The following is a 72,089-nucleotide window of genomic DNA, read 5'->3' on the forward strand; positions in this document are numbered from 1 at the left end:
ACCTTTTAACCCTTTAGACTGTGCAGACCCCTTCGACCCTTTAAGACCCCAAAGATCCCTAAATAGCCTTGAGACACAAATTACCCAGATGACCCCAAAGACCTCGCGGACCCAAATGACCCGGAGCATCGAAAACTATCCCGAAGACCCAGATGACCCAAAATACTCCAAGGACCCAAAAGATTCCAAGGACCCAAAAGTCCCTGAGGACCCCAAAGACCCAAATGTCTTCGACGACCCAAAAGACTGCGAGGATCAAAAATACCCCTGAGTATGGCAGGCAGGTATGCTTCAAGATGGCAAAGACCATTGAAAATTTGGTCCAACGTAGCAATGGACCCACTAGTACATCAAAAATGTGGCAGATAATGATTCTTTGGATAAACTGCAATACTACAGGCATGTTATTCCCTCCATAATTGACTGTCGACATTGTTGCTTCCTCTTAGAAATCCCCGTTCTGATATCTCTGAGAAACCTCGTCTTGAAGAAATGGGCGCATGGAAAAGGCCGAAAATGCCAAATGTCAATCCTCAAATCCTTACTTATTTACTGAACTACCTGATTACAATAACTACTACTGCTACTACTACTACTGCGTCGAGCTAGCTTGGCATTCCATGACACGTTTCTTCCATTCATCTCTGTCACTCATGGCATTAGGTAGTTCGTTAACCAGACACCCAGTATCATTCGTAAGCTGATCTATATATGTTTTCGCAGGTCTTCCTGGTGCCTGTTTGCCATGAGTTGGTAACCAAAGTAAAACATCGCTTGCGAGCTCATCTTTGTTTCTCCAGCAGTGCCCAGCGAATCTTAATCTACGTTGACGTATGGTTACACTGATTGGTGGGATTTTTGCATACAATTCATATTTTGTGGAGTGCTCTTTCCATGAGATGTTAAGGGCTGCTCTGAGCATGCGAGTGTATGCACCATCCAGGGCCTTTTCTAGTGACGATGTCAAGGTCCATGTAATTGCCCCATATACAAGAACTGATTCAACAGCTGCTCTAAAGAAGTTTCGTTTCAGCTCTATTGGAAGCGCAGATTTACAAATCTTGCCTAGACTGTTTAAAGCTCCCCAAGCCTTTCCAAGTCTGATGTCGACATCTCTTTTTGTGGAGGTGATGTTGCTTCCCAGGTATGTGAATTCGTCAACCTTTTTGATGTTTTCACCATTGAGTGATTTTATGTCTGCAACTTGATCTTGATTAAGACTGATGTACTCTGTCTTCGAGGCATTTATGTAGAGACCAATTTGGCTGGCTACTTCTTCAATCTTGTGTAGTAGTGTAGCTGCATCCTTGTTATAGTCTGCTAGAACCGCAAGATCATCTGCATAATCTGCATCTGTAATCTGCTTGGATGGGTATCGCCGACTTTTCCGTTTACTTAGGGTAAATCCAAGTTCATTGTTGGTGTCTATTGCTTTGCGTAGCACATAATCGAGACATATTATGAATAAGTAGGGAGCGAGGGTATCACCCTGTAAAACTCCTGCCATGATGTCAAAACAGTCTGTATCGCCGTCAGATGATCGGACTATTGCATGCGAGTTCTTATACAGCATCATAATGGCATTAACTGTCTCCTGAGGTATCCCGAATGCTAGCAGTATCTCCTTCATCTTACCTCGATGGATGGAGTCGAAAGCTTTCGAGAAATCAATAAATAGGAAAACAGCAGGAAGATTTTTAGCTTTAACGCCTTCAAGAAGACGTCTAATAGTAAGGATTTGCCCGGAGGTCGATCTACTAGTACGAAAGCCATTTTGATTTTTTCACAGAACTGGTTCTATACACGGTCTGATTCTGTTTAATAACATCAGGTTGTATATTTTGGCCGCTATTGATGTTAGAGTGATTCCTCGATAGTTTTTTGTAAGCCCTAGGTCGCCTTTTTTCTGGAAAGGCAATATACATCCTTCTGTCTATCTATCCCTGCCTGGGATAGATAAGCCTGGTGTTGGGCTAGCGGCTAGGGTGCCAGCTTAGGATCCTAGGATCCTGGGTTCGAATCCCGGTCGATCGCTGAATTAACGCCAGGGGGGTTGACTCAGCTTGTCATCCTTCCGAGGTCGGCAAATTGAGTATCAGTTCACTAGTAATTCCCTGTTTGTCGTAAAAAGGCGACAAAAAGGGTTGGCGGCAGGAAGGGCATCTGGCCGTAAAACATTGCTTCAAAAAGGGGACCAAAAAAAAACAACAACAACCACGGTCCCCGAAAAAGGCTAACCCCCGCTCTAGCGGGGAAAAATGGCCTTAAAACAATCATTCATTCATTCATTCATTCATTGTCCATCTATCTATTGGATTTTGATGGTATACAGCATTACACAAATTCAGTAAAATCTCATCGAATTCACCTCGTTTCCAAATCTCGGCTGGAATGTCATCTAGACCACAGGCTTTCCCGTTTTGAATGTTTTGAAGAGCTTTATGGAGTTCATCTATGGTGAAGGGACCTTTTTTGATGTCGAGTTCATCTGAAATCACAGGAGTTATTACTTCATCCTTGATTGTAGGTGGCTTCCCTAATAAGCTTTGGAAATGCTCTTGCCGGAGTTTCAATCGTTCTTCTTGGCTGGATGCTTTTAGTTTGGATTTGTTTACGCATTTCCGTCCGCTTATCTCGTTTGCAGTTTTCCAGGCCACAGCAGAATGCTTGTTACTCGTAGCATTATTTATCATATCAATTTTTCTCTGGAGATAGTCAATCTGTTCTCTCTCATAAGATTCGTTAAGTGCAATTCGTGCTTTGTTGTAATTCCTGATGTTTTCCATTGAAGGTGCAGAGTTTTTAATATCTGCCATTTTGTGTAGCTCTTTGCGTTTCTGGCATATTTCCTCTGTTTCCCATGGGATCCGACTTTTCCTCTTTGGTTTCAAAGGAATGGTACCAGAAGCAGACTCTCTGGAGGCTGTCTCAAAATTGGCAAATGTTTTATTCGGCGAGTTTGTTGTATTTTGTCCTTGAAGAGCAGCAAATCTATTTTTCAAACAAAGTGAAAAGGCGACACTAATCTGTGTGTTCTTTTTGAGGCAAGACCAGTCATAAAGTGGTTTACTTTTTGATTTCATTTTATTTGCTCGAAGGCTCAAGCGGCTCCTTGCAGATACAATGCGATGGTCTGATCCTACGCTTATAAAAGAGTTGAACGCTCTGCAATTTCTGACACTGTTTTTCCATTTCCGATTAACAATAATGAAGTCAAGTTGTGCTTTTGTTCCATTTGGTGCTGAATGTGTCCATAGCTGTCCTGGACTTTTCTGGAAAGTGGTATTTGCGCATAAAAGGTTATTCTCTTTTAAGAAGTTTTTCAACATTGTGCCATTTCTGTTAGTGCGAACATGTTATGAAAATTTAAAGCCTTCTGATGATCCGAGTTGTGCATTAAAATCCCCTCCAAGAGTTAACATGTGATGTTTCGGTACCTGTCTGGTTACTGATGATAGGTCTTGATAGAATCTCTCAACTTCTACTTCACCGTGTACATTTGTGGGACTATAACAACTAATTACTGTTGTTTGAGGGTTTCCATTAAAAGTAGCTATCATAATTCTCGATGATATCTTTTCGACTTTATTGAGAGCTTTGTATGCGTGGGGACTAACAAGCATACCTACTCCACCAATAGATGCATTTACGCTATTTTTCCAGGCAGAAGAGGTTATTAGTGTCCAATTTTTGCCAACATGTTCTTCTTTTATCAGCATGTCATCATGTATAAATCGATGTTCTTGTAGGCAGATGACGTCTTGTTTTGTTGCTTCAGCTGAGGATATTCGTTCTGGTGTTTTTGATACTTTTAAAAGTGTTTGCACATTTAAGGTAGCAATATATACGTCTTTCTTTCCTTTCATCAGTCTACAACAATAACAATAACTACAACAGACAATTATTGACTATAAGACCTTCATACTTCATTTGACAGACACAGTGTGATCGTTTGTTTAATCCTGCCATTCAACTCTGAAAGGTCATACTTCCACAATGTAGCCAGTACTTCTGCTGAGAAGCTATAAATTCATGCTGAATTATTATTATTATTAAGTGTGCAGCCTGTGGCTGCTGGTTACATCATTGCTGGGAGCGCAGCTGTGCCGCTGGTGCAGTGCCACTCTTACCAGTTAACTAGTCCTCCTTTTGCCAACTCCGGAAGGATGACAGGCTGAGTCAACTTACCTGGTGTTATCTGACGTCACGATGGGGGCTTGAATCAAGCAGCCACATGAACCTCGAGGCCAACACCAAGCTTTTATTCACGCTGAAGATTCATCATTACCCCCATAAAAGTCATACTTATGCCATCTTTCCAGCAAAGAGTCATAGTTATTCCTACTGAGTCATTATAGTTCCTTCCATTGTGTAGTCAGAGCAACTTCCACTTATTATTACCATAAATTAAAATTTCCTCAATTGTACTTTCTCTTGCCATATGGTAATAATTCCTCCCATTGCATCAACACTCTTTTTCTTGTAATATAATTTTTACCCAACCTCCGACTCTCCCTCCCCCTGCCTCTCCTGCCCCCCCCCCCCCGCCCCACCAACCCAACTTTCTTCTCCCTCTAATGTTATGTTATTATTATGAAATTATTTCTGTGGTAAAAGCCCTTGTTGGCTGTGGGAGATGTTCATTTTGGCGGTGAAAAGGCAATGAAGCGCTGCTTTAAATTCTCCCAGGGGAAAAACCCCGAGCAGGGTATAGGCCACAGGAAGTTCAGAATGCTGAATCAATTGCTTGAGAAAAAAAACCCTGAAGCGGCCTGAAGGTAAGCCAAAGGCATGAAGCCGAAGGTATATGCGTACTGTGTCGTTGAAAGGCCCGTGACGCCTTCCTATCCTTTCGATATTTGATGGTCATTTTAACAATTGCTTTATTTGTGTTTCGCACTGAACAAAAAACGTAAAGGTAGTGTATGACGATTGTGAATATGGGAGGGGAAGGGGCGGGGGGGGGGAGGAGGCAGGAGAGGAAGGGAGGCAGGAGAGGAAGGGGGTTCATCACCTTTTCGCTGAATATCTGCTGGTGAATTTGGCGTTCATCACGTTTCTGAGTTAAGTGTGATGCCGACAGGAAGAAGAAGAAGCCGTACTATCAACTTCATACACTCCGGAATTGATTGATTTATTTGTACTCAAATGTCTGGTGATTGTTTTGTATTTATTTATGCGAATGTGTACTTGTATATAACTGTCATCTATCTATAATTCCAGTAATCTCTGTGTGTTTGTTTGTACGTTTGTTTGTCTGTGACCGCTGTTTCTCGACAACCACGGGTCCGATATACTTTAAACTTGCCAGGTATATTGCTGGGGACCCGAGGATGTGCCTTTTCAAGGTTTCATATTAATCGGACAATTACTTACCGAGCTATGTCCAAAAAACGATTCAACCAATCAGAGAGCAGCGAGCTATCGCGTGTGCCGAACGTGGCGGACACACTCTGCCTCGGATGGCACATTTGAGAGCGTATTCATTTATTTCACGTTTGCAAACTATGTTGGCGCTATGTTGGCGTTAAACTATGTTTTAAAACTAATAAAAACCCCAGGGGGATTGTCACTGTACTCGCAAGCCGTTCGCCGTTCGCTTTGGCGTTGCGAATGGACCAAAACATTTCATGCACCAAACCATTTCATGTAAAGCGTTCGCCGTTCGCTTTGGCGTTGCGAATGGACCAAAACATTTCATGGACCAAACCATTTCATGTAAATAGAGGGGGGGATATAATTTTAGATATAGATATAGTACGGGCATGCCCTAGTCTATCTATAATTCCAGTAATCTCTGTATGTCTGTATGTCTGTGACCGCTGTTTCTCGACAACCACGGGTCCGATATACTTTAAACTTGCCAGGTATATTGCTGGCGACCCGAGGATGTGCCTTTTCAAGGTTTCATATTAATCGGAGAAGTAGTTACCGAGCTATGTCCAAAAAACGATTCAACCAATCAGAGAGCAGCGAGCTATCACGTGTGCCGAACGTGGCGAACAGACTCTGCCTCGGACGGCACATTTGAGAGCGTATTCATTTATTTCACGTTGGCAAACTATGTTGCCGTTAAACTATGTTTTAAAACTAATTAAAACTAATTTGCGATTCATTCGCTTTCCTGCGCGTTTGTGCACGCGATGGCGATTTCTTTACCAAACTCCGCAAGCCGTTCGCTTTGGACCAAACCATTTCATGTAAATAGAGGGGGGGGGGGATTGTCACCGTACTCGCAAGCCGTTCGCTTTGGACCAAACCATTTCATGTAAATAGAGGGGGGGGATTGTCACCGTACTCGCAAGCCGTTCGCTTTAGCTTTGCGAATGGACCAAACCATTTCATGTAAATAGAGGGGGGGGGATATAATTTTAGATATATATATAGTACGGGCATGCCCTAGTTAATTTTAAAAAGCTCAAGCACTATCAAGCGATTTTTTTTTTTTTTACTCCAAAAAAACAAACTTTTTTTTTTGAATTTTTTTTTGTTTGTTTTGTTTTACCTAAAACGCTCCCAGGCACTCACTGATGAACCTATGAAAGTTTGACGAAGATCCGTTCAGCCTTCTCTGAGAAAAATGGCAACACACAGACAGACACACAGACCAACATCTCTCTTATATAGTAGACTAGCAGAAGTACCCGGCGTTGCCGGGCAGGTGGGGGGGAGAGGGGAGGGGAAGGGAGGGGAGGGGAAGGGGAGGAGAGGGGAGAGGGGGGGAAGGGCGGGAGGGGGGTTTGGGGGGGGGGGAAGGGGGCAGGGGAGGGGGAGGCAAGAAAGGAAGGGGGTTCATATACAGTATATGCTGGTGGATGAATGGGGTGAATGTGGCGTTCATCACGTTTCTGAGTTAAGTGTGATGCCAATCAGGAAGAAGAAGAAGCCGTACTATCAACTTCACACACTTCCGGAATTGTTTGATTTATTTGTATTCAAATGTCTGGTGATTGTTTTGTATTTATTTATGCGAATGTGTACTTGTATATAACTGTCATTAATTTTAAAAAGCTTCGGCACTATCGAGCAATATATATATTTTTAACCCCAAAAAAACGATCTTTTCTTTTCAATTTTTTTTTATCTGTTTTTTTTTTGCCTAAAACACTCCCAGGCACTAACTGATGAACCTCTGAAAGTTTGACGAAGATCCATTCAGCCATCTCTGAGAAAATGGTGACACACAGACACACAGACAGACATCTCTCTTATATAGTAGACTGTGACGGGCACAAGCGGCAATAATTCCGCGCACCAGTGGGTGGCGCGAGCGCCCAGGCGGGGATCGAAGGCACATGCCCCGCCCTTCGACCGATCGGCCATGCCCGGGGACTAGGCGTGGCCTCGGCACATATATGCGGGCTCTAAGCTCGAGCCCGCCCAGTGCTGCAGTATGAGCTTTGGAATAAAGACTCTTTGTTATAACAAACGCGTTGTGGCTTACCTCTCTGGCAATCGAGTCGTGTGTGCGCAGCACCACACTTCACTGGTGACCCCGATTGGTTCAGCTGTTGCTGACCACCGAACGCGCCATGGCCACCAACGCCGTCGCAGTCAAACTCCCAGAGTTTTCGGAAGCACAGGCCGACGTTTGGTTCGTGCAGGCCGAAGCTCAATTTCAGCTCCGAGGCATAACGGTGGACGAGATCCGGTACTACCACGTGGTCGCCGCCCGAGTCATGTCCATCCTTCGGCGCCCGCCGGGCGACAACAAGTACGAGGCGCTTAAACGTCTCCTTCTCGCCACATTCGGGCTCACGGAGCTCGAACAGGCCGACCGCCTCCTGGACCTTCCCGAACTCGGCGACACACGACCATCCGTGCGGATGGATTTTATGCTGTCGCTGCTTGGAGACCAGCCCCCGGATTTCTTATTCCAGGCGCTTTTCCTACACCAGCTACCCGCACAGGTACGCCTCGCGCTGGCCGGTTCCAAGATAAAGGAACTCCGCACCCTGGCCGTAGAGGCCAACAAGTTTTTCGCGACCTGCGACACGCGGTCGGGTTACGGTGCTGCCATCGTGGATCCTGGGGCAGCGGCTACAGCGCCCCCTGCTTCCCTCGTGGCCGCTGCTGTGCCCCGCCCACCACCGCCGCCGCCATCACCATGGCCGCCGTGGCTGCCGCCGCCGCAAACCTGGTGCTACTACCACACCAGGTTCGGCCGCAAGGCTAAAACGTGTCGCCCGCCGTGCTCTTTTGACAGGTCGGGAAACGACCGGGCCGGCGCTCATTAGCGGCCCTGAGTGTCGGCCATTCCGGCAGCCTCCTGTTCATTACGGACACCTTGTCCGGGCGCCGTTTCCTTTGCGATACAGGAGCGCAGGTAAGCGTCCTCCCCGCCTCCACGTCCGACAAGCGGGCCGGGGCCCCGCTTTGCTTGCCGCCAACGGTACACCCATCCGCACATTCGGGAAGCGTTGCCTGTCCCTGCGGTTCGGGGGGCAGCGCTTTCAATGGTCGTTCGTGACCGCCAGCGTGCCAATGGCACTGCTTGGTGCGGACTTCCTATGTGCGAATGGGTTGTTGGTCGACGTGAAGCGGAGACGGCTCATCCAGGCCGAAACCTTTAGCTCGCTCGCTTGTTCGCTGAGCGGCTCGTTGAGCGGCTCACCGAGCGACATGCCAAGCGGCTTGCTGGAAGGTTCCGTCCCGGCGAGTTTAGTTTGCACGCTTCCGGCAGCGGACGACTTTACCCGCCTCCTCACCAGTTTCCCGGCCCTCACGCGGCCCACCTTCTCAGCGGTGGCCGTTAAACACGGGGTGGAGCACCATATCACCATGGTCGGGCCGCCGGTCTATGCCCGGGCACGCCGACTCGAGCCCACGAAGCTCGCCGTGGCAAAAGCGGTGTTCGCCACGCTGGAGCGGCTGGGGATCGTGCGGCGCTCCAACAGTGCTTGGGCTTCTCCTCTGCACATTGTGCCGAAGCCCGGCGGGGGATGGCGGCCGTGCGGGGACTACTGCCGGCTCAATGATGCCACCACCCCCGACTGCTACCCGATCCCACATATTCAGGACTTTTCCGCCGGTTGGCAAACACGACCGTGTTTTCTAAGGTGGACCTCATCCGGGGCTACCACCAGGTCCCCGTCCAAACGGACGATGTCCCGAAGACGGCCGTCATCACCCCTTTCGGCCTCTTCGAGTTCCTAAGAATGCCCTTCGGGTTGAAGAATGCGGCCCTGGCGTTCCAGCGGCTTATGGACAGCGTCTTACGCGACTTACCTTTCCTGTTTGTCTACCTGGACGACATCCTAGTCGCGAGCGCGTCCCGGGAGGAGCACCTGCTCCACCTCCGCATGCTTTTCGAACGCCTGGGCCAGCATGGCCTAATCATCAACCCCGCCAAGTGCCATTTCGGCGTCGCCACCATCGACTTCTTGGGGCACCGCATCACCAGGCACGAGGCCGTCCCTTTACTGGCCAAGGTGGAGGCGGTCAGGGATTTCCCGCGGCCCCGCACGATCAAGGGGCTGCAGGAGTTCCTGGGAATGGGAAACTTTTACCACCGCTTCGTGCCCCATGTCGCCCAGCTCCTCCGCCCCTTGCACGAGGCCCTCCGGGGCAAGCCGGGCAAAGGTGACATCGCCTTGTCGGAGCCGATGGCCGCGGCGTTTGCGGGCGCGAAGCTGGCCCTGGCCGACGCCACTAGGCGCACCCGGCGCCCGATGCACCGATTGCCCTCACCACCGACGCGTCGGACTACGCGGTGGGCGCGGTGCACGAGCAATGGGTGCGTGGTGCTTGGCAACCGCTGGCGTTTTTTAGCCGGCAGCTTCGCCCGCACGAACGCTGCTATAGCACCTTCGACCGCGAGCTGCTCGGGCTCCACCTGGCGGTCCGACACTTCCGCTATCTGCTGGAGGGCCGCCCGTTCACGGCTTTCGTCGACCACAAGCCCCTGGTGTTCGCGATGGCCAAGGTCGCCGAGCCATGGTCGGCACGGCAGCGGCATCACCTCTCTGCCGTGTCCGAGTACACGACGGACATCCGTCACGTGGCGGGTAAGGACAACCCGGTGGCGGATTGCCTTTCCCGCTCCGTCGTGCACGCGGTCCACCTCGGGGTCGACTATGCCCGGATGGCGGAGGACCAGACCGCCGACCCCGTCGTCCAGGCCTTGCGGACCGCCATCACGGGCCTCCGCGTCACCGAGGTGCCGTTCGACGCCGCAGGAGCGGCCCTCCTATGCGACGTCTCCCTCGGCCGGCCTCGCCCCATCGTGCCCGCTGGCTGGCGGCGCCCCGTTTTCGACGCCATCCACGGCCTGTCCCACCCGGGCACGAAGGCATCCCAGAAGCTCCTCGCGGCGACGTTCGTCTGGCATGGCCTCCGGAAGGACGTCCGCGACTGGGCCAGGATGTGCCTCGCGTGCCAGCGCGCAAAGGTCCACCACCACACCCAGGCCCCGTTGGCCCCGTTTGCGGTGCCCGAGCGTCGGTTCGACCACGTGCACGTCGACTTGGTGGGACCTCTGCCCCCCTCGCGGGGGTTCACCCACCTCCTCACCATGGCCGACCGCACCACACGGTGGCCGGAGGCCGTCCCATTGGCGGCGACATCTGCGGCTGAGGTGGCGCAAGCCTTTATCGCCACTTGGGTTGCCCGGTTCGGTGCCCCCTCGGACATCTCGTCCGACCGCGGCCCCCAGTTCACCTCGGAGCTCTGGGCCGCGGTGGCGCAAGGGCTCGGGGTGAAACTACACCGCACCACGGCTTACCACCCCCAGGCCAATGGCCTGTGCGAGCGCTTTCATCGCTCAATGAAGCCTGCGCTCCGGGCCAGCCTCCGCGACGGCGGCTGGGTCGACAGACTCCCCTGGGTCCTGCTGGGCCTCAGGACGGCGCCCAAGGACGACCTGCGTGCGTCCTCGGCGGAGCTGGTCTTCGGGCAACCACTGCGGGTCCCGGGTGAATTTATCCCCGACTCCACGGCTCCTTGGTCCGCCGCGCAACAGCGCTCCGCCCTTCAGGAGACCGCCCGGAGGTTCGCCCCGGTGCCAACGGCACACCACGGTTGCCCGCCTTCCCACGTCGCCCCGGAGCTTCGCACGGCAAAGTACGTCTTCATCCGGCACGACGCCCACCGGGCACCGCTACGGCCCCCGTACGACGGGCCCTTCTGCGTGCTGGAGACCGGGGACAAATTTTTCACCATTGACATCGGCGGTGCCCCGGATCGCATTTCCGTGGACCGTCTCAAGCCGGCCCACCTCGATCCGGACCACCCCCCGCCAGCAGCTTTGCCTCCGCGTCGAGGCCGCCCCCCGGCGGTCGGACCCCCGGGACCCCGCCGGCCCGCTACCCCCCAGGCCTGCACCCATCGCCAGGGGGCGTTTCGGCCGGGTAATCCGGCTTCCCCGCAAACTCACCCTTCAGGTGCGTGGGAATTCTGGGGGGGTGCGTGTGGCGAGCACAAGGGGCAATAATTCCGCGCACCAGTGGGTGGCGCGAGCGCCCAGGCGGGGATCGAAGGCACATGCCCCGCCCTTCGACCGATCGGCCACGCCCTGGGATTAGGCGTGGCCTCGGCACATATATGCGGGCTCTAAGCTCGAGCCCGCCCAGTGCTGCAGTACGAGCTTTGGAATAAAGACTCTTATGTTATAACAAACACGTTGTGGCTTACCTCTCTGGCAATCGAGTCGTGTGTGCGCAGCACCACACTTCAAGACGATTGGTCCAAGTTCTCCTTTCAGAGTTAGAGGCACATATTCATGGTAAAGATTTATACTAGCAGGGTATCCATCTCCGATGGGTTTTAGATTCTCACGTCAAATGAGCAATTTTCTGGAATGTATATTGGTTGAAATGGGAATTCAACATAAAGTGATGTGGACCGTGACACGAGGTACATGTTTATATGATAGACAATGGTGTTCCGCTCATAAGAACTATTGCTGGGGATTGAAATTGGCAAATACACCACCATTTCATGTTAAAGCGTTTTGTAAATGGTGTCGTGCACAGACAGGTTCAACATTTTGTCGGGATGTGACACCGGCAATGGAAGTGTTTGCAAAGGCTAAGATGCCCTGATTATTACCTCCACAAAATTGCTTGAGAACGCCCCAAGTCGGTATTAAAGTATAAGCTTACTGATCCCTTCTTTCCCTCCAAATGTTCCCTGTACAGGCCCCATCTCCATACCGGCATGGTGCTCGCTCAGTTCCACCAAGCAGACCACACTCAGCACTGGGGATGGCCAAAACACCAGGAAAGGAGGAGCTTATCGATCTTCTTCTGCAGAACCTTTCAGAGCAGGCTTCAAGGCCTACACTTGACTACATGTCACAGCAAATGGTCCTACCACCGGTGCCACAATCGGCCCGGCCACAGCCTACACCTGCTATGTACCAAATGCCTTTACAACACAAGCCACATCACCATTCTCAACACTCACTTCTGCCGGGAGGAGTTTCGACATCATCCTCAGCTACACAGTCACAGCATGCCATGATGTCCGGCCGTAACCTGCGCCAGCTTGGTCTGCCGATGCCTGGCGGCCAGGCCTGCGGTGCGGTTCCTCATGGAATGCCTCAGTACAGCCCCATGCATGGTGCATTGTCTTCCCGATGCCAACCTGCCCCAGGCAGTGCTTTGGGTTTAGGTTCAATGTCTCCACATGGTGCTATGGCTAACCTGTATGGTCCTCTACCCACAGCACGCACACCGACAGGCCTTCCTATTCAGGTAGACTGCTTGGCAAAGTTTCTTGCTTTTTAAATTTAAATCCTGCTTCATTATTTTTAAGTTTCTCTTGACAGTGAAAACTAACTGAGTTGGTAAAGTTCCTGTCGTGACATTCTCCTGAGATTAAAATCAACAATAATTAAAATGTTATGAACTTTCATCTAAGCATTGAACTTCCAGGGATGCAACATGTCAAAGTATTTTGGTTTTTGTGTTTTACTTTAAGCTGACTGCTCCATCTACTTGTACAGTTTTAATAATGTGTTTTGGGATAACCATCTGCACTACGTATGGAGATACCACTCAGTAATTTTACTGGTAGTAAGGAGTAAGCGTTACTATAGCATTGGCCTAGCGACGGAGTCATTTTGTGAAACAACTGTACTTTCTCACTCCATTTATTTTCCAATGTGCATCTTCCCAAAGGGCAAACATCCATTCCTGTACTTTGTTATATCAAACTTTTCTTCGAACTTGTTTTGCTTCTCCACAGTTATTCTAGGCCTTCTGAGCATATGTTGGTAAAAGTGGGCATTTTGGCATTAGATAACCCCCAAAATGCAGATGTGCATGGAAATTTTGTAAATCCGATTGATTTGGCACAAAATCCTTTCTCCAGCTCCAGTTTACTGTCCACAAAATCCTCTCGTAATGTTGACTTCTCCAAGAATTTCTTCTGCAACAGAGTAAGTGCTCTTCTTCACAACGTCATCCCACCCTGCATTAAAACGTAGCTCTTCATCATCTCTACCCTGGTACACCGATGTGTGTAGTGAGGCTATCACAAGAAAACAACTTGCATTCTCCTCCTGGAAGGCAAACCAGAAACCGATGGTAACTTGCAGTCTCTACCCACAGCTCAGAAACATTGTGTATCCATCCTACGAAGAGCCAGGGCACAACAACAGGCTCACCTGGGATCCATATTTCCAGCCTCTCTACGTCCTCTGAAGCATGGTAGGAGCTGTTCAGGTCTATCTCTGGTGTACAATCCCGTCTATTCGGTACCCCTTAAAGGATGTAATCATACTCAGTAATGCTCAGGAAAAAGGAGAGTTTTTCAACTCTGTCTACACTCCAAAGGCCGAGGTCCTGAATCCATCCCTTCCTGTATCCAGCCATGTTCCATTATAGAATGCTCCCTGCAGTATGTGGATTTCTCCCCTAACATAGTGAAGAAGTTTCTTATCCAACTCAACATGTCTTCAGCAACTGATCCTGACATCATAAGTGCTATAATCCTCAGGAACTGAGCTTCAGTCCTCTCATCACCTCTCCTCTGTATTCCAAAGGTTCCCCCATTTTGGAAAGTTGCAAACACCATTCCTTTACATAAGAAAGGTTCCATAACTGATCCCCTCAACTGTAGATTGATCAGCTTTTTGCACAGCATAAGCAAAGTAACGAAGTACATCATTGTGGCCAACCTAAGGCACTGCAACTATCGGGGACACCTTTTCATGGTGGTTGTACCCTCCAATGCAAATTGGGGCCAAATCTTCCCCATTCTTTCCTGCTGCCTGGATTTGTCAAGGCAGCGTGGTCACGGTCAGAGTGCCGATCGGTCCCCATGGACCGGCTCTTTTCCTGAAGGTGGGGGTACACCATCCTGGATGTGGGGGATCTCTGGGTCGCTCCTGCGAGATCGATCGGCTGTCTCCATGCCGCGGGCTTGTTCAAGAGAACTGTCCGGAACTATACAATAACAACAACAACAACAACAAGGACCTAAGCACTATCTCTTCTCTAAATAACTAATCTCTGACAACCAGTTTGGCTTCTGACCTGGCTATTCTACCATGGACATGTTATTTCTCCTGACATAGCAGTGGATGCCTTAAATTACAAGCAAGAGGTTAGGGCCATATCTTTGGTTATTTCTCGAGCCTTTGACACAGTCTGTCATCTAGCCTTGATTTTTAAGCTGCCTTTCTTTGGTATTTGACAGCCTGGTGTTGGCTTAGCGGTTTGGGTGCCGGCTTGGGGTCCTTGGATCCTTGGTTCGAATCCCGGTCGATCACTGAATTAACGCCAGGGGGGTTGACTCAGCCTGTCATCCTTCCGAGGTCGGCAAATTGAGTACCAGTTCACTGGTAATTGCCTGTGCGTTGCAAGAGGCGACTAACAGGGTTGGCGGCAGGAAGGGCATTCGGCCATAAAACATTGCTTCAAAAAGGGGACCACGGTGCGGGAAAAAAGGCAAACCCCTGCTCTGCGGGGAAAAATGGCCTCTAAAGGTGGTTCTTCCTTTGGTATTTGGTGCTCCCTCCCCAAGTGTTTTCTGATTCCCTATTATTTTTGTAGTCAAGATCCAGGCTCGTAGAAGAGTTAAAACACACAACAGAACACTGTGAAAATAACATCGTGAAAAGGGGTTTAAACACACCAACAGCAGGGTAGAGAGACACAACAGATGGACACTTGGAGGAAGAATGGGGGTTTTTGTACATGAAGTTTAGGCTTGTGAAAGAGATAGAACACAGAACGGACCAGAACATAACAACCTCCCAAAGCTGCTTGCCCACTGTTTTTTTCACATTCTGTTCCTCTCCGCGCCATTGTTACTCATGCTTTTGTTATTCCTCTTTTGCTCCTTGTACATGTCTACCCTAAACACCCTGCCATACCATTTGGCAGTCTGTAATCTTGCTGCCTTTTGTCATTCATATGGTTAGGGTTGTATAGAAAATAACTTTTTACAGAGCCTAGATCCTAGTATAGAAAAGTAATCACCATACTTTTAAAAAGACGACTAATTTTGGTGATTTATAAGAAACAAATAAGATTGTCAGAAAGTATTTCAGGGAAGTAACAACGTTCTATAAGTACATGTATGTAAATATGATGCATATCATTTATAGCTATATTGATAATAATGATGATGGTGATGGTATCATAATGTGATATTCGTACTTATTGATGCTGAATTCATGAAGTCAATCTGCATATTTCCTTGCAGATCTGCGTGCGTCTGATGAAGAATTCCGGTCTGGGTTTCAGTATCACAGGTGGCATTAAGGGTCAGGGTAACCCATTCAAACCCAACGACACGGTATGTATTCTGATTAAGATTTCATCAATAGGCTGAAAAGTTACCATAAAAATAATTGCCGGAGTAATGGATACTGAACAGTGGATAGTTTAACTCAGGAAGGCACAGTCTTGTCATGATAACCCAAGTTCTATTGGTATCCTTTTCTTGGCACCCCAAGTTGAAGTTCTATTGGAAGAGCCCTTTTTCATGGTAGCACTTCTGGAAGTTGAGATGCCGTGGTCATGTTCTTTAGGGAATATTTGTGACGCGAGTGCAGCCCGACGGACCAGCCTCCCACTTGCTTCGCCCCGGTGATAAGATTTTGAAGGTACCTACCTGCTGAATACGTTATTTCTCTTTTTTTTTCATTGAAAATTCAGGAAATTGCTCATGCATGCACAATTGTTTCAATATATGGGTGGTATTGATTTATAACCAACTCCAATGTCTCAATAATAGCAAAGCATTGACCAACCCAAAATATTTGTTTGAACTTGAAAATTACAATTCATTTTGCAAAAGAGCTGCAGAATGTGAATATTATCATTTTATACCAGTGCATTACTAATACTATTTGATATTTGAGTCTCATGAAGGTTTTCTTTGCCGAATAGAAAAGATCATCGAAAAGACTTTTTTTTCTTAGGATTTTTTATACTCTATGAGTCTAGATATTATAATTAACACACACACACACACACACACACACACACACACACACACACACACACACACACACACACACACACACACACACACACACACACACACACACACACGTGACCCTGAGAAAATGGTGAGCTATTTAGTGAACAAGCGAGGAGCCAGCAGACAGGTGTGCAAGCATTACCTAACAGTGATGATAAACCATTACAAGTGACACAGACCGATCAAGGGCTGAGACAAACACAGGTCTGTGCAGCCAAATTGAACAGCTGGATTGTTTGCTAAAAGGAAAAGTGCAAAAGGAAGAAAACCATAACTTCACTTTTACATGGAGCTCGGAATTGAAATAACTGGAAAACAACACCCCATTAACAGAAATGAAGCACTACAATGGAAACAATCAACAACAACAACAACAACAACAGACGTTTTAAGGCCATTTTCCCTGCTAGAGCGGGGGTTAGCCTTGCGGACCCCATGACAATCTTCTCCATTTTGCCCTATTTTCTGCATCTCCCCTTGTTAATCCCCTTGCCCACATTTCTTCTTCCACCATCTGTAGCCAAGTCTTTCTCGGTCTTCCCCGTCCTCTACTTCCTTCTACATTCATTTCCATCACTCTTCTCAACCAGTCACTTTCATCCTTCCTCAACACATGACCAAACCATCTCAACCTGTTTCTCTTCACAGCTACCATGGAAACAATCGAAGAGAACTAATTGAGAAAAGAAATAGGACAAAAGGAAATCAAAACATCAAACTAAGAAAGAGAACCCAGTAACACTAAAAACAAATTTAAAAAATCAAAGAGAACAACATAAAATCAATTGATGCTGAAAACAAGTTCAAACTCGAACGACACTCGGGAGAGAGCAAACCTCCGCCAGACTGAATAGTTTATGTTTTGTATCTACTGATAGGCCAAATCTGGATCCGGACGTTAATGGGAATCTAATCGGCTTGTTCTTGTCACATAATGACCAAATTCACCTTGTTTCATCCGAATCGGTCCATAACTTTTTGAGATATCATGCCATATATCGTTTTTGGCCCTGTATCTCAATGGTGAAGAATAATTTAAAAAATTCTCGGATCAGCAGCCAGATCCAGATCTTCACCAAAATCGAATCGATTCATTGTTGGCACACGTCTAACCTCTCCACCAAATTTCGGCCAAATCCGTCCACAATATTTTGAGATATCATGCTATATATCGTTTTTGGTCCTATCTATCAATGGTGAAGAATCATTTTAAAAATTCTTGGATCCGCATCCGGAACCGGATATTCACCAAAATCAAATAAATTTGTTGTCATCACACACCAAACCTGTCCACAATTTTTTGTCTGAATCCGTCATTAAATGCTTTGAGATATCCTGCTCACAGAGAAATAATCAGACAGATAAACATACAGAGGTGAAAACATCATCTCCGTCCACCTTTATAGGTATACAGAAATGATAGCGCAGAAAAAGAAGGAAAAAAAACAAATGTAGTAATCAACAGTAAACAAGACCAAAAGTCTAACAGCGGCGCAGCCAGTCTTGTAAAATATTATAAACCACAAACACATATCATTAGCTTTTCAAACAGTCGTTAATGCTGTTCATAACATTAAACAAAGAAATTTGGAGGAATCCAGACATCCGTGAGGTAAGTTTTACTTACAGAACTGAGCGAAGATCTACTGTAATCTATATACCCCACAAGGGTTGGAGGTGTGCTCATTTACCAAGCAGCCATCTAGCGCTCGCCAAGCCAGCCATTCCTTAAGGGTTTTGAATGGAGTGCTTGCTCGAATGCTAAAACCACTTGACGATCTCTCCACAAGAAACTTGGAAAATGAAATACTTACTTTTACCACATGCGAAATTTGCATTTACGTTTATTTAAATTATACAATGGACGACAAAATGTAAATGTTTCATATTTGTTATATTATGTCACCTTTATCTATCAATATTGTTGAAATGAAGATCAAATAGCTGTATGTTGAAATATGTTGAAAAAGTCAAAACTTTACATGGGGTGTACTTACTTTTTCACGTGACTGTATATATATATATGTGTGTATATATATATATATATGTGTGTGTATATATATATATATATATATATATATATATATATATATATATATATTGTCGCGGACGCGGTTAAAGATGTTATTTACCGAGCGGTTGGTATTACCGCGACCGAACAGTTCCCCCGATTCTTCCCCAACTCACCCGATTCACCCAGACGTTGGCCAAATCGCGCTATGCCAAATCAATGATAGAAAGGACACGACGACTGGGAAAGAGGAAACGACGCAAGGGGTACAGTTCTCAAGACCTCCGGAGGAGGGTATAATTACAGTGGTGGAGAAAAGGGGTAGATTACAAGGCAGTGAGGTAAAGACACAGAAGAGATGGGCACTTAATTACCGTCTTATCTTAGCCCAGACAGACCACAGACAAACGGAACAAGGCAGACTTACACAGGGATTGATGGCAGGAAGGGACAGGTAGGTCGATAGCACAAGGTGCACCTTGGCTCGGGGACAGGATAAAGCACGGTCCAGAAGATGCGGGGAGGTGTCACAGTGCTCGGAGGGGACGTCTTTCTTGCTTCAAGCTCAGCGCGCATCTGACGTCACCTCCCCCTCACTGCGCATGCTCAGCCGGGAGTGACACGCCCTCGGCTGGTTGGTTCCGCCCCACTGGGGCCGGTCCGCCGCTTCCATTGGGTGCGGGGGTTACCGGGCTCCGCCCTTGACGAGGAGCTGACAGGGAGCCCCTATTTGGTAACCCCGTCGAGCACATGTTTGATGGCGGCTCGTTGGGAAGGCCTGGTGCCCTCCCAACACCCCCTACCAACCAAGCCGGAGTGAGGACGCGCACTTCCTGCGCTCGTTGTTGTTGTTGTTGTTGTTGTTGTTGTTGAACTGTGAGGAAGAGCTGCGGGGAGGTATTGGGAGGTCCTAAACTTCCTAACGGTGCCATACAATCACATTCTGGTGCAACGAAGGGTCAGAATTAATGGAAACGAGTCCTTAACTGACATAGACTAAGAATAACTAGCAAGATGTCCTATAGTTGTCTTACATGAGATGCGGTGAACCTGGGCACGACATTTAATGGGGGAAATAGGGGGAGGTTGGGTCTACAGAGTGTTGTTTACAGAAAATGGGACTAGGGAATGGGGGATTGGGGATAGTTGGGATGTATTGAGGAAATAGGGGAATATTTACAAGCGGATATGGATGGATGCAAATCCCATATCCGCAACACTGCACCCTTCTCTACCTCGGGATCCCGACCCGATAAATTTTTACCTACTTTAGTGTGGCACTCAGATGTAGTTCCCTCTACTATTAACTCAACCCTGAGTGCGACAGTTTTACAGATGTTCACAAATGAGTAAATATGTCCCCCTGCGACGTTGCACCCTTCTCCTAACAGAAACACACCCACAGGATAACCGAATCGCGGAAAGCATCCTCAAACTAAACATACAGCCGGTAGGGAGCATTATTTATACAACACTGATATTTACACTACGATCCAGGACCTGTTCTTTGAGGAACACATGCAGATGTTATGCATAGGGAGAGCACGCATGCCAGCATCGATACACCAACCCACGAGTGCCCTGTGGCCCTACAGCCTTTAATAATGTGCAGAGCACCCCGTCCAAGCACCAAAAGCACCACCCCATTACGCACAGTCAGCACCATCCGGTGCACCAATAAAGTGTTCATAAAAATGCACAATTAAGTGTCCATGGTCACCGGTGGTGTCGCAGCCGGCCGATGTTCTGCCGCTGGTCTTGCCTTCATGGAGTGCACTTGGCCTTCTGGCTTCTTTAGAAATAAAGAAAGGCGCCAACCGCGTCCATTTCTGAATTGTGGCCGTCAGGGGGGCCAACTAAAAGTGGTTCACCTGTATGGCATAGGTGCCACGTTGACCCAGAGGTCCATCCACGGGTGGTGCTTGACCGCAAAAGAACTGCGGTCCATTGTGGGCGGCCACAAAAATTGCGGTCCATATGGTGTATCGATCCAGGCAGCAAGCAGCGGAAGTACAGGCCCACAACTGCGGAGCCAGCACCTCTCTCTCCTCTCTCTCTGCCCCAAAGCCAGATCCTCGGAGGTGGGAGACAAAAGAAGACAAGTGAGTAAGGTGGTAAGGGCGCAAAAGTGCACGCAATACAAGGTAATGCACACTGGGGGCACATGGGAACCAGGTGAGACAGGTACGTTCCTACCGTACGCCCCCCCCCCCCCACCAGGTAACCTACATTGCCCCTCCCTTACCCCTTACTGTATCCACAAAACACAACACTACCCATAAACATCTACTTTACACATCAACAACGTCCCTACTGTCTTCCCCGTTCCTCCCATAAACCAAATTCGTCTTCTCTCCCTCCTAACCAATCAAATTTGCCATTTCCAACTCTCATCAAAATCTGCCATCTCCAACTCAACATCAAAATCTGCCATCACCAATTCATCATCAGTCCCTCCTAAGGAGGGAGAGATGGAATCACCCCAATGTCTCATCCACGTCGTGATGCGTCTCACAAATCCAAACAGCAATTCTCCTTTCCTGCAACACAAAACAAAGAAAACACAGGTGTGGAGTCATCAGCATCACCTCAGGCAAGTGGCTGCGTATGGTGCGACAGGTTCATCAATCCTAACTATTTCCTAAATGACTTTAACAACTTTACATTACCCGGGGTCTTTCCCTGCCAATCCATTGGCCAACTTACACTATGGGTTCTAAAAACCAATTCCCATTGACCAAACTGTGGTGCTTCTCAATTTGGGGTCTCACTCCCCCGATTCATCTCCCGGTGCCCTTGCACAATTTCTGGGCTGCGACGTGTAGCTCTCCCAGCAGGTCTACCCACCTGCACACCTCCACCACTGCAGTTGCCTCCCGAGCTTACCTGCTCCTTACCTAACCTATCTAACTGGGGAAGGCCCCTCCTGGCTCTGTCACCCCTCGGTGCCCTCTGGCACTTGGCTACCCGGGTCCGTCCTCTGGATCCTCGGGCCCCATCCACAACAACTACTACCGGCTCCCAGAGCCCACCTGCGGCCTCACCTGGCCGACATCCTCACAGTGGTGGAGTGCCCAAACCAACTACACACACTAACAGGCTACACGCCCAGCCATTTCCACAACACTAATGCACCCATCCAATCATCATTCTTCCACCCGCACCACAGATGCCAATATCCAACCACAATTTACCTATACCCTCTACCTAACACTTACACTACCCGCCCCGGGTATCCGTGATGGGGGTCCACTCTTCCCCCATCCACACCTTCGCACCACGCACACCACTCCGTACCACTTACTCCAACTCTCTCCACACCACTCATTCTCTGCTCCATATATGCCACACACCTGTACTTGCACACCTGTGCTCTCATACTTGGTGCCGCCTGCACCATTCTCTCCCCCAAGCGCATTCGCGCTGATCCACAACACTCACTACTCACCATGACACTCATCCGCAATGCTCTCTCATTCATCACTTGTACACTCACACACACCTCGGAGCATTGCCTCACCGATGCCTCATTTGAAGCTGCTCACCAGCACTTCCATTCACACTGCATCATCTGCTCTGTCTACTCCCTTCTAAAACTCGCGCTCCTCCGTCTTCCCTTACACTCAGCGCTCCCATGTCATTATCAAACACTAAGCTACTACGTCCCCACTACAGGTACCAAGTCTCTTACTTAAATCTGGTCACCTATAGTCCCTATCAATATAACCTCACCCACCCGGGCTAGTTTTCACTGCCATACACCCCATAATCTATAGCGCATTTGCCCCCAATCATGGGAAGGGTGGCAGGGATGCCACCCTTACCCACCGTCATACGGCGTGAGTGGGACCTTGTGGGACCACCTCGTATGTGAGTCGTTGCCCGCCTGCCGGACCCCGTGCGTCGCCCCTTGCGGGGTCAGCGCGGGGCCGAACCGGCCGGGCCCCCACAGTACATTACCCCCAAGGGGCTCCCGTGCCTCCCCTGTCCCTCTAAAAACTACCCCTGTTGGTGTCGATGCATGGGTCACGCTTCCGCAACCCGCTACCCATTCCATACCACCACAACCTTGCTCACTCACACCTCGCACCTCTCCCATCACCGGACCCTCTCACTCGCACCCTCGTTCCATACACTCCGGACCAGCCATACACCTCACTCTTGGCCTCTCACGAACATCCGGGTCCATCTCGACCCCCAAGCTTATTAAATCACCTGGCGCATCACACGCACGACCATATTGGTCACCACTTACACCGGGTCCTCTTTCTCTTCGCTGCTCCTCCATCACCTGTGAATCCCTCATCCGGTTAATGAGCACATCATCACGATCCGAACACAGACTTTGGACCAATTCTTTTACTTCCTCTTTTATCTCTTTCTTATCCTCTCTCCGTCGCTTCTTAATTTCACTCACCCCTTCTTCCACTTCTTCTAATTTCTGCTTCACCTCCTTCATCTCCTCGTGCGCCCCCTTAAGTTCTTCCTCTAACTCCACCTTATTTTTTTCTATGTGCTCCCGCACCTCCCGCTCTTTAACCTCCATCACCTCTACCACCTTGTTCATTTTCCTCGTCAGGTCCTCATGTACCGTCTGACACTCTTTTTTAATTACCCCATACGTCCTTTTTCATCTCCTTCTGTGTCGATTTAAAACCCTCTATTACCGCTGTGTTCTTCTTTACCTGGTCCCCCAACTCCTTTTGTCCCACTGTCAGCTGTTCTACTCCCAGCGTCAACTCCTCTATACCACCTTGCAATTTTACAGTCCCCTTTCTCACCTCCTTCTCCATGCGCTCCTTACAGTGCCTCACCTCCTCGCGCACTCCTCCGACCTCCTCACTCACACCTCTTCTGATCTCCTCTCCCATCACTTGCATCTCCTGCCCAGATGCCACCCTCATCTGCTCCATTTCCTCCCTGTGAGCATCCAATTTAGTTTCTACCCCCATTCTGACCCCCTCTATCTGCTGCCCCATTTGTTTAACTTCCCTTTCCGCTTGGTCCCTCAATTTGCCTTCCATACTGTTTTCTAACCCCTCTAACCCCTTTTTCATCCCTTCCATTTGATTCTTTTGAGCGGCCATTCTGTTTTCTACCCCCGTTAACCCCTCCTGTATTTCCCCTAATCTATTGTCTAATCCCTCAAATTTGTTGTCTAGTCCCTCAAATTTGTTTCCTAATCCCTCTATTCTACTCCCTAACCCTCCGATCTGGGCCCCCATATCCTCCCTCAATTTCTCGCTATTGGACCCCATGTCCTCCCTCAATTTCTCGCTATTGGACCCCATCCTTTGTTCTAACCGTTGGCTATTGGCCCCCATGTCCTCCCTTAATTGCTTGCCCATTCTTTGTTCCAATTGTTCGCTATTCTGGGCCATAAGGGCCTTCATTTGTATAAAAAAAGGTTCAAATCCACCAGCGGCGCTGCTACGGTCGCGGGCGCGGTCGCCGTAGCCATCTGCGAGGCGCCATTTTGCGCGCCCGTAACCTCGTGCGCGAGGACGCCATTTTGCGAACCTGCCGCCCTCACTGCTTCGCTCTCCTCATGTCCCTCAATTTGGTCCTGGATCGACCCTGCCTCACTCTCCTCTACCGGAACCCAGCCGTCTTGATCTCCCATAGCGCGACTTTCAAAATTCGGGGTTTTTTTTGTAAAACAAAATCAAATTTCGTTGACTTGTAATTTTGAGCGCGTTAAGCGCGCTTCGGGTCCGTATTTCACTCCCAGACACCAATTGTTGCGGACCGCGGATTAGGATGTTATTTACCGAGCGGTTGGTATTACCGTGACCGAACAGTTCCCCCGATTCTTCCCCAACTCACCCGATTCACCCAGACGTTGGCCAAATCGCGCTATGCCAAATCAATGATAGAAAGGACACGACGACTGGGAAAGAGGAAACGACGCAAGGGGTACAGTTCTCAAGACCTCCGGAGGAGGGTATAATTACAGTGGTGGAGAAAAGGGGTAGATTACAAGGCAGTGAGGTAAAGACACAGAAGAGATGGGCACTTAATTACCGTCTTATCTTAACCCAGACAGACCACAGACAAACGGAACAAGGCAGACTTACACAGGGATTGATGGCAGGAAGGGACAGGTAGGTCGATAGCACAAGGTGCACCTTGGCTCGGGGACAGGATAAAGCACGGTCCAGAAGATGCGGGGAGGTGTCACAGCGCTCGGAGGGGATGTCTTTCTTGCTTCAAGCTCAGCGCGCATCTGACGTCACCTCCCCCTCACTGCGCATGCTCAGCCAGGAGTGACACGCCCTCGGCTGGTTGGTTCCGCCCCACTGGGGCCGGTCCGCCACTTCCATTGGGTGCGGGGGTTACCGGGCTCCGCCCTTGACGAGGAGCTGACAGGGAGCCCCTATTTGGTAACCCCGTCGAGCACATGTTTGATGGCGGCTCGTTGGGAAGGCCTGGTGCCCTCCCAACACCCCCTACCAACCAAGCCGGAGTGAGGACGCGCACTTCCTGCGCTCGTTGTTGTTGTTGTTGTTGTTGTTGTTGTTGAACTGTGAGGAAAAGCTGCGGGGAGGTATTGGGAGGTCCTAAACTTCCTAACGGTGCCATACAATCACATTCTGGTGCAACGAAGGGTCAGAATTAATGGAAACGAGTCCTTAACTGACATAGACTAAGAATAACTAGCAAGATGTCCTATAGTTGTCTTACATGAGATGCGGTGAAGCTGGGCACGACATTTAATGGGGGAAATAGGGGGAGGTCGGGTCTACAGAGTGTTGTTTACAGAAAATGGGACTAGGGAATGGGGGATTGGGGATAGTTGGGAAGTATTGAGGAAATAGGGGAATATTTACAAGCGGATATGGATGGATGCAAATCCCATATCCGCAACAATATATATATATATATATATATATATATATATATAGATAGATATATATATATATATATATATATATATATATATATATATATATATATATATATATATATATATATATATATATATATATATATATACAGTGAAACCTTGACTTACGAGTGCACCAACTTACGAGTTTTCCGAGATACGAGCCGTCGCTCGGGCGGTTTTTTGTTTTGAGATGCGAGACGAGATCTGAGTTACGAGCTTACGCCACCCGCCACCAGGTGGGTTCCGGTCACGTGGTTATCTTGCCGTGCAAGCATCTCTGCCGTATATCGCTGCTGCTTTGTTTTCGCATTTTGGTTATTTTGGAAAATTTCTTCGTTTTAACCATGGGTCCTAAGAAATTGAGTGCCAAGGGCAGTACTGAGAAGAAGAAGAGGATGATGTGCTTGGATATAAAACACGCAATCGTCGAAAAACATGAGCGAGCTGTGCGTGTTGTCGACTTGGCGAGGCAGTACGATCGTAGTACTTCTACGATATGTACGATTTTGAAGCAGAAGGAGTCGATAAAGGCTATAACGCCAGCCAAGGGCGTTATGATTATTTCAAAGCTCCGGACCTCTATCCATGAAGAGATGGAGAAGTTGTTGTTTGTGTGGTTGACGGAGAAGCAGCTCGCAGGAGATACCGTGACCGAGAGCATCATGTGTGAGAAGGCCCGAGACATTTACGGGGATTTGGTGCAGCAGACGGCGGGAACATCAACGGACGAGGCATCGGAAGAGTCATTCAAAGCCAGTCGGGGATGGTTTGATAATTTTAAGAAGAGGACCGGCATTCACTCCGTCGCCAGGCATGGTGTGGCAGCAAGCTCGGATGTGAAGGCAGCTGAAGATTTTATTATAACTTTTGCCGAACTGATAGAAGCCGAACGATACATCCCCCAGCAAATCTTCAACTGTGACGAGACAGGGCTCTTCTGGAAAAAGATGCCGAGGGGGACGTATATAACGGCAGAGGAGAAGAGCATGCCAGGCCACAACATGTTCAGAGTGCCGGCGATAGCTCGCCTTCTCTTTGTGGAAGACACGGTGAGATCCTTAACATCCAACAAATCCTTAACATCCAACAACTAATGGGACGCAAACGGGGCGCCCAGTTTAGCGGTACACACATTGATGAATCACCCTGCCTGTGAAACACCGACATGACAGGTTATAGCTGGGTCGGGATTCAAACCCAGGCTGGACAGTTTAGAGTCAAGTGTGCGTACCTCCAGTCCAGGCCATCCTGCCAACTTGTATGCTGCATACAGGTGAAATATAAAGCGCGAGATATTTTTATATATACTGTATATTTAAAAAAAAATTGGTGTGGTTTTTGGCGGGCTGGAACGGATTAATAGCATTTCAATGCATTTTAATGGGGAAATTTAATTTGAGAAACGAGCAAATTGAGTTACGAGCTCGGTCACAGAACGAATTAAACTCGTAAGTCAAGGTTTCACTGTATATATATATACGGGGTAGTGTTACGGGGTCCTCTCCTTACCTCTGGTCTCGGTAGACCTCCGAACCCCGAGAGGGTCCCCGGCAGAAAGATGTGTTATCCTTGGTTGAAATCAAGCAAATAATGAAACCCTCAAGGGAACCAGCAAATGAAACAGTCAAATCAATAATGCAACCACACCAGGTTATGAACAAACAATAATATATTAGAAATCACACAAAAAGAGCCATACAACAATGGGGGCAATCACCCCTACTATCAAATCTTACGATGTTAACCTTATCAAGCCCCTTAACCCCAAACTCACAGCACCTCCCCAATGTCTCTGCACCCCTCCAAGGCGAAGTCCCAATGTCTCTATGCGCTCCCGCGATCGGGGAGTCAAGGCCCGATCAAAGTCAATTGAGGCGTAGGCGATCGAGGCGACCCCGAGGTCACGTTGTTCAGCACCCAGCAATACAGCGGTGGAAAGGAACCTCACAAAGACGTGCTCCGACATACACGTTTGCGGTTCAATCCGTGAGCCTCGGTATAATTCTCAAGTGCCCTTTCTTGCACAGCCGTCCCCGGCAAACCACCGGGGAATAATGCCCAGCCGACACGACCAAAACCGGTTCACTGCAGGTTGCTCGTTTGGCGAAGATGGCGGAAGGCTTTCACTCGAACCTGGGCTTTGAGGCCAGGATCCTCCGGAACCTCAGTGAGGATACCCGACGACACAGGCTCCACGCACTCCGGCGATATCTCTTATCGCCTGAACTTCCCTTCAAGGACGCAAAGTTCACTCGCACTGTCCGTCGACCGCTCGGTCCGGAGCTTCAACAACCACGTCTCTTCACGATCTCCTACTGCCTCACCTTCCTCGCTCCACCTCTTCCGGTCACGATCCGGATTCCCGGCCATATTTTACCAGGAGCGCTTTTAAATCTTTTAACTATAATAACCCTTTCCCTTCAACCACCATCACGAGAATACTTCGAACCAACAACAATAATCATAACAACAATCATTAGGGCCGAATCCGTAACAGTAAGCATATCTAGATCTAGGTAGATCTGTATAGGTATCATGCTTCGTCTGTCGTGGGTAGCTAGAACCATCTCGATGTACATAAGTAGAAGACCTGTCTAGACCGAATGTCGGATTAAATGTGTACCTGTGATCATACGAGGATGTTCGGGTGATAGGTAGAATGTAAAATAAATTCCTGGAGGCAGAACTAAAAGGAGCTTTTGCTCAACAAAACTATCTACCAAGCTAATTCCCCTGTGTGTCAGACCTAGTGAGCATTCCTTTGTCCCTTATGGCAACACATCACATACATTACCTAGATCCCTTAGCTGCACACATTAATTAATTCCCCTCCGCCACAATAAGACTTACAGGAAGAACAGGCAGGAAACCAGATTGGGGCACCGCCGATAGGGCCGCAGCCAGCCACATCACCACCTGGCCAATGATTGGTGGAAGGAAGCGGCAGGCTGATTGGCCACCGACGGATGGCATGACATGAAGGGCAGAATTGGCTCGGCCAATGAGAGGACACCAACGCGATGAGAAGATTCGAGAAGTCGAAGGGCACCGCGCTGGTTGGGGGAGAGGAGGGCTGACGTCACGTGACGGCGAGTAAAACCTCTTGCTCGCCGGCATTTTCCTCTCTTCCTTTGGCCCTCTTGCTCTGGACTGTCCAATTGAGCTCTCCCCTTTGTCCTTCTCGTGTTGGCTGCCTTCCTGTTTGGACCTCCCTTCTGTCCTTCCTTTTCGTTCCCGTTTTGGAGTTTCGTTTTGAAAGACGTTGGAGCGCCTACGATTCTCTTCCCTGGCGTTCATGTGCGAACGGCGAGCGTACGAGCTGCAGCAGTCGGGAGACCATTGCACGCTCGCTCGCTTGGTGCGAGAGGCCTGGTGAACGGTGTTGGAACGCCAGCAGATGGGACCGAGCGGTTCACGCTGACCAGAGCCGCGTCGGACGGAGCCTGAACGATCCCTGATACTGCCAGACACAGATAAGACACACCACAGAACACAACACGATGAACCGTTAATTTTATTATCCTTCCCATCGTGTATTCGAAGTCTGTGTGTAAGAGCGCTCTATAGGGGATTTAGTTTTTATCGTCGCGTTCCATTGTTCTCGGGTTCCGTAATAAATATTTCTGGTTATATTTGTTATAACCATGTTATAACCATAAATATAACCATAAAGTGTTATGGTTATATTTACTATAATATTATTATTACGACGAAAACGATACTACTGAAACGATACCACTGTATTAAGAGACCTGGGTTTAATTTGACCGAAGTGGAAGGTGAGTCATAAACGCCTAAGGCCTATATATACTGTATTGTTGGAAGAGACGTAACGCCGATGCTTTCGATATTTGATGGTCATTTTAACAATTGGTTTGTTTGTATTTCACACTGAATGAAAAGCGGAAAGGTAGATCATGGCGTTTGTGGTATATGACAGGTTCGATTATATGTTCGGCATGAACGGCATATAAATCAACATGGCGGTGTGTGGAGAGTCAGTCGCTGCACCGCCGTAATGACATCAGACGTAATCACATCACCCTGTCATGTGACCAGATTCTCAGCTCTGATTGGTATACGTTTGAGGGGACATACATACATACATACATACATACATACAAACATACATACATACATACAGATAGACAAACACTGTTCTAGACGGCTCTGCCCGATGGGCTATGCCGTAAAAACAAAACCAGTTGTTTGAAAGTATAACTGAAAGATTTATATGAAGGAGTGAGAATGAGGGAAAAATAAGCAAAATGTGAGAACTTCTACAGAAAAACACCATCAAAATTCTGAAAATAATTTTACCAAGAGTGAAAAGAGCAAAACAAAGGGGCAGAATGTGGAGTGGAAGCTTGAAAAAGAAAGAAAAAAAACACTGACAGAGGAAATACCTTGAGTGATAGTTAATGAAGAGAAAGATATATCATAATCAGAAAACAACTCGCAAAAATTCCAAATTAAATACGCGCTTGTCTGGGACGAGATACCAAGATTCTGGCTAAAGTCCGTCCACAACATTTTGTGCTCCGAAATGTGCTCCACAAGCATTACGATCAAACATTGATTTAACTCATCCAAAGATGCAAGGCAATGGACTAATTGCTCACAGAAGGCAACAGCTTCCTAACCCCAGAATCTGGAGAAACACAATTGCCTCAAAATGTAGACCTATAACTAGCCTACGAGCAACCAGCTTCCTAACCCCAAAATCTGGAGAAACCCAATTGTCTCAAAATATAGACCGATAACTAGCCTACGAGCAACCTACAAGCTTTTAACATGAGTCATCGCAGAAGAGATGTATCACCATTTAGCAGAAAAAATAAATTCCTGTAGGCAGAACTAAAAGGAGCTTTTGTTCAACAAGACTATTCACAAACTGCAGAAAAAAGAGACCAACCTGTCAACAACTTGGATGTGACTACAAAAATCTACCATATAAAACACAATGTGTGTGTGTGTGTGTGTGTGTGTGTGTGTGTGTGTGTGTGTGTGTGTGTGCGCGCGCATGTGTCTGTCCTCCTTCAAGAGAGTAGGTTTTAAAGGCTTTGAGTAGTGCTTTAGGAGGGATTTGAGTGGGGGGGTTTAAATGGGAAATCTCTGAACATGACTGTGTGTCCACCGGTTAAAAGACCTAAAATACTATGAGAACCCAAAATACCCCAAGGACCCAGAAGACCCCAAAGACCCAATGGATCCCAAACACCCAAAATACCCGAACCCAAAATGCCCTGTAGACTGTCAAAGACACAAAATATCATGAAGACCCAGAAGACTCTGAGGACTTAGGACTTACCCTGAGGACTCTGAAGATCCAAAATACCCCCAAAGACCCAAAATAACCCCAAAGACCCAAAAGACTGAAAATACCCTGAAGACTCAATAGACCCCAAAGACCCAAAATACCCTGAAGACCCAAAAGACCCCGATGATCCAAAAGACTCTGAGGATCCAAAAGACCCAAACAACCCAAAGTACCCAAATGACAAAGAGGACCCAAAAGACCCCAAGGACTCAGAAGACCCCCAAGGAGTCTGAAGATCCAAAATACCCTGAAGACCCAATGGACCCCAAACACCCAAAATACCCTGAAGACTCAAAGGACCCTGAAGACTGTTAAAGACCCAAAATACCCTGAAGACCCAAAAGACTGAAAAGACCCAATGGACCCAAAGACCCCAAATTTTGGTAAGATGCAAAGACCTGAAGACCTAAAAGAATCTGAGGACCCAAAATACCTCAAGGACCCAGAAGACCCAATGGACCCCAAACACCGAAAATACCCAAAGACCCAAAATACCCTGTAGACTGTTAAAGACACAAAAGACCATGAAGACCCCAAGGACCCAGAAGACCCCAATAACTCTGAAGACCCAAAATACCCTGAAGACCCAGAAGAGCCCAAGCACTCTCAAAACCCAAAAGACCCGGATCTCAGTCAATGGAGCATCTTTTCTTCGAGACTTGGTTATGACTAACTTCCCTGCAAATGTCTGCTGCTCTTCTTCTGCTCCAATCGATTCTTCTGATCATTTCCTTGTTAAAGTGGACATCTCTCTGGCCATTCTCAGAGAGCCTCCTCAGTGCCGACGAGTCTGGCATTTCACTCAGGCTGACTGGCACGGTTTTCAAGCAGCCATCAATCATCTGGACTGGTCTCCCATCTCTACTGCCACTGACAACTCTTCCTGGGAATTCTTCCAAAGTAAACTGCTCTCTCTCTCTCACGCACAGATTTATCCCTTCTCGTCTTCAGTTGTCATACCCTTCCTCCCGTCCATGGTACACTGAAGCTTGTGGTGAGGCAGTTGCCATGAAGCAACTTTCCTTCACCTCATGGAAGGCTAATCCAACTGAAGGTAATCTCAGTTCCTTTCACAAAGCTCAGAACAAGTGTGTGTCTACCCTCAGGAGAGCCAGGAAACAATACCTCTCTGCTCTCAAAACTGAACTCTCAAACTCCCTCCTCCAAATCCTGGTGGTGTCTGGTCAAATCTGTTTCTGGTGTTTGTTCCCCCTCAATCCCCAACTCTGTGTTTGCCTCAAAATCTTGTGTCCCAAACCCGTCTCTCTCTGTACTCACCGTACCCAGTCGGACCCAGCTGCTCCTGGACTCTGTGTCCTTCTCTCCTGACAAGGTGAGAAGTCTCTGTCAATCCTCGACTCTGATTCTGCAACTGGACCAGACGGCATCAGCCCACGGGTCCTAAAATCTTGCTCTGCCGCTCTATCTCACCCTCTCTCTGTTCTCTTCACCCTCTCTTTTGCTCAAGGTCATCTGCCATCTGCTTGGAAATCAGCAAACAGTACCGCTTTACACAAAAAAGGTGCAAAAACAGATCCTTGCAACTACAGACCAATCAGCCTGCTCCCAATAATCAGCAAGGTCATGGAATCAATCATCGCTTCTGACATCAAATCCTTCCTTTTCTCCAATGGCTTGATCTCTGACCATCAATTTGGTTTCAGACCAGGTCACTCTACTCTGGACATGCTGCTTCTGCTGTCTCAACAATGGATGGAGGTCCTCAATGCCAAACAGGAAATCAGAGCTGTCTCCCTTGACATATCACGTGCCTTCGATACGGTCTGGCACCCCGCTCTGCTCACCAAACTCTCCTCCTGTGGTATCCATGGAAATCTCCACGCATGGCTTGCGGACTTCCTCTCGGGTCATAGTCAACGTGTGGCCCTGAATGGGTTTCTCTCATCTCCCCTTCCTGTTCAGGCTGGAGTTCCCCAAGGCAGTATTCTTGCCTCTGTGCTTTTTCTGGTCTTCATCAATGATCTCTCTGACTCTCTTGAAAATCCTCTCTACCTCTTTGCTGATGACTCCACTCTCTGCCATTCCATTCCTCATCCCTCATATTTGCAGTCTGCAGCCTCCTCACTCTCTGCAGACCTGGAAAAAATCACAGACTGGTCAAACAAGTGGAACATGTCTTTCAATCCTGACAAATCTCACACTCTTACTATGTCTCTCCGAAAAGACCGACTGGACAACCCTCCCATCTACTTTCTGAACAATCCTCTCCAAGAAGTTCTGTCACTCAAACTTTTGGGTCTCACTATCTGCCATGATCTTTCCTGGGAAAACCACATTTCCAATCTGGCCTCCAAAGCCAGTCGCCAACTGGGCATCCTCCGTCATGCGAAGTCCTTCCTTGGCACACCTGAGCTCCTCGCCACATACAAGGCTTTCATCCGCAGTTCAATGGAATACTGTTCTCCCCTCTGGGCCAGTGCTCCTGCCTCACACCTAGCTCGGCTTCACGCTGTTGAAACCAAAGCTTTCAGAATCATTGGAATCTCCCGCGATGAAGCGAACTCCGAGGGCCTTTTGCTCACTCACCGCAGGCAGGTTAGTGGTATTTCGGTCTTCTACCGACTCCTCTCCGGCCTTGCTCCCCCAGCTCTCTCTGTATTCTGTCCCCCAAATATTCCTACAGGTCGCACAAGATCTGCCAGTAACCCTCTTATGGTGAAACTGCCAAAATCAAAAGACTCTCTGCTCACCTTCACTCCTTCATTCCTCTTTTCTCCCGCCTCTGGAACAAACTCCCTCACTTTCTTCAATCCCACTCTTCCCTCCAGGTCTTTAAAACAGCTGTTCACCACTAACCTCTTATCTTCCCCCATCCAAAACCTTGATCTTTTCTACCCCCGTTAATTTCACCTTAGATCCACTTTTTTGAAATAAAGGAATGAATTCATTGAAAAATGAAAAATGAATTCATTCATTCATTCATATCCACTTTTTTGAAATACCAACTTCTTTCCTGGAAGTCCTTGCAGTGTCCTTGTGTTTTATACTTCTCCCACCTCCCCCCCCCCCCCTTCCCATGCCTCCTCCCACCCAAGCCCTCCCTCTCTCTCTCACAGATCTGCCGATGTCCCTGCTCTCAAATGTTGTGTTTGTGCTTCCCCTTCACTCCCCATCTTGTCTACCACTGCTACCCTTATTATATGTTTTGTGTGTCTGATTTTTTGTGTGATAAATGTTAGCTCTTTCACACCCCTCGATCCTGTATACAAAAAAAAAAAAAGACTGAAAATATCCCAAAGACCCTTAAAGACCCCAAAGACCTAAAATAACCCAAATACTCGAAATACATCAAAGACCCAAATTACCGAAAAGACCATGAAGACCCCAGGGACCCAAAATATCCCAAAGACCCAAAACACCCCAAAGACAAAAAGACCCAGGAGACCAAAAAGTCCCTGAAAACCCAAAATACCCCGAAGACCCTGAACGACCCCACAGAACCAAACAATCCAAAACACCAAAACACAAAAATGACCCCAAAGACCCTGAGGACCCAGTGGAACCCAAACACCCAAATTACCCCCAAAAGACCCAGAATACCCAAAATACTCAAATGACCTAAAAGACCCCGGAGAGACAAATGAACCAGAAGATCCCAAGAATGCAAAAGAGCTTGAGCACCCAGAAGACCCAAATGAACCAGAGGACCCAAAAGACCCTTCGGATTCTGAAGACCCAAACGAAGAGTAATTATGTCTCTTACATTGGAATTGTCGACGGTGGCTTGCAAACAGAGCCTCAAGGTTGGTGTACGGGAGCGGTTTTTTAAAATTACAATAAATGCATTGCGTAGGGAGGTGAAATTCGCTGAACGTGATGTGCAAAGTGCGCAGAGTAAACCGTGTGTTCATTTAAGTCTATAGGATGTCAATCCAAAACACCAAAAATACCCTTAAAGACCTTGAGGATCCAGTGGACCCCAAAGACTCAAAATACCCCAAATACCCAGATGACCGAAAAGACCCGAGGACCTCAAAGATCCAGAGAACCCAAAAAACTCAAATGACCCCGATGACCCAAATGACCCAGAGGACACAAAAGACCCAAAATATCCCAAGGATGCAAAAGAGCTTGAACACCCAAACGTCCAAAATGAACCAGAGGACCGAAAAGACCTTGAGGACTCCAAAGACCCAAAAAGAAGAGTAATTATGTCTCTTACATTGGAATTGTAGATGGTGGCTTGCAAACCGAGCCTCAAGGTCGGTGTACAGAAGTGTTTTTTTTTTTTTTATCACAAGAAATACAAGGCACATGGAGGTGACATTCGCTGAACATGACGTGCAAGATGCGCAGAGTAAACTGAGTGTTCATTTACGTCTGTAAGATATCTAATAAATAAGGAAGATATAAGCACATCTGACACTAGGCCCAGGTTTCAGACTTTGGCACGGGCTCTTTGGCTTACGCGGCTGCACTGTCAAATAAACTGTTCCAATCCGTCATTTTTGATGGACTTTATACTAGTGCATTTAATAACAACCCACACTCGTGGATCATACAATGTGTGGAACTGTACAAAAATGACCCCAAAATAATTGGCGTCATGAAAGATACAATGGAATGATATCGGGAGAGGTACAGGTACATCTTCTTGGGAGATAGTCTCTTTCCCCTTCTCGTCTGCTTTGCTTTGGACCCTTTAAGCAAGAAAATCAATGACAAAGGACATGGATATAATCTAACTTCCAACAGGCAAATATCAAAATGAGCAATGGCATGGACGGACGTTAAACTGGGTGTCCTGTCTGCCAGCACTATGGTAGATGTTAAGGATTGCACTGTGTCCTTTGTGGAAATTATGTGAGCTATCACCAACAACCTGAACAAACTTAAAATTCCTGCTCCAACCGAAAGGGAGCACTGCATCAGCGGCATGGTCATGCATCTGCAAGAACTGATGCTGACCTACAACCTACATGCTGCAGACCCACATGCCGCACACAAATAACATTGACAACCTCCAGAGCTTGTGCGCAAAACAATGAAAAACTAACATACAGGTGAAAATGGTTAGGCAAGAGTACCAAGGCATTGAAATGGAAATCTGATGCAACAAATGAGCCAAATGTACATTTAACGTAAGAAAATAACACCAACAAACTAAGGAGTTCAGAGAACACCTTACCCCATGCTGTCTTGAGAAGGACATGGAAAGGGTCTTTTCAACTCTTGCTTTGCATTTCCAAGCACGATCTATATTTCTTATGAGCAGCGATTTGTCTGAATTTCGATATTCCTCAATGCTGAGAGCATAAACGCCAAATTTGATGGGTCGAGATGGTGCAAAATAGCATAATATTTTGTCCAGGTTCTGCTAAACTGGAAGTTTGGATAAATGCCAACAAGGCGATTTGTGTTCTACAGTGTTCAAGTATATTAATTCAATTGAAATAAAATACAAGTTTTAAAGGCTGTAGAAAAACCAATTTCCAGAAGTTTATTGACATTGATGCAGCCTTTTACACCACTTTATTAGATATCCGTGCCCAGTGTTTGTGTTCTTTATGAACTTTATCTTTATTTATTTATAAAGATCCCACGGTGTCCTTTGCGAAGAGTAGGCGAGCTATCACCGGCACCATGGCTAAATTCCTGCCCTAGCAGGTCCAACGTCAGGCCTGAGCAGCCGGTTCGTGAAGACTCGGGCCATGCTTCCCCCAGTCGACCCAACAAGAAAGGTGGGATAATGGTGGCTGTTAAAGAAGAAGTGAATACAACTCCAGCAATTTCAAAGAAGACAAAGGGAATTTCCAGAACAAAATATGTCCATAATTGAGAGAAGAGCAAGAGGATTTCAAAAGAGCATGACAGATTGGGAATAGATTTGAATTTGCAGATATAATTGGTGATTATAAATGTGTTTGTGTGGGTCTGCATAGTTCGGAATATACAATACCATACTCTATTAAGAATTCGGTAAAGATTAGTATATTTACTCATCCACAGTTATAGTTGAAACTGGAAAAGTGCCAGAGGTATTGTATTGTTCTTGTATCAACTCACAGCACTATACTAAACAAAGGAAGCACCACAGTGATATATATTGTTGCGGATCCGCCGCCGGCCTTCTCCCCTTACCAAGGGGGGGATTAGTCCCCTTGTCTTTGACTGGCCTGGCGGGACCCGGGACCTATGACGTCCCTTCCGGACAGCGCAAAATAGGGTATTAGGACCAAATTCGCTATTACCTAAATACTCGCGCTGCCCTGGAAGCGAGGAAATAAGCCCCGCACGAACCACGTGTGTTGGTGAGACGCCGAGCGGTTGCGTACACATGATTCGCGCTATTATGATGGTGGAACCCGATTCAAGCGGTTCTTATTCGTACCACAGTTAGTCAATGGCGAAATCACAAAGGCGATCGAATTGGAAAGGAAGAACAGATTTATTTACACTATACACAATGATTCAAGAAAAGGGGACACAGAGCAGCCTTATACAGTCTTACTTAATACCCAGGACAAACGGGCCCATCTCACACACACACACTCACACGGGGCTTGCTGATGAGCAGGTTGATGTTCACCACGCCCAGGGATGGCTCCCGTGCAGCCCTCTGTGGTCCCCGGCACGTCCTTTGGAGTAGGTGAAGGCAGGAGCTCTCCGTGTGTCGTCTGGACGGAGCGAGTTATCACGGAGCGAATTGGTAGGGAGCGGACTTTGACGCGGCTGGCGGTTATTCACTTGCGGCTATGGCCGTGCTTACTCGTGTGGTTGGAAAGCGCAATAAGCATTACCGGCGCGTCTGGCTGCGCCCGCGTGCTTGACACAGTTCAACGCCTCTTCTTCTCTCTCTCTGCGCAAGCCCTTAAAGAACGCGCGTATCTTGCGAGTCCGAATCCTTTCTCTCTCCTCTGCGAGTCCTTTCACAACGAGCCCTTTCACAACGAGCACACCCCCTCAAATCCTATCGCCACTGCCATGTGCACCCGAGTCCTCTTACAATGCTGTAAGTCCTCTCGAGGGCTTTGTGCAGCACGTTATATAGGCACGCCCCGCGAACCTGCTCGAACTCACCAGACGCGCCTTACCACGCCCTCTCACGCCATGCCGATAGAGCCCTGATTGGCTGGTGGCTCTTACCGTCTCTCGCTGCCGCTCCCCGACCTCAACGCCAGCCCCATCCTTTTTAGACCTACCTCGTGTTACTCGAGTAGTGCGCAGCCAATGCTTAACAAACTGGATCGAGGCTAGGGTGGCTGGAAATCGGTGGCAAGTAAAGCCTATTTTCTGTCTTTACACAACGCAGGCACTAAGAGGGGAAATGGCCTATTCTTACACATACTAAGACATAACTATATTAAAAATGGGCCTATGTTGCTCGTGTGACTAACTATGGGGGGCAACCCTTTAACCTTTAATGCCTTCAATGTGCCAATCTCAAAACCGTAGCAATATATATATATATATATATATATATATATATATATATATATATATACACATATATATATATACTTTTGCAGATATATATATATATATATATATATATATATATATAATATATATATATATATATATATATATATATATATATATATATATATATATATACTTTTACAGATAGATATATATATATATATATACTTTTACAGATAGATATATATATATGTATATACTTTTACAGATAGATATATATATATATACTTTTACAGATAGATATATATATATATACTTTTACAGATAGATATATATATATACTTTTACAGATAGATATATATATACACTTTTACAGATAGATATATATATATACTTTTACAGATAGATATATATATATACTTTTACAGATAGATATATATATATGTATATACTTTTACAGATATATATATATATATATATACTTTTACAGATAGATATATATATATATACTTTTACAGATAGATATATATATATACTTTTACAGATAGATATATATATATACTTTTACAGATATATATATAATTATATATATATATATATATATATATATATATATATATATATATATATATATACACACACACACAGTGCATTCAGAAAGAATTCAGACCCCTTCACTTTTTTCACATTTTATTATGTTGCAGCCTTATGCTGAAATCGTTTAAATTCATTTTTTCCCTCATCGATCTACACTCAATACCCCATAATGACAAAGATAAAACAGGATTTTATAAAGTTTTGCAACTTTATTAAAAAGAAAAAACTGAAATATCACATTGACATAAGTATTCATACCCTTTGCTATGACACTTGAAATTTAGCTCAGGTGCCTCCCATTTCTCTTGATCATCTTCAAGATGTTTCTACACCTTGATTGGAGTCCACCTGTGGCAAAATCAATTGATTGGACAGGATTTGGAAAGGCACTCACATGTCGATATCAGGTCTCGCAGCTGACAATGCATATCAGAACAAAAACCAAGCCATGAAGTCGAAGGAACTGCCTGCAGAGCTCAGAGACAGGATTGTGTCGAGGCACAGATCTGGGGAAGCCTGCAAAAAACATTCTGCTGCATTGAAGGTTCCCAAGATCACAGTGGCCTCCATAATTCTTAAATGGAAGAAGTTTGGAATAACCAGGACTCTTCCTCGAGCTGGCCGCCCGGCCAAACTGAGCAATCGGGGGAGAAGGGCCTTGGTAAGAGAGGTGACCAAGAACCCGATGGTCACTCTGGCTGAGCTCCTAAGATCCTGTGTGGAGATGGGAGAAACTTCCAGAAGGACAACCATCACTGCAACACTCCACCGATCTGGGCTTTATGGCAGAGTGGCCAGACGGAAGCCTCTCCTCAGTGAAAGACACATGAAAGCCCACAGAATCTTGTTTCTCACAGTCTGAGAGTCCTTTAGGTGCTTTTTTGCAAATGCCAAGCGGGCTTTCATGTTTAGGTGCTTTTCCCTTCAACCTCGATACGGTCAGCTAAGGTGGGCCAGCAGGGGCACATCGTCTCCAGATGCAGCAGCTACACCCAGATCCGGACAAACCCCCACCCCCAGCCACTGAGAACAGAGACAACAACAACAAAACTGCCTCCACTCCCAGAATCCACAGCCCCTCATCCAATCACTCACACACAAAAAAAAAACAAAAAAAACGACCGACCACCACCCTTACAACATGCACCACTCAAACAAAAACACATTCATGCAAAACCACACCCACTCTTGCAACACACACACACACACACACACACACACACACACACACACACACACACACACACACACACACACACATTTCTATATTATAATATACATTTATATATATATATTTATATATATATAATTTAATATACAATAATTATAATGTGATTATAGAGCACACTGCATCGTGACGGACACACTACATTCATATCAGGAAAAAAATACACATACAGTGGTTGAATTCTGCTGTTGGCATGCAAAAGGATTTGGATTTTCTTTTCGTTTTCGTTATTAGCTGTATTTTTTATTCAAAACACATGCAAACAATAATTTGTATTCCTTTTATCATTGTTTGAAAGTGTAACAGCAAGATTTTTTTTGGAAAGTGCAGGGGGAGGTGGAGTTTCAGTTTTTGCCCATCTTCCTTGCTCTCCAATACCAATACAATTTCTCGCAATCCAAAACCAGACGAATTAAACTGTTTTGTTGAAATATTTACAGGTGTATGTAGGTGACATCCTTAAAGTAAAGAGTAACACTTAAACTGTTAAACTTAAACTTAAACTGTAAAGAGTAACTGTTAAAGTGTCTTAACAGAAACTTTCCTCCTTCATGATGTTTCTGATGCCTTGGTATCTCTCCCAGGTTACTCCCTCCTCCGGTATGATAGACCTGAGCCTCGTCCTGGAGGTGGGGTTGCTATCTTTATAAAAAACTCTCTTCCTCACTCGCCCTCCACTGCCCTCTCTCCACCTCACCCCCAGGAATACCTTTGGCTACGGCTTCCCCTTCGCTCCCACCTTTTGTTCATATGTGTGTTGTACCGTCCACCAAACAGCGATGACTCCATCTACATCTCACTGTCTGATAATATGGACCAACTTCTATCGACCCATCCCAACTCTCTCTTCCTCATATGTGGTGATTTCAATTGTCACCATGCCAGTTGGCTGGGTGTGGGTACCTCTCTCACCAGCCATGGCTCTTCAGCAAAGGACTTCTGCGACTCACTGGGACTGACACAATCTGTCAATTTCCCGACCCGGATCTCATTCAACGGAGCATCTTCTCTTCTGGATTTGGTTATGACAAACTTCCCTGAAAATGTCTGCTGCTCTTCTTCTGCTCCAATCGGCTCATCTGATCATGTGCTTGTCAAAGTGGACATCTCTCTGACCATTCTCAGAGAGCCTCCTCAGCATCGACGAGTCTGGCATTTCACTCAGGCCAACTGGCACGGTCTTCAAGCAGCCATCAATCATCTGGACTGGTCTCCCATCTCTACCGCCTCTGACATCAACTCATCCTGGGAATTCTTTCAAAGTAAATTGCTCTCTCTCATGCACAGATTTATACCATCTCGTCTTCAGTTGTCATACCCTTCCTCCCGTCCATGGTACACGGAATCCTGTGGTGAGGCTGTTGCCCTGAAACAACTTGCTTTCGTCTCCTGGAAAGCAAATCCAACGGAAGGAAATCTCATTTCCTTTCACAAAGCCCGAAACAAGTGTGTGTCCACCCTCAGGAGAGCCAGGAAACAATATCTCACCATTCTCAAGACCGAATTCTCTTATCTGTCTCCCTCTTCCAAATCCTGGTGGCATCTGGTCAAATCTGTTTCGGGTGTTTGTTCCCCCTCCATCCCCTCCCTCACCTCAAACGGCTTAACGGCTGACTCCGCACGTGAAAAAGCTGAATGCCTCAACTCTGTGTTTGCCTCTAAATCTTGTGTCCCAAACCCATCCCTCTCTGTACCCACCGTACCCAGTCGTACCCAGCTGCTCCTGGACTCTGTGTCCTTTCCTCCTGACAAGGTGGAAAAGTTTCTGTCAACCCTCGACTCTGATTCTGCAACTGGTCCTGACGGCATCAGCCCACGGGTCCTAAAATCATGTTCTTCTGCTCTTTCACTCCCTCTTTCTGTTCTCTTCACCCTCTCTTTTGCTCAAGGTCATCTGCCATCTGCTTGGAAATCAGCCAACATCACCGCTTTGCACAAAAAAGGTGCAACAACAGATCCCAGCAACTACAGACCAATCAGCCTTCTCCCAATTATCAGCAAAGTCATGGAATCCATCATTGCTTCAGATATTAAATCTTTCCTCTTCTCCAATGGCTTGATCTCTGATCATCAATTTGGTTTCAGACCTGGTCACTCTACTCTGGACATGCTGCTTCTGCTTTCTCAACAATGGATGGAGGTCCTCAACGCCAAACAGGAAATTAGAGCTGTCTCCCTTGACATTTCACGTGCCTTCGATACGGTCTGGCACCCTGCTCTGCTCACCAAACTCTCCTCCTTTGGTATCCATGGAAATCTCCACGCATGGCTGGCGGACTTCCTCTCTGGTCGTAGTCAACGTGTGGCCCTGAATGGGTTTCTCTCATCTCCTCTTCCTGTTCAGGCTGGAGTTCCCCAAGGTAGTGTTCTGGGCCCTGTGCTTTTTCTGATCTTCATCAATAATCTCTCTGACTCTCTTGAAAATCCTCTCTATCTCTTTGCTGACGACTCTACTCTCTGTCGCTCCATTCCTCATCCCTCAGATCGGCAGTCTGCAGCCTCCTCACTCTCTGCAGACCTGGACAAAATCACAGACTGGTCAAACAAGTGGAACATGTCTTTCAATCCTGACAAATCTCACACTCTTACAATGTCTCTCCGAAAGGACCGACTGGACAACCCTCCCATCTACTTTCTCAACAATTCTCTCCAAGAAGTTCTGTCGCTCAAGCTTTTGGGTCTCACTATCTGCCATGATCTTTCTTGGGAAAACCACATTTCCAAGCTGGCCTCCAAAGCCAGTCGCCGACTGGGCATCCTCCGTCGTGCGAAGTCCTTCCTTGGCACACCTGAACTCCTCACCACATACAAGGCTTTCATCCGCAGCTCAATGGAATACTGTTCCCCCCTCTGGGCTGGTGCTCCTGCCTCACACCTTGCTCGGCTTCACGCTGTTGAAGCCAAAGCTTTCAGAATCATTGGAATCTCCTGCGATGTAGTCAACACCGAGGGCCTTTCACTCACTCACCGCAGGCAGGTTGGTGGTCTTTCTGTCTTCTACCGACTCCTCTCCGGCCTTGCTCCCCCAGCTCTCTCTGTGCTCTGTCCCCCCAATATTCCTTCAGGTCGCACAAGATCTGCCTGCAACCCTCTTATGGTTAAACTGCCAAAGTCTAGGCTCTCTGCTCACCTTCACTCTTTCATTCCCCTTTTCTCCCGCCTCTGGAACAAACTCCCCCACTCCCTTCAATCCCACTCCTCCCTCCAGGTCTTTAAAACAGCTGTTCACCACCATCTCTTATCTTCCCCCATCGAAAACCTTGATCTTTTCTACCCCCGGTAATTCACCCCAGAGTCCTTGCAGTGTTCATATGTTTTAATCCTCTCCCACCACCCCCCAAGTCCTCCCGATGTCCCTGCTCTCAAATGTTGTGTTTGTGTCCTTCCCCCTCTTCCCCCTCTCTTTTGTGTCCTTCCCCCTCTCTCCCCATCTTGTCTGCCGCTCCCCTTGTTTTTTGTGTTTTGTGTGTCGGTTTGTCTTTTTGTGTGATTAATGTTAGCTCTTTCACGAGCCTCGATCTTGTATACCAAAAAAAATAAAATAAAATAAAATAAAGTAGCTCTCGCTATGTATGAGTTGTGAACAAGCTCTTAAATGAGGTTTATTTCAAGATAAGAGAAGTAAGAAACTGCGAGAGAATTGAAAGAAACTGAGCCATGTCCATATTACATTGTCACATTTTCCAGATTTTTCGACCCTCTCTCCCTTGCAGAAGAGATTCTTTATTTATGGTCCAGGTTTGCAATTTGAGGTTAGATGAACGGAGTAAAGGGAAGCACTCACTCAGCAAAATAAAGTTGAATAACGGCTGGAATTGAACCGGAATTAAGTTGTCAAAGCTAAGGTTTTTACTGTTCATAATAAGAGTAATGCCTAAGTCACACATAGGCGGATTTGTCGGCGACTACTGGCGACTGGAAAAATCGCCACCACCCGCCGACAATCGTAATGAAACCGTAATGGACGGTCGCCTGTTGTCGTGGTTATCCTCCCCAGGTCGGCTGCAGTCGGCAAGAGCCGCAAAGGGGCCAAATATTTTTTTAAATGTTTAAAAACGGCGCGCTCAGTCGCACTCGAAAAAAATCCGCCATGCTGTCGTGATGGAACCGCCATGCTGTCGTCGGTATCCGTAATAAGAGCGTAAAGCGGCCGCAACCCAGTCGCTCATAGTCTTCCGCAATCGCCCCACCAGCTAGCACGGCAGAGATGCGAATGCCATACGGCCTTCCTGCGGCATCTTCCCGACTACGGGCTGACACTGTTGCGGCTGCATAACGACTACAGAAGAACTACCACGTCTCCCCTGCGGCTATGGGAGACTGACGGCGACAGCAGTAGGACTAGTGGCGGCCGAGTTACGGCCATTGGCGACAAAGATACGACTGCCTGGCGACTGCATTACGACATACCACGATTTTCAGGCCAGGTATAAATAGGGGTGGACATTTCAGCTCACTGCAGTATGGTCAAGGTCTACCAAGGGTCTCTCTACCAACATCTATCATGGATGATGAACATAGGATGAAGCTGGTCCTTCTGAATGACTTGGCAGCACTGGACCAAGATATTGCTGCGAATGACCTACTGCTGGCTCACGCTGAGGAGCAGCATCAAGAAAGAGGACAACGGAGGGAGAGAAGACATTGGGTGAGGCCGTGGCTCCTGCGACAACCAGCTCTAGGGCAGTATGAGCAGCTCATGGTAGAGCTCAGGGGCGAAGACATGCAGGGCTACAAGAACTTCACCAGGATGGAGCCAGCCCTGTTTGACGAGCTGCTAGAGCGTCTCGGTCCTCGAATCACCAAGCAGCTCACATTTTGGCGTGAACCAATAGAACCAGGTCTGAGACTGGCAATCACCCTGAGGTACCTTGCGACAGGGGATAGCTACATGTCCCTGCAGTACAACTTCCGAGTGGCCCACAACACCATCGGCCTCATTGTACGGGATGTCTGCCAGGCCATCGTCGATGAATACCTGGAGGAGGTCGTCAACACTCCCTCTACACCAGAAGAGTGGAAGACAGTAGCTGAGCAATTTGGACTGAGGTGGCAGATGCACCATGCCCTAGGAGCACCCGATGGCAAACACATCCGCATCAAAGCACCGAAGAAGTCTGGGTCCGTTTTTTTCAACTACAAGAAGTTTGACTCCATAATCCTGATGGGCCTGGTTGATGCCAACTACCAGTTCATCTGGGTGAATATGGGAGCGAACGGATCGTCATCAGATGCCCAGATCTGGAATCAGTGCGATCTGAAGTTGGCTGTTGAAGATCACGCCATCGGCTTGCCAGAACCAGACCCTCTGCCTCATGATGCCCGAGACATGCCGTACTTCATCATCGGCGATGCGGCCTTTGCGCTGAAGACCTGGATGATGACGCCATATGGCAGGAGGAACTTGGACCACCAGGAAAGGATCTTCAACTACCGCTTGTCTAGAGCAAGGCGCATCGTGGAAAACGCTTTTGGGATCCTATCCAACCGGTTCCGCTGTATACTCACAAGCATGGTCCAGACACCAGAGACAATCGATACTATCATCCTGACCACCGTTTGTCTCCACAACCTTATGCGTCTGCATTATCCAGCTCAGCAGAATGAGGTGATGGACCATGAAGACAATGATCACAACGTCATCCCGGGCTCCTGGAGGGAAGGTACGCAGCTGGCCGACATTGAAGAAGGGGGGGTTAGAGGGAACGTGCACACCCGTGTAGCCAAGGACCAGAGGAACTACCTCAAGACCTACTACAACTCCCCTGCCGGCTCCATTCCATGGCAAGACAGTATAGTGTGAGGGTCTCCGTGGAGTGAGGTCATGTGGTGCCGACAAGGATATGGCTTTATTGTTTGGACTTGGGACTTTTGGGAACTTTATTTTTGGGACTTTGGTCCTTTGGAAACTTTATTTATTGGACTTGGAACCAGTGGAAATAATGTGTTGGACTTTCTTTTCATTCTCTCTCCCTGCAGAAAAGTTTGATTATTACATTACAATGATACATCTTTATTAACTTTCTTATTGTACATCAAACATCTTTATGCTTCATGTCATACATCATTGAAATGAATAAAGGGAAATGTAAAATAGAGAAATAAAGATTTAAAAAGTTGTATGAATCGTCTCCAATCGCCGGCGGTCTTATTGCAGTCTTGCAGACATCGGAGTAAACCGCCACCCGGCCCCAATGCAGTCGCCGCGATCCGCCATCGGTCGTAATCTAGCCGCCAGACTGTCGCCATGCTGCTGCCGTGCATCCGCAATGCAGTCGTCTTCGATCTTCAACAGTCGCCATCCCACTCGGGGCGTCGTCGCAATGCAGTCGCAATGTGGCCGCCTGCAGTCGCCATACTGCCGCCTGACCATATTTGACCGCCCGTAATCGCCAGTAGTCGCCGAAAAATCTTGATCGCCGGCAGTCGCCGGTAGTCGCCAAAATATCCGCCTATGTGTGACTTAGGCATAAGTGATCTCAGGTGTACGGATTTGTTTCACTGTTAGTAAGTGATCTCATGATAGGAAGTAAGTGATCTCAGAGGTTAATGTGAACATTGTTACGCTTAGTTACTGAAATGCGGGTTTGTGGAATCGTCCAAATTTAAAAAGGACACAAACTTAAGATTTAAAATAACCCAGAAAGGAAGGTAATGAAACGGCTGATAAAGAAATACATCCAGGTACGGTTGCCAACCTGCCGATTTTTGGCACAACCTTGTTGTAAAATTAATCTCAAATTTCAAAAACTGGAAATTACTATAGCTGATCACTTTTTTTTAACTTTTCACTTCCCACACTACTGTGGAAAAAAAAGGCATGACATGGCAGCCTCCACCAAAATCAGTGCATTTCTATATAAACTGTTTTTATTGAAATTTCAAATGAAAAAGTTGAGAGAACTGATTCATTTCTTGAAATTCATGTTGAATTTCCCTAATCATCTTGTGACCAATCATCTTGTGATCATCAAGCCTTTATAGTTCAAATGGTTTAGAAAGGCTGATTTGTAAGAAATGACTGGCCGTCAAATTTGGGCATTAGGGGGGGGGGGGCATGGAGGAGAAGGGTGGAGGTGGAGGAGGACGTAGCAGCTGAGAAATAATTTGGTCATACAGCCAATTTCTCATACAGCCAGTGAGTCACACAGAATAGAGACAAGAAAGACTGCACTGTGGTCACAACCTGCATCACAATATATATATATATATATTGTTGGGGTTTTGAGAACCCTGCACTTGTAAAAAAAAAAAAATATATTTGTTTTTTTGTATACAAGATCGAGGCTCGTGAAAGAGCGAACATTAATCACACAGAAAGACAAACAGACAAACCGACACATAAAACAAATAACATCGGGAGCGGTAGACAAGATGGGGAGAGAAGGGGGAAGGACACAAACACAACATTTGAGAGCAGGGGCCGAGAGACATGGAGACATCAAGAGATCTGTGGGAGGGAGAGGGCTTTGGGTTGGAGGCATGGGAAGGGGGGGGGGGGGTGGGAGAGGTATAAAACATATGGACACTGCCAGGACTTCCAGGAAATAAGTTGGAATTTCAAACAAGGTGGATCTGGGGTGAATTAGTGGGGATAGAAAAGATCAAGGTTTTGGATGGGGGAAGATAAGAGATGGTGGTGAACAGCTGTTTTAAAGACCTGGAGGGAGGAGTGGGATTGAAGGGAGTGTGGGAGTTTGTTCCAGAGGCGGGAGAAAAGAGGAATGAAAGAGTGAAGGTGAGCAGAGAGCCGAGATTTCGGCAGTTTAACCATCAGAGGGTTGCTGGCAGATCTTGTGCGACCTGTAGGAATATTTGGGGGACAGAGCACAGAGAGAGCTGGGGGAGCAAGGCCGGAGAGGAGTCGGTAGAAGACAGAAAGACCACCTACCTGCCTGCGGTGAGTGAGTGAAAGGCCCTCAGAGATAGCTTCATCGCGGGAGATTCCAATGATTCTGAAAGCTTTGGATTCAACAGCGTGAAGCCGAGCTAGGTGTGAGGCAGGAGCACCAGCCCATAGGGGAGAACAGTATTCCATTGAGCTGCGGATGAAAGCCTTGTATGTGGTGAGGAGCTCAGGTGTGCCTAGGAAGGACTTCGCACGACAGAGGATGCCCAGTCGGCGACTGGCTTTGGAGGCCAGCTTGGAAATGTGGTTTTCCCAAGAAAGATCATGGCAGATAGTGAGACCCAAAAGCTTGAGCGACAGAACTTCTTGGAGAGGATTGTTGAGAAAGAAGATGGGAGGGTTGTCCAGTCGATCTTTTCAGAGAGACATAGTAAGAGTGTGAGATTTGTCAGGATTGAAAGACATGTTCCACTTGTTTGACCAGTCTGTGATTTTGTCCAGGTCTTCAGAGAGTGAGGAGGCTGCAGACTGCCGATCTGAGGGAAGAGGAATGGAGCGGCAGAGAGTGGAGTCATCAGCAAAGAGATAGAGAGGATTTTCCAGAGAGTCGGAGAGATCATTGATAAAGACCAGAAAAAACACAGGGCCCAGCACACTGCCTTGGGGAACTCCAGCCTGAACAGGAAGGGGGAGATGAGAGAAATCCATTCAGGGCCACACATTGACTACGACCAGAGAGGAAGTCCGCAAACCATGCATGGAGATTTCCATGGATACCATAGGAGGAGAGTTTGGTGAGCAGAGCTGGGTGCCAGACCGTATCGAATTGTTGTAAATATACCCCTTTGTAAATAATTCTTTTTGTAAATACCTTCATTCATTGTAAAGGTCAAAGGTCGTCCCCTAGTTAGTCCACATTGCAACATGTAGCAAACCATAGGCCCTCTTCGTAGTTATTTCATTATTATGTGTTTCAGGTAAGGCTGTGTTTCCAATAGTTTGACTCTATGTTGCATTAATCAAATAAGATAGGTCCCCTTTCAATTTCCCCAATCATCGCCGCTCTCCAAAGTGCCCTTCAAAAGCGGTGCGAGTGGTTTTCCATCCCGCAAGCCGCCATTGGCCATGTGCTCATCTCGGAGAAGAAGGGGGGAGGAGCCGCTGGATCACGGGCGTGGCACCAACTCGTCATCAAAGGTGGAGTCAGCCAGCCCGAACCAGCCAACCAGCACCGCGGTGAGCGACCCGGTAGGCGTGCCCTCGCAGCCCGCGGCTTGATCCGGCGACGGCCGATAAAAAGGCAAGAGGAGGGACTGCTTAGGCTAGGGAGATGACCGAGGAGGAAGAACCAAGAGACACCAGCTGAGCTGAGACGTGCTGCAGTTGAATTGAGTCAGAGACGTGCTGCAGTAGAATTCAGAGAGAATTCAGATAAGCTGCGAGAGACGAGCTGCAGGTGAGTTGAGTAATAACCAGCGCTGACGACTGCGTTTTCGCCGCTGAACCTGAGCGAGGGCATGCACGCGGGACACCAACGGCGTGTCGTGATCCCTGGACCTCCCTGCCCGCCAGCTCTGTGGACCGTCTGCCCCTCTCATCCTTCCAGCCATTCCTGCCTGCAATTCCCATTCGTGTACATGAGTTTGTTCTGTCCGTATTGTCCTGGGGATAAGTAAGCCTGTTTAAGAATTGCTCTGTGTCCTTCTGCTCCTTCCATTTCCTGTATATACTCGCCCTTTCATTTCCTTATAGTTAGTTAATAAACCTGTATTCTTTCTTCTTACTTTGGTTTCATTCCCGTCCGATCGCTTTCGTGATTTCTTTCAATTGAGTATCTGTGGCGCGATTTTGGCCGAACCGCTTTTAATCGGGTTTAGTCTCTTGGTAGCGGCCCGAGTCGCAGCTCGCTTCGCTCGGCGCAATCCAACCACGCTGCGGCCTGGGTGGGAGTATTTCCTCACTTACGGCCGGTGGTAGTACATAGATATAAAGACAAATTGGGCTTACAACCCTACTTACCATCGACCGGAAGTGATGTCATACCCCCAGGACCGGTCGGACGGCCAGCTTAACAGGACAAGGGGATTACCCCCCCCCCCTTGCTAATGGGAGTGCCGTCCCCCGGATCCGTAAAAAAAAAAAAAAAAAAGCATATATATATTGTTGCGGATCTCTCGAAGCCCGTCGACGTACAGAGGGGGGGGTTAAACCCCTTTTCCCCCTCGGGTCTTCGAGTCCACGAGGCCGAGTCGCCACTCCCGTAGCGAGCGTGGGAAAGGGTATCGGGTCGATTCCACACGTACCTTCAGTACCCACGCTGCCACGAAAACAGGGACTAAACCTCGCACAAGCCACGCTAATCGAATACGCCGAGCGGTTTGCGTATCACGTGACTTGTGCCGTTACTTTGACTGAACCCGATTCGAGCGGTTTTATTCGTGCGATGCTCAGCCAATAGTGAAATGACGGGAATGGTCAAATGGAAGGAAGAACAGGTTTATTTACAGCTATACAAGGCGAAGAGACACAGAGCAGGCACTTAAGTAGTCGTAACTAATCCCCCAGACACGGGCCCACTCACTCACACAGGGAAAAGGAGGAAGGACAGTTCGCACTCCAAACGTGCCTTGACACCGGTCGCTCCGGGACAGCTCGCCAGGTGTGGCCCTCAGATGTTCACGGCACATATGCTGGGAGCGCAGGCAGGGAGATCGCGCGTCTGTGGCCCGGAATGGATCGTCTCCACAAGTGCGATTAATACAGCCGCAGAGCGCAGGGCACAGGGAGAGTTCGTGTAAAGAGGGCTATAACAAGCAAGGGGCTTCACTCATGCTGCGACAATGTCTCTTTCTCACTGTGCTCACAACGCTCTCAAACCACGAACTCGGGCACGAACCAACTCTCAAGCTCTGTCTGACTCTCACAGCTCTCACCTCTGCTGCGGGGGGCTCGGGGCATGGTTTTATATAGCCCCTCCCCAGCCTTACCCGAATGTTCCAAGCCCCTCCTCTCGCTGTCGTTGTGAGCCACTCCCCTTGGGCTCCGATTGGCTGCTCGCCGCCTACCGGCCACTCCCCTGCAGCTCCTCCCTTCGGCCTTGCCCGACTTGTTCCAGGCCTAGCACATGGCATTCGAGCCCAAAGAATACCTAACTCACTGGCCTGCTCAACGCAAACTAACACAGGAAAGGAGACTACGCTTACATTTACTAAGAAATAACTGAGCTAAAGCGAGGCTACATGTTGTGGTGCAACTACCTACGAGGGGGGTCATCCTTTATTCGCAAAACCGCAACAATATATATATTGTTACGGATACGGGGGACGGCTCTCCCGTTAGCAAGGGGTGATTAGCCCCTTGTCCTGTTAAGCTGGCCGTCTCCCCATTCCTTGTACTTGTAACGCTATCCCGCGGGATGGAACGGATCAGGGTTATGGGTCCAGGGTCTATCCCGAATACCTTTATCCGTCCCTCTGCAGACTAGGGAGACAAGTACCGCTCGAACCCCGGTTTGGATGGTCTAGTTAGTTGCCGAGCGGTTTTTAGCAACCCGACGTTCGAGCCATTACCAAAGACGAACCCGATTCTCAAACGTTGGCCGAATCGCGCCACGTACACTCAATATGGAAACCTCTAAAGCGACCGAAAGAGCATGAAGAAGTAAAGACAAAGTAGGGAATAACAAGATTTATTACTATTTACACACAACTAAAGCAGAAAAGAAATGAAAGATGATTTATAAGGCAATTGAAGGAGCAGGAGACATAGTGCAATGATTAGCTTATATATATGGCAGTTTTAATTAATACCCCAAGACAACATGAAAGACGGACAAACGGGCACACTTACACGGGGGGAATGATGGCAGGAATCACTGGAGGGAGGAGAAGGTCCAAGCCGATGGCAGGGCAGGAAGGTCCGGGCAATTCCACACCGTCGAGGTCCACGTTCCGTGCTCGAAGCGAACAGCAGCTGGCAGCTCCGCGTCTCCACAGCCGGCAATAGGGCCTAGACTAGAGGGTCTCAGCGTATTGCTCAGTATCAGCACCCCCTCACGTCTCGTTCTCTCTTGGCTGCTTTAGCTGGATCGCGCATCTGCCGCACCTCTCTCTCAATCTTCTTTGGACCTCAATCGTCTCCAAAAAGCTCATCTCTCCGTGTGGAGCGTCGCGCTGCGGGTTATATAGGCCCCGCCCTTCAACCTTTGCGAACCTCCCCCAAGTGTTCTCTCTCCGCCCTCTCAAGCCAAACCCCTCGTTCTGGGTTGGATGAGCGGGGCCGACTTACTCCTCCCCTCTATGACGAGGTGGAGACCCGCCTTTCTTCCTCGTCGTTACCTCGTGCGTAATGGAGTCAAATGCAGCAAAGTGGACGGGACATGAAAATGCAGCAAAGTGCCTAAAGAGTCAATTGCAGCAAAGTGGCAAACCTGGCACTTGGAAGCTGCCATGGGGCGTCGGAGGGGCCTACTCTTATTTAATTCGGTGCAATGAAGAGTCAAACTATTGGGAAACACATCCTTAGCCGACATAGAATAAGGGACTAACTATTTAAAAGGATATATGGTGTCCTGTGTGTAGGTTTATGGAATTAACTAAGAGGACGAGCTTCGACCTTTCTTTACATTACGAGGGTCAGTTACACACAACAAAACCATAATTCTCACATTCTTTACACTTTCTCAAATTCGTAACACTATATATATATATATATATATATATATATATATATATATATATATACACATATATATATATATATTCGGGAGATCAACTTCCGTTGAACTTGGGGACGACTAAGAAGAAGACCTTTGTTGGTCGAAAACTTGTCGAAAAGTAAAGATCGACGTCCTGAAGCTACGTCCGCGTCTGATTTAATCTCCCGATTATTTATTTAATGCAAATGAGACGCCCTGCTCGTTCTGTGGAGTTTCTACTATTTCTCACAGTTATATATACGTATATATATATATATATATATATATATATATATATATATATATATATATATATATATATTATAATAGGCTACGGTGATTCTGTCTGTCTGTTGGACGTCTGTCTGGGGGAGTGGCTTACTCGGTTTGCAGAGTAGCTCCACCCACTCCTTCTCGAATAGCTTTGAGGCCTGTTTAGTTAGGCCCGTGCTGTCTTTCTCTCTCACACAGGTTTATTGTCCCCCGTCGCACAGCGTAGCGAAAGGGGGACTATGGCTTTCCCCTCCGTCCGTGTGTCCATCCGTGCGGGCGTGCGTGTGTGCGTACGGGCGTGCGTGCCGACGTGCATGCGTGCGTGCGTAAGTGAAGGACCGCATTCAAATTTGTTGTGTGGGTGCAACCCACGTCAAAATCCAAGATGGCCGCCGCCATGTATGTCTGATGCCATGTATGTCTGAACCTTGTAACCTGCATATCTTGAAAAATAAGCGAAGTACCAACTTCTAATCTAGTGTGTGGGTGTATCTAGGCATAAGGAAGAACGCTATTGAAAATTGGGTCGCCACGTCAAAATCCAAGATGGCCGCCGCCATGTATGTCTGAACCTTGTGAGATGAATATCTTGAAAAATAAGCGAAGTATCAACTTCTAATTTGGTGTGTGGGTGTATCTCGGCATAAGGACGAACGTTATTGAAAATTGGGTCGCCACGTCAAAATCCAGGATGGCCGCCACCATATATATGTCTGAAACTTGTTTCAATTCTAATCCGATATATCATTTCATTTTTCGCAGTCGCTAACATAGTTTTAGACTCGGTTGAAAAAAAACGGGAAGAAAATCCGATCCGATCCTTCGGATCTTGAGTCTCTCTCACGCCTTTATCTCCAATCTAACTCACCATCTGATTTCATTTTTATTGATGGTTTTAGACTCGGTGTCAGCAACGCGGGAAAACGCAGAGATATATTTTTTAAAATACACCATATCACCGCCCAACACCGCCAACAAGTATCATACACCGCCCAACATGACACAGACGGCAACATGTCGACATTATCGCTTTTTCTTTAAACCGAGTGAACCGAGCCGAACCGAATACACCGAGTGAATTCACCGAGCGAATTTCATCCAATTCCACCGAGTTTCATGAAATTACCGAGAGATATTTCTTCGTTTTTATTTTATTAGTTACCAGCAGAAGTACCCAACGTTGCCGGGCGGGGGAGGGGGGAAGGGCACGTACACTTTAAACATGTATATACATGTGGGATGTGGGATATATACATGTGGGACATGTGTACGTGTGTGTGTGTGTGTGTGTGTGTGTGTGTGTGTGTGTGTGTGTGTGTGTGTGTGTGTGTGTGTGTGTGTGTGTGTGTGTGTGCGCGCATATATGTGTGTGTATGTGTATGTAGGCTAACCCCCGCTCTAGCAGGGAAAATGGCCTTAAAATGCATGTTGTTGTTGTATGTGTATGTGTATATATATATGTCTGTGTGTGTGTGTATGTGTATATATATGTGTGTGTGTATATGTGTCTGTACGTGTGTGTGTGTATATGTGTCTGTACGTGTGTGTGTGTGTGTTTTTGTGTATGTGTATATATGTGTGTGTGTGTGTGTGTGTGTGTGTGTAGATGTATACATGTGTATAATGTGGATATATGTGTATATGTGCATACATATGTGTATATGTGTAATGTGTATATGTGTCTGTACGTGTGTGTGTGTGTGTGTGTGTGTGTGTGTGTGTGTGTGTGTGTGTGTGTGTGTGTGTGTGTGTGTGTGTGTGTGCGCGTGCATGTGTGTCGATGTACGTGTGTGTGTGTGTGTATGTGTATATGTGTATGTGTGTGTGTGTGTGTGTGTGTGTGTGTGTGTGTGTGTGTGTGTGTGTGTGTGTAAACATGGGCCGGTGTGTGTGTAAAGTGTGAGGTATTGGAGAGGAAAATGCAGAGATATATATTTTTTAATCGCGCCATGATGATAAACGAAAATACACCGCCTAAAATAACAGTCGACATATATTTAAAATTCGTCACACACATCCATGCCCGTGGGATTCCCACGGGTGACCCCGCTAGTGTATATATATATATATATATATATATATATATATATATATATATATATATATATATATATATATATATATATATATATATATATATATATATATATATATATATATATATATATATATATATATATATCTCGCCTCCTCTGTCCACTCAGCTCCCTCATTCTTGCTGTTGAAGGTATTATACATTTCATCTCCGAGCATCTTCATGGTCTGGATCTATATCAATTACAAGTCTGACAGACAGCTGGGTTTGGTTTCACACCCACTAAGATATTACGTAACACTTGAAGACACCCCTCCCTCCTCCCTCTCCCATACCTCCAATCAACACTCAACACAAAAATAAAAAAATCTGATGCAACAAACCCAGGCAAAGTATAATCAGCAGAAGCCTACAGGCCTGCATGTCTTTGGCCAGCCAGAAAACCAAGATGGCAGCCGTATTATTTATTCTGGATGCCAGGGTGGGTGGAGTCAAGCGATAAATATGGGTGGGGTCTGGCAGCTGTCCGACAAATGGGTGTATATTGCAAAAATTGACACCCAACAAGCACCACAACAACAACCACGCAGCAACAATCTTGTGGGGCTGCGACATGATCAGTGAACGTTTAGCCTTTGGCTTTGGAAATTTACCCTTTAGAATGCCCTACAATTTACCCTTTAGAACTCTTTTAAATTTACCCTTCAGAACCCTTTAGAATTACCCTTGTGTTGTGTCTTAAAGTACTCCAAGAATGAGGAATTCAATAATCTCCACAGTTCTATTCAAGACAACATCAGACGCACGTTCCGTACAAATCCTTTCCACGCTCATCCGGAACTCCTCCTCCTCCTGGCCACGCGCCCTATAGGGTACATTCTATGCACAACACCACACCTTTAGAACTTTCAAACTTACCCTTTAGAACTTTAAAACTTACCCTTTAGAACTTTAGAATTACCATTTAGAACCCTTTAGAATTATCATTTAGAACGCTTTAGAATTACCCTTTAGTATTACCATTTATAACCCTTTAGAATTACCATTTAGAACCCTTTGGAATTACCCTTTAGAATTACCATATAAACTAGTCTAGTAGGAAGACTAGGTCCCCCTGCACCCCCCGGAGATATACTTCTAATCAGTGTTTCTAGATTGGAAAAAATGTGTAGAAAATGACTAGCTATGGCCCCAAGCTGAAAAAATGTCCCACATACCATTTTTATGCAAATTACTGCTGCAAATTTTATGCAAAATTATGCAAATTTTATGCAAATTTTTGATGAGGAGTAGAGTTGAGGGGTCTTTGAGGGCTTCATCGAGGTGCTCTCGGTTGCAAGACTGGGTCATTCTGAGAAGCACAGCAGGGTCAGAGATCATGATGTTCTCCTCCTCAGTGAATCTCTCCATCAACAGCCTCTCCATTGCCTCACACACTGTTTTGAGGCAAAAGAGGGACTTTGCGTAGGCCTTTCCACTGAGAACACCTTTGAGAGATCCACTTGTTACTAGTTGTGCCTCAAAGAGAATCTCTGCATATCCAGAACCACGCATCTTGTGTCCAGTGAGCATCCCGATGTAGTTCATGGATGTGTGGAAGGGTCCAATCGTTACTACATGACTAGCAAATTCATTTGGCCAGCGCCAGATGATGGGAAGGGCTTTCATGCAGACACCCAGATCAAATGTATTCAGGACCCATCTCTGACCCACCTCAGCAGTTGCTGCCTCGGAACGCTTCAGTAGCTCACGAACAACTGCGTTGTCTGTGATCGGTTGGTGGATAGGCGTGCAGTAGTCGACTGTTGATTTGCTGGGTGGGGGAGAACCAGTTGCAGAGGTGAAACCCCCTAGCCCAGGCACAGGCTGCAGGCCATTGCCATGCCATGCAGGCATGCCCGCTTGGAGTTTGCAAAAAAGCACCTAAAGGACTCTCAGACTGTGAGAAACAAGATTCTGTGGGCTTTCATGTGTCTTTCACTGAGGAGAGTCTTCCGTCTGGCCACTCTGCCAGAAAGCCCAGATCGGTGGAGTGTTGCAGTGATGGTTGTCCTGGAAGTTTCTCCCATCTCCACACAGGATATCTGGAGCTCAGCCAGAGTGACCATCGGGTTCTTGGTCACCTCTCTTACCAAGGCCCTTCTCCCCCGATTGCTCAGTTTGGCCGGGCGGTCAGCTCGAGGAAGAGTCCTGGTTGTTCCAAACTTCTTCCATTTAAGAATTATGGAGGCCACTGTGCTCTTGGGAATCTTCAATGCAGCAGAATTTTTTTTGTAGGCTTCCCCAGATCTGTGCATCGACACAATCCTGTCTCTGAGCTCTGCATGCAGTTCCTTCGACCTCATGGCTTGGTTTTTGCTCTGATATGCATTGTCAGCTGTAAGACCTTACATATACAGGCGTGTGCCTTTCCAAATCATGTCCAATCAATTGAATTTACCACACGTGGACTCCAATCAAGGTGTAGAAACATCTCAAAGATGATCAAGAGAAATGGGAGGCACCTGAGCTAAATTTCAAGTGTCATAGCCAAGGGTCTCAATACTGAGGTCAATGTGATATTTCAGTTTTTTCTTTTTAATAAATTTGCAAAACTTTCTAAAATCCTGTTTTCTCTTTGTCATTTTGGGTATTGAGTGTGGATTGATGAGGGAAAAATGAATTTAAACGATTTCAGCATAAGGCTGCAACATAAGAAAATGTGAAAAAAGTGAAGGGGGTCTGAATACTTTCTGAATGCACTGCATATGATTATAGAGCAGGTCTATTGATACGCTCTTGTGAAGTAAGGGCTTATCAGGGTAGGAGTAGGGGTCGGGAGGGAAGTTGTCATACATGAAGAGCTTTTCCAGTATCTGATCTTCAGTGGAAGTCCTTAATTATTCACAGCCAAATCTCACACAGTTGCCCCTATAACCTGAAGGTGGTTTCATGTTGTGATGTTGTCAATGTGCTAAGATGTTTTTGGTATGTTCTCAATAATTAGCCTGGCAATTTGGTGTGAACTGTGAAACATGGCACATATTGGTTCACGAGTTATCAAACAGAGTGACCACTATATTCGTCATGGGTGTGTGTGTCTGTCTGTGTGTCTGTATGTCTGTCTGTCTGCCTGTTTGTCCGCAGCATAACTACGCGATGATATCATCCGGTCTTGATGAAACTTGGGTGGGAGATTGATATCATGAACTGGTTGTGTCTTGCCTAGAGTGGGCGTATTGCGCCCATTGTGGGCAGAGCCACGCCCGAAAAAGATGTCTTTTTAGGGGGTAATCGATTTCAAGCTACATCTTCTCCGAGGGGTTTGGTGGAATCTGACGGGGGTTTCGGTATTTGGTTAGGCCAATGTCATGTGTCTAGCCCCACGGAGCTCGATTTTTCATTTTCGCCCCAAGGTCAAGGTCACAAGGTCATGAAATTTAGAAAAGTCGATTTTTGATGGTTTTATTACATTGTTCGCTTCCTGATAGGGTGAAATGTCGTACATGATCTTATATTATCACATACATCATGAAATACAAGTTTTCCAACAAATTTCAGAATATTCGACCTTTAACCTTTGAAGGTCACAAAGGTCAAAGTTTCAAAGTTGTCGGAATCGAACCGAATTTTCGGTATTGTGTAGCTAACTAACCTCATAACTGATTATACATTATTTTCTATCTCATTTCAAGGTCAGTAACCTTCGTTTTGACATTTCTGGGCCTGGCCTGTCCGGGCCTGTTTCGGTTATAGTCCATCCTTTGTCATTGAATTCCGCTCGCTCGTGAACCATCGTCGTCTCCTGAATTGTTCAAGGTTAGATTTATCCTGCAGTGCTTTAAGCAGAAGTTGTAAATGTTATTTCATTCCATAAGGCAGTAAAACTGACGAAGGACTTGTTTTGGGGGGAATTTGATATGGAAGAAGTGGAGTGTGTTTTGAGACAGACAATTGAAATATAATTCATTTCTTGCAGCCATTTAAAATGTCCTCTACGTAATAGGCTGCCATACTCAATATAAATCCCTGCTGGAGTTTCTATTTTTATATGTTTCTTTGCACACAAATGTCAAGGCTTATGGGAGAGTTGAATGCCAGGCGACGGGTTGGGAAGGGAAGATACAATTTTTGAAATACTGTGCTTTGCATCTCTTCTGTTGCCAAAACAGCGTGACAGTTCAAAACAAGTACAGCATTTGCGAAATAAAATGAATGTTCTCTCACTCTCAGGATTTGGGGGTAAATTTACCCCTAACTTTTTCTCGTTTTATTTTGTTATTATTTCTCTTTTTTTTTTTTTTTTTTGCCTTTTCCACTACTTAACAAAAACTTTTTTTTGAGTCCACATGCGACGAACAAAAATATTGAAGGACCAGAAGTAAATTATTTGAAAGTTCAAGCACATGGTGAAATTACTCCTCTCTCATCTCTCTGCAACTGTGAGGAAGGGGGCGGGTGAAGAGTGATACCTCACCACACGTCGCGATAAACTCTGTGAGGGAGGGATGTGAGGAGGGGGTGGTACCGAGAGAAATAGGGAGGGAGGTGGGGGGGGGGGGGGGAGAGAGAGGGACGGAGAGAGAGGTGTGTGAGGAGAGTGCTGCACTTTATTAGGAGAGGGAGCGAGCAGGGCACAGAGACAGAGGTGACTAAGAAAAGGAGAGAGAAAAGTGAGGGATGAGAGGGAGTTAGCAAAGAGAATGTCCTTATGACCACACACACGAATATATTTATATATACACAAACACGCATGCATATGTACACACACATATACTCGTATATACGAGGGCCATATAATTATATGGGGAGAGTCAGGAGGATGGGGAGCCAGGAGGGTATGGGGAAGGGTGGAAGTGTGGAGGGGAAGGAGGTGTTCTCAACTTGTGATTGGTAGTGGGACTTCAGGGGAAGGGAGGGGGGAGATTGACTTGCATTTGGTAGGGGACTTAATGGGGAGGGGAAAGGGATTATCTAGACTGTAGGTTTATGTTTACCTAGAGTCTAGCTTTACCCCTTACACCTCATGGAGGTACAGTCACGTGAAAAAGTAAGTACACCCCATGTAAAATTTTGACTTTTTCAACATACAGACTTGGCATTTAATATGGAATATTTTTTTTGTGGGGGTGAACTTACTTTTCAGGATGACTTAGAACCAAAAGTTCATTGGAATTATGTTGAAATTATTCCAGATTTTGTTAATGTGACCTTTAAAAGAAACAAAAACCACATTTGACATTTCGAAGCAAATAAATTGATCCTTGAAAGTGATGAAAACTGATATCGAACTCAATTCACGGACAGTACTGTGTTAAACTTCTGTACGTTTTCCAGAAGTATCTCTTTATTTTGCACATTAGCCAAAAAATTTTTCAACAAAAACAAAAGCTAAATTATGACTGGGATTACGGACAGTAAAATTACAGTTCAGTACTTCGTGTAACCCCCACGAACATTCAGGAGAGCATGTACACGTCGAGGCATGCTGTTCACGAGATTTCCCAAGGTTTGGACAGGAATCGCTTGCCATGCAGTGACAATAGTCTGCTGCAATTCACGCACAGAGGTCGGCTGCTGGTCCAAGTTGTCAATTTGACGCGTTAATTCTGCCCACAAGTTCTCTATCGGATTCATATCCGGGGACATGGCAGGCCACTCCATATGCTCTACACCACGGTCAGCAAGAAAGTGTTGGATCATGCGAGCACGATGAGGCCGTGCATTGTCATCTTGCAAGACAAAGTTTCCTCGAAAGTCTGCACAAGCAAATGGAAGTAATGTTTCTTCCAGAATGACCCTGTACTTGAACTGGTTCAGGTTTCCATTCAGAACAACCAGGTCAGTTTTGCCCCCTGCATTAAAAGCAGCCCAAACGGTCACCCCACCCCCTCCAGCTTGGACTCTTGACACTATACAATCTTCGTTGTGGGCTTCATGCACTTGTCTGCGCACTCGGACGCGGCCATCTTGACGATAGACCAGAAATCTAGACTCGTCACTGAAGGTCACGTGATTCCAGTGTCCTGGCTGCCATTGACGGTGCCCTCTGGCCCACTGCAATCGGCGCTGGCTGTGTTGTCTGCTCAGGCGTGGCTTTCTCAGGGGACGCCTGGCACGATAGCCTGCTTGAACCAGTCGTTGGTTGACTAGCCTTCTGGATACAGGCACATTTGTCAGTTGCTGCCACTCAGCCCTAAGCCGATTAGCTGACTTGGTACGGCCATTGCAGACTAACCGGTGCAGCTGGCGATCATCTCTCCTTGTGGTTCTGCGTGGACGTCCTGGCCTCGGTATTGGAGTAGGGACACCCCTCTGAGCATTTCGTTTCAGGATCTTTGACACCTGACCTTGAGTGATGCCATACTGCCGAGCAATAGCACGCTGTTTCATGCCAGAATTTCGTAAAGCCACCACTCCATGACAAACAGCATTGTCAAGTTGACGGACCATCTCCAGAGGAAGCGGCAATAACTTTTGTAGACGTGCAGCAGTTGTTTTCCACTAATACAGAACGCAACAACCCTTATATACCCGATTGTGAAGCCAATCGTCAAATGTACCTGTCCTTACATTTTGTCACGCCACCTGTGATATAATCCTGTTATTGACTTCTTGCTGTGAAAGACCATCAGTGACATGGTTCTTTCAACAAAGACATCACCAAAGGGTAAAAGAAACTCACCAGATTGATATACTGAGTTCAGAAAGTAAACCCAAGTCAAGAAAAAAAAAATATTCCATATTAAATGCCAAGTCTGTATTTCAACATACAGCTATTTGATCTTCATTTCAACAATATTGATAGATAAAGGTGATATAATATAACAAATATCATGAAACATTTACATTTTGTAGTCCATTGTATGATTTAAATAAACACAAATGCAAATTTCGCATGTGGAAAAAGTAAGTACACCCTTGGCTCTAATAGGCTGTATTGCCCCCTTTGGCAGAAACAACCTCAAGTAGGCGTTTCTTATAGCTGACGACCAGTCTCTGACATCGACTGGGAGAAATTTTTGCCCACTCCTCCATGCACAATTCTTTCAGCTGTGCGATGTTTGAGGGGTTTCTTGCATGCACAGCTCGTTTCAAATCCCCCACAACATCTCGATGGGGTTTAGATCGGGGCTTTGACTTGGCCATTCCAGAACCCTCCATTTCTTTCTTTTCAGCCATTCCTTGGTGGATTTACTGGTATGTTTAGGGTCATTGTCATGTTGCATGGTCCACCTTCGGTTGAGCTTCAACTTTCTGACAGATGGCCTCACATTATCCTCAAGCACCCTCTGGTACAATGAAGAATTCATAGTGGATTCTATGATGGTGAGCTGCCCAGGCCCTGATGCAGCAAAGCTGCCCCAAACCATAATATTTCCACCACCATGCTTTACATTTGGTATCAGGTTCTTGTGGTCAAATGCTGTCTTTGGTTTTCGCCAAAAATGTCTTCTGGTACTGTGGCCAAATAGCTCTACCTTTGACTCATCTGTCCAGGGCACATTGTTCCAGAAGTGCTGGTCTTTGCCTTGGTGTTCATTGGCGAACTTTAGTCTTGCCCTGATGTTCTTTATGGACAGCAAAGGTTTCCCCCTGGCACACCGCCCATGTAGATCAAATTTGTGCAGCCTCTTTCTAATGGTAGACTCGTGCACTTTGACATCAACAGTGGCAAGAGCTACCTGTAGGTCCCGTGATGACATTCTGGGGTTCTTAGAGACTTGTTTCAGCATCTTGCGGTCTGCTCTCGGGCTGAACTTGCTGGGGCGGCCTGGCCTGAAGAAGTTGGCAGTTGTTTGGAACCTTCTCCACTTGTAGATGATCTTCCGGACAGTCGAATGATTGATTTCAAATTGTTTGGAGATCTTTTTAAATCCCTTCCCAGACTCGTAGGCATCTATAACCTTTTTTCTGAAGGCCTCAGAGAGCTCTTTTGATCTAGGCATGGTGACGCCGCACACTTCAACAACAACGAGCAAACCAAACTAAATGTCTGAGGTTTAAATAAGACAGGTTCCTCCAAGATCCTCTCTAATGATGTTCTAATCATTTGCACCTGAGCTGGTGCACCTGATTCTAATTTTAGGTATTTGTCGTAGTGATAAATGTAGGGGTGTACTTACTTTTTCCACATGCGAAATTTGCATTTATGTTTATTTAAATTATACAATGGACTACAAAATGTAAATGTTTCATGATATTTGTTATATTATATCACCTTTATCTATCAATATTGTTGAAATGAAGATCAAATAGCTGTATGTTGAAATATGTTGAAAAAGTCAAAACTTTACATGGGGTGTACTTACTTTTTCACGTGACTGTAAGCGAGAGGCAAACTTGAGGGGGAAGGGTTCATTTATCCCATTGTACCTCATGGAGGCTAAGGAGACTTAAGCAAGAAGAGGACTTGAGGGAGAGGGGTTAACCTCATATAGTTTCTTTGGCATGCCAATTCATTAATGTGTTTGCTGTCCCACGGATGGATGTAAATCTGGATGTCCCGTCTGCCGGCATTGGTGCAGACAGGTTCAAACAGCCGAGGTTCAAACAGCGCACTCCATTTTAATGAGATTATAACATGGGCTTCCCTTGAGAGATGAGACTCGTTCTGCAGCTAGAAGGATGAGACTTGTACCCGCTATGAACTGGAAATCTGGAAGGCGGTAATTACTCTTACTATTAAGGTTACTTGTCTTGTCTTACATTTTTTTCTTTTGTCAGATTTAACTTAGACAATGGAACACACGTTTATATTTGTAATTTCTTGTGTAAATATTGAGAAGGAGGGAGCATATTGTTACGGATTCGGCCCGAATGATTGTTGTTATGATTATTGTTGTTGGTTCGAAGTATTGTGGTTGAAGGGAAAGGGTTATTATAGTTAAAAGATTTAAAAGCGCTCCTGGTAAAATGTGGCCGTAAATCCGGATCATGACCGGAAGAGGTGGAGCGAGGAAGAAGAGGCGGTAGGAGATCGTGAAGAGGCGTGGTTGTTTTAACTCCGGACCGAGCGGTCGACGTACAGTGCGAGTGAACTTTGCGTCCTTGAAGGGAAGTTCGGGCGATAAAAGATATCGCCGGAGTGCGTGGAGCCTGTACCATTGGGTATCCTCATTGAGGTTCCAGAGGATCCTGGCCTCAAAGCCCGGGTTCGAGTGAAAGCCGTCCGCCATCTTCGCCACGCGAGCAACCTGCAGTGAACCGGGTTTGGTCGTGTCGGCTGGGCATTATTCCCCGGTGGTTTGCCGGGGACGGCTGTGCCTGAAAGGGTACTTGAGAATTATACGGAGGCTCGCGGATTGAACTGCAAACGTGTACGTCGGAGCGCGTCTTTGTGAGGTTCCTTTCCACCGCTGTATTGCTGGGTGCTGAACAACGTGTCCTCAGGGTCGTCTCGATCGCCTACGCCTCAATTGATTTTGATCGGGCCTTGACTCCCCGATCGCGGAAGCGCACAGAGACATTGGGACTTCGCCTTGGAGGGGTGCAGAGACATTGGGGAGGTGCCGTGAGTTTGGGGTTAAGGGGCTTGATAAGGTCACCACCGTAAGATTTGATAGTAGGGGTGATTGCCCCCATTGTTGTATGGCTCTTTTTGTGTGATTTCTAATATATTATTGTTTGTTCATAACCTGGTGTGGTTGCATTATTGATTTGACTGTTTCATTTGCTGGTTCCATTGAGGGTTTCATTATTTGCTTGATTTCAACCAAGGATAACACATCTTTCTGCCGGGGACCCTCTCGGGGTTCGGAGGTCTACCGAGACCAGAGGTAAGGGGAGGACCCCGTAACAATATATAGCCTTGCTTAAACTTAAATATGCTTAGTTATCGAAACAGCTAATTTCTTAAATTTTCTGATTTCCCTCCAGACTTTGACACATATTTAGTTCAAGAGCTCAAATGCAGAGACAGATTTGGATTATATACTTTAATTAGTCCGTGAGATTCCATTGTGGAAAATTGCATCATATACCATTGAGTCGAAGGGTTTTGGGTTTCAGAGCAATCGGTTGGTAAATAAAGAACAAGTAGAGATCTGAAGTTTGGGGGTTAACCTCCTCCCCTTCCCAAAGAGCCCCTGTGATCCACAATTGTAAAGTCAAAGCTCGAGCGATTGGCGGGCTTCTATCTTGTATCTACTGTATGTATAAGGTTTCAGAACAATCAGCCTGGTGGCAAGGGAGGAGTAGTAAAAATAGCAAAAAAGTTAACGGACGGGCGGACAAACATATCCAGACATCACAACCCATTGCTTGTATTCAGTATCAGAAGATGCAAAACTAAGAAGCAATCTATAATGTAGAGCTACTCAAGCTGTATTTGACAGATGAAATACAGTCATGGCCAAAAATATTGGCACCCTTGCACTTTTTTCAAATAACTCACAATTTTCTCGAAAAATAAGTTGAAATTGACAAAAGTATTTGGTCTCCACAATTCTTTATTTCACTGTTAATATTACAGAACGTTTGTTTTTGGTTCAGAACTTAATATATCCTTTTAAATCAGAAAAAAAAAATGGCATTGACAAAATTATTGACACCCGAGACTTAATATTTGGTTGCACAACCTTTGGACAAAATAACTGCAGTCAAGCGCCTGCTACAGTTATGAATGAGCTTCCTACACCTCTCTACTGGCAGTTTGGCCCACTCTTCTGGTGCAAACTGCTCCAGGTCAACAAGATTTGAAGTGTGCCTTCTGCCAACTGCTGTTTTCAGATCTCCCTCCAGGTGTTCAATGTGATTTAGATCTGGACTCATTGCTGGCCACTTCAGAACAGTCTAGTGGTTTGTGTTGAACCATTCCTGGGTGCTTTTTGAAGTGAGTTTGGGGTCATTGTCATGCTGCAATACACGTGACCTTTGACGGAGATCCAGCTTTCTGACACTGGATTGAACATTGCGCTCCAAAATGCCTTGGTAATCTCCTGATTTCATGATGCCATGCACACATTCAAGGCACCCAGTGCCAGAGGAAGCACAGCAACCCCAAAACATCACTGAACCTCCTCCATGCTTGATTGTTTGGAAGGTGTTCTTTTCTTTGAAGGCTTCATTTTTTTTTGTGTAAACATGGATACGATATGCTTCACCAAAAAGCTATAATTTGGTCTCATCTGTCCACAGGACATTTTCCCAGAAGGATTTTGGCTTGTTCAGGTGTGTTTTGGCAAACTCCAGTCGGGCTTTCTTATTTCTCTCTCAGCAGATGGTTCCTCCTGGGTCTCCTACCATAGAACCCCTTTTATTGAGTTGGCGACGGATGGTGCGAGTTGAAACTGTCGGACCTTGTGTCTGAAAGTCAGCTGAAATCTGTTTGGCAGTTTATCAAGGTGCTTTCTCCACAATTCAAACAATCCTTCGCTAAAATCTTCGATCTAGTTTTCTCTTGCGGCCATGTCCAGGGAGGTTGGCTACAGTGCCATGGGCCTTAAACTTCCTGATAACATTTCGTACAGTAGACACAGGAACATTGAGGTCTATGGAGATGGACTTGTAGCCTTGAGATTGTCCACGCTTCCCTACAATCTTGTGTCTGACCTCCTCAGACAATTCTCTGGTTTTCTTTCTTTTCTCCATGCTCATTGTGGTACACACAGTGACACAAAACAGCAGAATGACTCCTTTTCTCCATTCCAACTGGTTGAATGAGTGATTTTATATTGCAGGCACCTGCAACACACCACAGATGAGTTAAATTCCAAAGTAAAGGAGAATCACCTGCTTGAAAATAATATTGTCTGTGTCATTTTAGGACTTATGTGTGGAATAAGCTAAGATTTCGTAATCTTTTCAGCTTTTTTTTGTTTTGTTTCACTGCAAACTAAAGAAATACACATGTGGATACCAAAAGATTTCTTAATTTCAACAATTTTCTGAAAGAAATGGTGCATTACTTGAAAAAAGTGCAATGGTGCCAATATTTTTGGCCACGACTTTGTCCTTAGTTTGTATTTTCTGCTCACTGACCTAAATCTCAGTACACAGGTTGTGAAGGTAACGGGTTTACACCTGTTAGTCAGGTTCACTATGTCAATAAATTATATTTCGTTCAAAAGCATGGTAGATTAGCAAACCTATACATTTTTGGAAAGGTTATAGCATAAGGAAACTAAAAATCAATGTTTACATTTGGAGAGATACCTGTATGGCGGCCATTTTGGATTTTCAAAATGGCCACTGTAAAATACATATTTTGTTCTATTTCTGCCTCTAATTACCCTAAAAACTTTTTAAAATATACTAAACCTATATTTTCAGGGACAAGGAATCCAATGAAAGTATCAAATGAGTGCTATGGGGAATGGTAAGACACGAATCAAAGGTTTTGAATTGCAAAATACTGTCTTTATATTCGCGATAAGTTGCATAATCAAATACATGTTATCATTTTGTACAGGCAGTTAATAACATCAAAATGTGTCACAATAATTCATATCACCAAACATACACAGGCAGTCAGCAAAATCATATATACACATGCAGTCAGTATAAGTTCACATCTACACAGGCAGTCAATGACAAAATATACACAGGCAGTCAATGGCATCAAACATACACGATTACAGAATATGCCATTTAGAGTTCGTCATCACTGTCCTGTGTGTCGTATCCGACAATATAGTCCGCATCGTTTTCACAGTCCGTTCCACACAAGCAAAGGTCGGTCAAATTGATTGGCAAATCGAATTGGTCGATCGAATCGAATTCGATGAATCGAATCGAATCGATCGAATTGGTCGAATGGTCGATCGAAGCGATTGGTCGAATTGGTCGAATGGAATTGGTCGATTGGTCGAATTGGTCGAATCGAATTGGTCGGAATTGGCAAATGTAAACATTGATTTTCAGATTTTCCATGTAATAACGTTTCCAAAAATGTATAGGTTTGCTAATCTACGATGATTTTGAACGAAAAAACATAGTGAACCTGACTATGTATACTACTCAGCGACCTTGGACGAAACGTATTTTCAGCTCAACGATCTCGGACCAAAACCAAACAATGACACAAAACAACTTCCCTTTGGTGCTTTTGTGAAAATGTGGGTGATCAATGTGTTACGAGATGAATATCTACGTATGTGTGATTTTGTGGTACTACATGTATAAAGTGATCTGAAATTTATATGTGCGCAACATATGCACAGATAATAATTTACTTGTGTGAATGTTTTTGTATTTCTGCACATTTAACATGCAGGCTGTGTGAAGGGATTGAGAAATGAATACAGTATTTTATTCATCGATTAAAACCACTGGAAGAAAAAACAATCTGAAGGGCCGAATACATCCATAACTTTTTGAGATATCCTGATCACAGACAGACAGACAAACAGGGGTGAAAACACAACCTCCGTCCACCTTAGACGGTAGAGGTAATAAAATATGCTAATTCACTGCATAAAAACGATAGACACCATCGAAGTGGCAGAATTATCATCATAAATATTTTGCTGTTTGTGTGTTTATTTGACTTACATGCACTCCTGAACCGCTGGATAGAATGAGTTGAAAACTGGTGGTGGTAGTCGATGTGCAAGGGAAAGTTTTAGGCGGTAAAAATATTTAATAGTCCTGTGGGTTCAGGGTGGGTGGGAAGGACTCCTATGAGCCTTAGATAATACATTTTTTAAAGGTGTATCGTATAGCGCCACCTGGCGGAAGCTGGTAGCACAAGTCATAAAAAAAATACTTTGACATCATGAAAGTGGCGGAATTAACCTGTGCATAAGAACAGGTTCTATGCTAATTATCCTGTCCCTCCGCACAGTGGTAGAGATGTTTTACAATCAATTTTACAATTTTGAGATGTTTTACAATTGCTTCTGTGGTGTGTGTGTGTGTGTGTGTGTGTGTGTGTGTGTGTGTGTGTGTGTGTGTGTGTGTGTGTGTGTGTGTGTGTGTGTGTGTGTGTGTGTGTGTTAGGGTTAACCTTTCTAATGAGTTTTTTCTTCTTTTTTTTCTTTTCAAAAATATCTTTCAAAAAACCTTTCTGATGAGAATATGGAGGAAAAAAATTGGGTCAAAATATGAAAGGGCAAAGTCACAGTGACCATAACAAGCCATTATTACTCCCGCCGCAGTGTGTCAAGCGTGAGACGCCCTGTTGTTTTTTAATTGTTCTGCTCCTTTATTTATTTACCATTGACCTTTGGTGTGTCTGTTCAGGCATAAACATTTTTATCAACTGAACTTTTGTCATAAAATCTTCAATAAACCTTTATCTATCTATAATTCCAGTAATCTCTGTCTGTACGTTTGTACGTCTGTTTGTCTGTGACCGCTGTTTCTCGACAACCACGGGTCCGATATACTTTTAACTTGCCAGGTATATTGCTGGGGACCCGAGGATGTGCCTTTTCAAGGTTTCATATTAATCGGACAATTACTTACCGAGCTATGTCCAAAAAACGATTCAACCAATCAGAGAGCAGCGAACGATCGCGTGTGCCGAACGTGGAGGACACACTCTGCCTCGGATGGCACATTTGAGAGCGTATTCATTTATTTCACGTTTGCAAACTATGTTGGCGTTAAACTATGTTTTAAAACTAATAAAACCGAATTTGCGATTCATTCGCTTTCCTGCGCGTTTGTGCACGCGATGGCGATTTCTTTACCAAACTCCGGAAGCCGTTCGCTTTGGACCAAACCATTGCATGTAAATAGAGGGGGGGGATTGTCACCGTACTCGCAAGCCGTTCGCTTTGGACCAAACCATTTCATGTAAATAGAGGGGGGGGATATAATTTTAGATATAGATATAGTACGGGCAATGCCCTAGTTATAAGAATACGGAGAACACAAATGAGTACAATATATTTTTAATTGTCGATTTCGGCACGTTTAGTTTGAGTGTAAAGTGGATGCAGATGGGCGATGCATTTTGAGATGCTTTGTACTTTTAGTTGAGATAGGGATCGTTTTTATGACTTGTAAAAATGGACTGGTGTACAATAATGCAGGAGTAAAATGAGAATTTCTGTACTTTCATAGTTCGCTGCTATGTTTTGACTACACGTTCTTTATCTCGGCTGCATCTTTTTGAGCACCCATGTACATTTTGATTCCATTTTCACTCTTCATAGGCTAACGGCTACAACTTCGCTCAGCTGGATCATGACCAGGCAGTCGCTTTGCTCAAGAGCTTCCAGAACATCGTGGAGCTTGTGGTGCTCAGAGATGCAGCGTGATGGGCTATGTGGCCTAACAGGAAAAGGGTCAACCTTTGTTGTACTGTACTATGTCAGAAGAACCACAGCATTGTGAAATGAAGAAAACTGAAGAGTTACCATCACATGTCAGCTGGCCTGCGACTAGTCTAATTATCGTATGTGAAGTCAAATTATATGTCTTCGCACTAATTTCACGTACGAAATGGTAGAAGGCGAACGTCAAGAACATTTGGGATTTTTAGCCATGGTGGTCATAGGGATAAGACCCGAGGTCTTCTTACCAGTTCATTTCGAATAAGTTTCAATCAGTTCTCTAAAGTACTACTCAGCTGATGATGTCACAGGGTAATTCGGTCGTAACGTAACTCAATATATATGTGTCTTCACAAGCCATCCTTTTCATTATCATCACATGATCAGCTCACCACATATTTTCCTTTACAAAAGCGCTTGTGGCTGCTTTCTTTACCTTTCACTGTTATTGGTGGCACTAAGCAATATTTAAACTTGATTTACTTAGTGAAAATCTTCCTAAGTATCGTTATTGTGAAATTTTGTAGCTGGAATTGTCAGCTGCCAAGTTATTGAGAGATTTAAAATCGCTATCATAAAATGATTGGATGGAAATTGTGTGCGGTTTTCAGCGTTATCTTTTTGAGTGCCAACTATTCACTTATGATGCAGATTAAGAGACATCATTCTTATATACGCCCTGGTGTTGGGCTAGCGGCTAGGGTGCCGGCTTAGGATCCTATGGATCCTGGGTTCGAATCCCGGTCGATCGCTGAATTAACGCCAGGGGGGTTGACTCAGCCTGTCATCCTTCCGAGGTCGGCTAATTGAGTACCAGTTCACTGGTAATTCCCTGCTTGTCGTTAAAGGCGGCAAAAAGGGTTGGCGTCAGGAAGGGCATCCGGCCGTAAAACATTGCTTCAAAAAGGGGACCGAAAAACAACAACAACCACAGTTCCCGAAAAAGGCCAACCCCTGCTTGCGGGGAAAAATGGCCTCTAAAAGGTGGTTTTTATTCTTATATACGCCCTTGAAACGTCAATTTGTTACATTCACTGTGCGTATAACGTTGCAATGCACTTTCTAATCATTCAACTATTTTGGAGGCGATTCATTGACATGAGGAAAGGAACTTGAAGACATGTCGTTTGGTTGGCAGCATTCGTAGGATAGATAACCTTTGCTTGTGCATTTTTCTTGTTTTCTCAATTCAAATTGAGGGAAAGAAAATCTGCATCGTTGGCCCTTGCCATTGTGCACGTGTTTTGGTGGCAAGTTTCTTGAACTGCCATGTACTCCATTAGAACTGTCTTCCAGCCAGAAAGGTGGCACAGTCATGCTACAAATGGTTAGTTTTTAGTAAGAAAACCATTAAAAGGAAATTATTCCTCATTACAATTTTGCTTGAAGGTGCTGGCTATCTATGGTGGTTGTGTAGGTGGACACACCTGATTTGTTTGGTTTCCTAAAGGGAACTGAAATAATTTTTTAGATACATTTATCGCTTGCTTGACTGGATAGATTTTTTTTACAGTAGTAAGGTTAAAGCTGGATTTTAACCCCACAAGCTTTGATTTGCAAATTTTAAGTTAATTTGAAGAATCTATCGAAGTAGTTTTCACCCCTCTGTATATGAGAGTATGTCCACAATATTGATTAGAACTATTCAATTTGCATATTTTTCTTCATGCTTAAATAAACTTTATTGAGTGCATTTTTTAATATCTTGGCTGCAGGGAAATTAAATTTAAATAAAATGTTTTGTTTCTGAACGAAACGCATGAGTTTAAATGGTTTAGAATTCTCCTTTTGCAAATTGCTTGACAAACTACTAAAAGAAAGAATAGAATAGAATATATTATATATATATATAATATATATATATATATATATATATATATATATATATATATATATATATATATATATATATATATATATATACACACACATATATATACAGACTTGGCATTTAATATGGAATATTTTTTTTGTGGGGGTGAACTTACGTTTCAAGATGACTTAGAACCAAAAGCTCATTGGAATTATGTTGAAATTATTCTAGATTTTGTTAATGTGACCTTTAAAAGAAACAAAAACCACCTTTAAAAACCACCTAAAAACCTTTAAAAGAAACAAAACCATTGTGTTTGTGTGCTTCCCCTTCTCTCCCCATCTTGTCTTCCGCT

Source organism: Myxine glutinosa, chromosome 1, assembly GCF_964187855.1.
Source record: "Myxine glutinosa chromosome 1, kmMyxGlut1.1, whole genome shotgun sequence".
Classification (NCBI taxonomy): domain Eukaryota; kingdom Metazoa; phylum Chordata; class Myxini; order Myxiniformes; family Myxinidae; genus Myxine; species Myxine glutinosa.